The sequence below is a fragment of the Oncorhynchus mykiss genome, chromosome 28 (genome assembly GCF_057628025.1).
Source record: "Oncorhynchus mykiss isolate SJ-2025 chromosome 28, ASM5762802v1, whole genome shotgun sequence".
Lineage (NCBI taxonomy): Eukaryota > Metazoa > Chordata > Actinopteri > Salmoniformes > Salmonidae > Oncorhynchus > Oncorhynchus mykiss.
The window spans coordinates 34871410-34926782 of NC_143049.1; the positions used below are offsets into that span (position 1 = coordinate 34871410).

At 41.6% G+C, this 55373-nt stretch overlaps 4 protein-coding genes across 4 annotated transcripts in view; all 4 read right to left on the reverse strand.

Annotated features, from left to right (window-relative positions):
- LOC110509052 (uncharacterized) overlaps positions 1–4533 on the reverse strand; it is a 9068-nt gene extending 4535 nt beyond the window's left edge. The window contains exons 1-3 of the mRNA XM_036966608.2: positions 4310–4533; positions 1591–1644; positions 680–1378 (exon numbers count right to left, since the gene is read on the reverse strand). Coding sequence (XP_036822503.2) covers positions 680–1378; positions 1591–1644; positions 4310–4340 — 784 coding nt within the window. The 5' untranslated portion in view covers positions 4341–4533. The remainder of the gene's footprint in view (positions 1–679; positions 1379–1590; positions 1645–4309) is intronic.
- Positions 4534–16690: 12157 nt separating this feature from the next.
- LOC149970843 (uncharacterized) lies at positions 16691–27000 on the reverse strand. The gene is made up of 3 exons (XM_090225182.1): positions 25759–27000; positions 23423–25610; positions 16691–19616 (listed from the first exon to the last, which is right to left on the reverse strand). The coding sequence occupies exons 1-2, from the start codon at positions 26210–26212 to the stop codon at positions 23572–23574; spliced, it is 2493 nt and encodes an 830-aa protein (XP_090081308.1). The 5' UTR covers positions 26213–27000; the 3' UTR covers positions 16691–19616; positions 23423–23571.
- Positions 27001–27463: 463 nt separating this feature from the next.
- Positions 27464–45488, reverse strand: LOC149970844 (GTPase IMAP family member 9-like). Its single transcript, XM_090225183.1, has 3 exons — positions 45433–45488; positions 27675–28373; positions 27464–27534 (listed from the first exon to the last, which is right to left on the reverse strand). Coding segments are annotated over exons 1-3 (762 nt in total). The 5' UTR covers positions 45434–45488; the 3' UTR covers positions 27464–27472.
- Positions 39705–43200, reverse strand: LOC149970845 (GTPase IMAP family member 8-like). The gene is made up of 2 exons (XM_090225180.1): positions 41961–43200; positions 39705–41812 (listed from the first exon to the last, which is right to left on the reverse strand). The coding sequence occupies exons 1-2, from the start codon at positions 43198–43200 to the stop codon at positions 39822–39824; spliced, it is 3231 nt and encodes a 1076-aa protein (XP_090081306.1). The 3' UTR covers positions 39705–39821.
- Positions 45489–55373: the final 9885 nt, after the last annotated feature.

The following is a 55373-nucleotide window of genomic DNA, read 5'->3' on the forward strand; positions in this document are numbered from 1 at the left end:
TCTTGTGATGCTTGTGATTAAAAAGCTTGACAGCAATAGACAGTAATATTAAGTAAGTACATGTGGATTAAATCCTCAATTAATCTAATATGATGTCCTACTATTACAACATATTACATGACCCATGTACCAATGTCCCAATGAATTCTACTAACATAATCTAACTTCATTATAAAAAATGAACATTTTGAATTCCTGCTCTGCAAGATGAGTACATCATAGTTAGTCAAGTGAATAAGAAAACAGTTATCTATTTACTTTCACATGTACATTCAACCTACCCATCTGTTATATCGTTTTTTCCTATCAAGATAGACATTTTGAAAACAGAGCTTCAAAAATAATGATAATTTGGACAAATTTTAACTGATCCGTAGCCATCCCACTTTAATATAGAAGTGGCAACATGGTGTAAACGAGAATGAATTTCATTTTTCCCGTTTCAAGTCCAAATCATCCTAAAGTGTCTGAAATTGATTGTAGTTCAATGAAGTTACTTTAACAACGATTTTAATCTTGTTTACAGTGGCCAGGTAAACACAACCAAAGCATGGGTTGCTGTCTTACCTTTTCCAAAAAGTGCTGACAGGGTAATGTGGGGGGACTATCACTATAATACTGTCAACTTATATTCAATGCTCATCTCACTATAACTTTTGTCAATGTGCTGTATACTTACCAACTTCTGTAAATGTATCAAAATTGTACAATTGTGCTGAAACTCCTTGTTCCAAAACAGCCTTTCCACGTTCTTCCTCAGAGGTAGATTTGAGACTTCCATCAGTTTTACTCCTGTGGATTTCCTCTTTCCCTTGTACCATGCCACTTGTATCTTCAAATACATCACAGGTGAGATAGTCTCCTCCATTCTCCTTTACAATCTTGTCAACATCTGCTATAAGTTGAGTGCGGTCACTGAGGTGCTGCCTCCCTCTACAGGCTCTGACCATCTGATTCAGAGGGTGATCCTCATCCATGTGTCCCCTCTTGTCTTCATGAGTTGTCAGTACCATTGAGTAGTCAAAGGACCGGTCACTGAGGGTGTCTAGGATGGTCCTGATTCTGTCTCCCTCTTCCTGTGTGAACTCCTCAGGCTGCAGCACCAACAGGAACACATGAGGTCCCGGGTCAGACATAGTGACACACCAACGCAGTTCCTCTGAGAGTTTGTCATGTGACATGTTAGGGTCTAACAGGTCTGGAGTGTTGATCACAGCTATGTGTCTTCCCTCCACCTGACCCCTGGCTCTCTCACAGTGGTTGTGTACATAGTTGGGGTCAAATGCCCCTCTGTCCAGGATGAAGTTCCCAACAGCACTCTTCTTAGAGCCATTCTTGCCGAGCAGCACAATCCTTATCTCTGTAGGACTTCCAGACACTGTAACATAAACACCACCACAACCTTATTTAAAATGTTTGCTGTAAAATGTTTGTTTACACTAACATTCTTTTTTAGCTTTTCGTTCAGTATTACACCATGAACATTACGCACCATATTACAACAGAACAACATAAATCCACAACTCTACAATCTAGAGAAATCAAAAATCAGTTGAAATAAATCAGGTTGATATTTTATTGATCACTCACTCTCTGGGCGCAATATTTCCATACTTCTGCGTTTCTGGGCCCCTGGATTCGAGACTGAAAACATATTAAATTAACACAAGCATTAGTATTTTGTAAAGTTGTTAATGTTGATTGTCGCTTGAATTGAATATGTGTAACTCAGGGTAGTATTAAATGAGTGATTTAAAGACTAACTGAAAAAAAAATGAAAAAGAATGACAGGTTATTTGCACAGAGATTAAGATCCTCTGTCCAACTTTCATCGTATTAACTCTCCTGTCGGATTTATCTATAGTTATGCACATGCTACAATTATAAACTATGTGGCTTGAGTCCTGAATGCTGATTGGTTGAAAGCCATGGTATATCAGACATGTATCCTGGGAATTACAAAAACACACTTTTTACTGTTCTAATTATGTTGTAACCAGTTTATAATAGCAATAAGGCACCTCAGGGGTTTGTGGTATATGGCCAATATACCACGGCTAAGGGCTATGTCCTAAGAACAGCCGTTAGCCACGGTATATTGGCCATATATCACACCTCCTCGGGCCTTATTACTTAATCATAGCAGTCAAAACAAGTTAAATTGACATCCATTGATGGAAAATTATCTGGAGAGTTTAATAAGGGCAATGTATCTTTTCTCTTGCAACATATTCTTAAACTCACAATAATTATTATTGTGTAGGAAACCAAATTTAGCTTCTTAGCTTAAGTTAATTACGTAGATATTCCTCCTTAATTTGCTCAATAACATCATGGGGAAATTATTTATTGGCAACTCCTCTCTTGCTGTGAAAAAATAAAATAATGTTGGGGCTAGTTTTCGTCCCTTATTGGCAGATTTTTCAGCGGTCATTGGGCTAGACATTTTAGCATGACCTGGCAACCGATGCCGCTTCTTCAACATTCCAGACCCTGCAGCCACAGCCAACAGTTAGCTAGGCCACGGTTACTGTAATATATTGTCTTCGGCACCCCAGTAAATTAGTTCATGATAAATCTTTTGACAGTGATTATCAAACAACGTAAATTTAGCCACCAATGTAACTCCCAACTATGTTGCAAATGTGAAGTGTAAGTCATGCCTATTGATCATTATCGCATGTGGATACTCACTTTATTAACCGTAGCTGTTAAAGCTAGAAGAGGGAGAGAGCTGCCGCTCTGGCAGGCATGGTACCGCAGAGTTTCTAAACCCAGAGATGCAACATTGCAAGACTTCAGGGAAAGCTTGCGAAGCAGACTAAGCCTGGGTATGGGGTTTAATAAGTCAATGAGAGAAGTGAAAAATTATTCCTTAGTTGTTAATTTTCTCGAAATCTAAAGGCACAGCGTAGATTCGAGCTGATGTCTTAAGTATTTGAACATGTTATTACTCCAACTTCGTGAAAGTGACAAACTGGCAAGTTTTAAGTTTTGTCAAAACTAGTTTATATCAAAGGAGTGCCTTTCAGTTGACGGCTTGTACATGTGCACAGACGACCTTCCGCCCCAGTGACTTGATTCTGCGCATGAGCTTAGTTAGCTTGCAAACGTTGCCATGACATCGCCTACAAGTGTGATCATGACATCACAAGTGTCAGGGATTTCTATTGGGTAAGGAGTTTTAGCCTATCTTGTGATAGTATGATGAGCTAGTGACACCGGGAGTTACTCTTTTTTTACATTTTTTTATTTATTTTATTTTTTATTTTTATTAATAACAATTCAATACATAAAGCACATGAGGGAACACAAGCATACATAGATTACAAACAATAGACAATCGAGCTAGGGGGTACAATATCACATTAAAATTACACAAGGACCTTAAGGGACATGCATATACTTACAATTCTAACAGCTTTTTTGTTAGTAGAGCATTTAACCGTCTTAAAATACAGTTACATTTATTTTTGTAGGGTATGAAAATGTGGTTTTCTGTTTGTAAATTTACATTTGTGTATATGAAATTTGGCCAAAAGAATTATGAAATGAATTACATAAAAATGATTGTGCTTATTTCTATTGTATGTAAAGAATCCAAACAGTACATCTCTCCACAATAGTGTAAAATCTTCATAAATGTGTTCAATTATAAACCTACTGATGTCTTGCCACAGTTACTCAACTGAATGCATTCAACCAAAATGTGTCTTCCGCATTTTACCCCAAACCATCTCAATAAGAGGTGCGGGGCTGCCTTACCGGCATACGTAATTTTAATTCCATTTGACATGTATTAAATATCTCCTAACTTTTGCAACACGCGGAGGCTCTACCCTGTTGCCGCTTTGATGTATGATTGGCAGCATAAATGAAACATTTCTCTCTACAGCATCAGTCGCGTTCGGATCTGTACGGGCGCTTCCGGACAAATCAGTTAAAATTACACTTCCCGAGACAATCCTATCAGTTCCGAAACAGACCCGTGACATTTAGATTATTAACATTCAGGTATTACATTTTTATTAATAAACTAAAACAATAATATGGTGCCTGCCCGATGAAGGCCTTCTCCAGAACCCCTTGTTTGAGATATTTCCGGTAAATTATTTTCCACAGATACAGCATAGGGTGTTGTAGGCCATACTAGACGAAGAGCAGTTGCCCAGTATGAGCCCCCCAAAATAATATTTTGCCAGTTTGGCAAATTCAGTTAGAAATGTAGGCCAACAATATGAATTATACGTTACAATATTTGATGAACATCAGGCCAATATATATATTTTTGAAGTTATACTGCTCTTACCTTCGTCTCTGAATGATGCAGAGTCCGCCATTTCATCGTTAAAATGTCTGCACTGTGACAGATAAATGTGAAAGTGAAAGTTGCAGCAAAACGCGTGCCTCCTACGTGTTAAAATGACAATTTGTGGAGAGACTTCAATCTACGTGTTGAATATGTTTACAAACCATTAACTTGCACATTTGTAATCAGAATAACAATAAGACTGAATGTTCTTCACCTGGCATACAGTGCATTCGGAAGGCATTCAGACCCCTACTTAAAAAAAAAAAAAAAAATCCACATTTTGTTACGTTACAGCCTTATTCTAAAATTGATTAAATCGTTGCCCCCTCATCAATCTACATACAATACCCCATAATGAGAAAGCAAAAACAGGTTTTTCTATATTTGAGCAAATTTATAAAATAAACTAAACTTAAATATTACATTTGCATAAGTATTCAGACCCTTTACTCAGTACTTTGTTGAAGCATCTTTGGAAGCGATTACAGCCTCAAGTCTTGGGAATGACGCTACAAGCTTGGCATACCTGTATTTGGGGAGTTTCTCCCAATCTTCTCTGATCCTCTCAAGCTCTGTCAGGTTGGATGGTAAGCATCACTCGAGGAAGTCTTGGTGCTTCCAAACTTCTATTTAAGAATGATGGAGGCCACTGTGTTCTCTGGGACCTTCAATGTTGCAAAACATTTTTGGTACCCTTCCCCAGATCTGTGCCTCAACACAATCCTGTCTCGCCGCTCTACGGACAATTCCTTCGACCTTATGGCTTGGTTTTTGCTCTGACATGCACTGTCAACTGTGGGACCTAGTGGTTAGAGCGTTGGACTAGTAACCAAAAGGTTGCAAGTTCAAATCCCCGAGCTGACAAAGTACAAATCTGCCATTCTGCCCCTGAACAGGCAGTTAAACCCACTGTTCCTAGGCCGTCATTGAAAATAAGAATTTGTTCTTAACTGACTTGCCAAGTTAAATAAAGGTAAATTAAAAAAATAAATCTACAGGTGTGTGCCTTTCCAAATCATGTCCAATCATTTGAATTTACCACAGGTGGACTCCAACCAAGTTGTAGAAACATCTCAAGGATGATCAGTGGAAACAGGATGCGCCGGAGCTAAATTTCTAGTCTCAAAGCAAATGGTCTGAATACTTATGTAAATGTGATATTTCAGCTTAATATTTTTTCATAAATTTGCACACATTTCTAAAAAACTGTTTTTGTCATTATGGGGTATTGTGTGTAGATTAATGAGGGGAAAAAACATTATAATCAATTTTTGAATAAGGTTGTAACGTAACAAAATGGGGAAAAAGTCATTGGGTCTGAATACTTTCCAAATGCACTGTACTTTATATTGCATACCCAAGTCATCTAAGTTAATTAAACACAGCTCATTCAGCCAGATGGCAGTTGGAAAAAAACACATACACACATACAGCTTCCAGTTGAAGCTTTTGAGAGTGTTTTGGCAAACACTGTTCAACAACAACAAACAGTTATTGTACAATTCAAATAAATGTTATATTTGATTGACATTGGGCAGATACTGTGCACATCCCCAATCCCACATCAAAGTAATAAGCTAAATCACTTGATTTGATGTTACTCTGAAGTGATTTCAGTTGGTTAGGTAGATCAGGCTAATCAAAACAAAACTGTAAAGACAGATTGATAAAATCTCCAGGTACAGTACCTCTATGTAGTATTATTATAAAATAGTCCATCCCTACCATGGCAGACCCGAGAATCCAGGCCACAACGCCACCTACTCCAGGACCCTACCATACCCTACCAGAAGCCACGGATTACAGGCAACATTCGCACTGAGCTGAAGGGTAGAGCTGCCGCTTTCAAGTAGCTGGACTCTAACCCGGAAGCTTATAAGAAATCCTGCTATAGATAGGCACTACAGAGGGTAGTGCATACGGCCCAGTACATCACCGGGGCCAAGCCTCCTGCCATCCAGGACTTCTATACCAGGCAGTGTCAGAGGAAGGCCCTAAAAATTGTCAAAGACTCCAGCCACCCTAGTCATAGAGTGTTCTCTTTGCTATGGCAAGCGGTAATGGAGTGCAAAGTCTAGGTCCAAGAGGCTTCTAAAACAGCTTCTACCCCCAAGCCATAAGACTCCTGAACATCTAATCAAATGGTTACCCAGACTATTTGAAGTGCCCCCCCGCCCTCTTCTACGCTGCTGCTACTCACTGTTATTATCTATGCATACTCACTTTGATAACTCTTCCTACATGTACATATTACCTCAATTACCTCGACACCGGTGCCCCAGCACATTGACTCTGTACCGGTACCCCCCCTGTATATAGCCCCTCTATTGTTATTTACTGCTGCTCTTTAATTATCTGTTATTCTTAGCTTAGCTTTTTTTTTTGGTATTTTCTCTTAAAACTGCATTGTTGGTTAAGGGCTTGTAAGTAAGCATTTCACTGTAAAGTCTACACCTGTTGTATTCTTTGCATGTGACAAATACAAATTTGATTTAATTTGATTGATAGCAGACATTCCCATTTCCATTGTTCCTCAAATGCAGTGTATGATATACCATTTTGTAGCTCAGAGTCTCTACTTTTATATAATGTAAAAAACACAATTTCAAATTTTGCTACATGAGACCGAATCCAGGTGGCGTGTCACATATACCGGCTGTGATATCCTGGCTGTGATATACTGGCTGTGATATACTGGCTGTGATATCCTGGCTGTGATATACTGGCTGTGATATCCTGGCTGTGATATCCTGGCTGTGATATCCTGGTTGTGATATCCTGGCTGTGATATCCTGGCTGTGATATCCTATCTGTGATATCCTGTCTGTGATATCCTGGCTGTGATATCCTGGCTGTGATATCCTTGTTGTGATATCCTGGCTGTAATATCCTGGCTGTTATATCCTGGCTGTGATATCCTGGCTGTGATATCCTGGTTGTGATATCCTGGCTGTAATATCCTGGCTGTGATATCCTGGCTGTGATATCCTGGCTGTGATATCCTGGCTGTGATATACTTGCTGTGATATCCTGGCTGTGATATCCTGGTTGTGATATCCTGGCTGTAATATCCTGGCTGTGATATACTGGCTGTGATATCCTGTCTGTGATATCCTGGCTGTGATATCCTGGTTGTGATATCCTGGCTGTAATATCCTGGCTGTGATATCCTGGCTGTAATATCCTTGCTATGATATCCTTGCTGTGATATCCTGGCTGTGATATCCTGGCTGTAATATCCTTGCTATGATATCCTTGCTGTGATATTCTGGCTGTGATATCCTGGCTGTGATATACTGACTGTGATATCCTGACTGTGATATCCTGGCTGTGATATACTGACTGTGATATCCTGACTGTGATATACTGACTGTGAACACAACATGATTCTCTCTAGGTGTTAGGCTCCCATAGAAGTCTATGTTAAAGGAGCGCATTAAATACTATGTTTGCCTGTAGAATAACTTGTCTGTATTGTGTTTGTAGAATAGGGGGAAGCTAGCATACTTGAAGATGGTCTAATCTAAATTTGTGTCAGTATGTTGGTATGTTTTCTGTGGTTGTACATTGTCCATTTCCAGTGTTTTGTGAACATTGTCTCTCCTGAGTGTAATTTAATGTGGTTTTCATAGTATTTCTAAAGCCTGTCAAACTCAAACCCTTCCGCTCGTCAGTTCAAAATAAAAAGATTTGAAACAAGCTTCCATTTTCTTATGGAAACATTAATTAATACCCACAGTACACAACGACATAAGCGATATATTACAGTGGTTCTGATAACGTGTGAAATAGTAAAAAGCCATTGCTGTCTGAAATGTATAGAGGTAAGAATACTTACTGCTGGTCATCTCCTGAATTCAGCAGTGGAATCCAGGGGTGTGGTAAGGCTATTGTAGGTGTATCCAGGACGTCAGAACAAGTCTTTTTTAATACTTTAAAAAAAATGTCACCTTTATTTAACCAGGTAGGCCAGTTGAGAATAAGTTCTCATTTACAACTGCGACCTGGCCAAGATAAAACAAAACAGTGCGACACAAACAACAACACAGAGTTACACATGGAATAAACAAACATACAGTCAATAATACAGTAGAAAAAGTCTATATACAGTGTGTGCAAATGAGGAAAGATAAGGGAGGTAAGGCAATAAATAAGCCATAGTGGCGAAATAATTACAACATAGCAATTAAACACTGGAGTGATAGATGTGCAGAAGATTAATCTGCAGGTAGATACTGGTGTGCAAAGGAGGAAATAAATAACGGTATAGGGATGTGGTAGTGGGCTGGGCAATGTGCAGGTGCAGTGATCTGTGAGCTGCTCTGACATCTGGTGCTTAAAGTTAGTGAGGGAGATATGAGTCTCCAGCTTCAGTGACTTTTGCAATTGGTTCCAGTCATTGGCAGCAGAGAACTGGAAGGAAAGGCAGCCAAAGGAGGAATTGGCTTTGGGGGTGACCAGTGAAATATACCTGCTGGAGCGCGTGCTGAGGGTGGGTGCTGCTATGGTGACCAGTGAGCTGAGATAAGGCGGGGCTTTACCTAGCAAAGACTTAGATGACCTGGAGCCAGTGGGTTTGGCAACGAATTTGAAGCGAGGGCCAGCCAATGAGGACATACATGTCGCAATGGTGGGTAGTATATGGGGTTTTGGTGACAAAACAGATGGCACTGTGATAGACTGCATCCAATTTACTGAGTATAGTGTTGGAGGCTATTTTGTAAATTACATTGCTGAAGTCAAGGATCGGCAGGATAGTCAGTATTACAAGGGTATGTTTGGCAGCATGAGTGAAGGATGCTTTGTTGCGAAATAGGAAGCCGATTCTAGATTTAATTTTGGATTGCAGATGATTAATGTGAGTCTGGAAGGAGAGTTTATAGTCTAACCAGACACCTAGGTATTTGTAGTTGTCCACATATTATAAGTCAGAACCGTCCAGAGTAGTGATGCTGGACGGGCGGGCAGGTGTGGGCAGCGATCAGTTGAAGAGCGTGCATTTAGTTTAACTTGCATTTAAGAGCAGTTGGAGGCCACGGAAGGAGAGTTGTATGGCATTGAAGCTCGTCTGGAGGTTAGTTAATACAGTGTGCAAAGAAGGGCCAGAAGTATACAGAATGGTGTCGTCTAATCAGAGAATCACCAGCAGCAAGAGCGACATCATTGATGTATACAGAGAAAAGAGTCTGCCCGAGATTTGAACCCTGTGGCATCGCCATTGAGACTGCCAGAGGTCCGGACAACAGGACCTCCGATTTGACAAACTGAACTCAGTCTGAGAAGTAGTTGGTGAAGCAGGCGAGGCAGTCATTTGAGAAACCAAGGCTGTTGATTCTGCCGATAAGAATGTGGTGATTGACAGAGTCGAAAGCCTTGGCCAGGTCGATGAATACAGCTGCACAGTGTTGTCTCTTATCGATGGTGGTTATGATATCGTTTAGGACCTTGAGCGTGGCTGAGGTGCACCCATGACCAGCTCGGAAACCAGATTGCATAGCGGAGAAGGTACGGTGGGATTCGAAATGGTCGGTGATCTGTTCGTTAACTTGGCTTTCGAAGACCTTGAGTCCAGAGTGTCCCTCCCTTTAAAGTGGGGGATGACCGCGGCAGCTTTCCAATCTTTGGGGATCTCAGACGATACAAAAGAGATGTTGAACAGGCTAGTAATAGGGATTGCAACAATTTCGGCAGATAATTTTAGAAAGAGAGGGTCCAGATTGTCTAGCCCGGCTGATTTGTAGGGGTCCAGATTTTGCAGCTCCTTCAGAACCTCAGCTATCTGGATTTGGGTGAGGGAGAAATGGGGAGGCTTGGGCAAGTTACTGTGGGGAGTGCAGGGCTGTTGACCGGGGTAGGGGTAGCCAGGTGGAAAGCATGGACAGCTGTAGAACAATGCTTATTGAAATTCTCAATTATTGTGGATTTATCGGTGGTGACAGTGTCTCCTAGCCTCAGTGCAGTGGGCAGCTGGGAGGAGGTGCTCTTATTCTCCATGGACTTTACAGTGTCCCAGAACCTTTTGGAGTTTGTGCTGCAGGATGCAAATTTCTGTTTGAAAAAGTTGGCCTTTGCTTTCCTAAATGCCTGTGTATATTGGTTCCTAACTTCCCTGAAAAGGTGCATATCGCGGGGGCTATTTGATGCTAATGCTTTACGCCACAGGATGTTTTGTGCTGGTCAAGGGCAGTCAGGTCTGGAGTGAACCAAGGGCTATATCTGTTCCTGGTTCAAATGTTTTTTGAATGGGGCATGCTTATTTAAGATGGTGAGGAAAGCACTTTTAAAGAATAACCAGGCATCCTCTACTGACGGAATGAGGCCAATATCCTTCCAGGATCCATGGGCCAGGTTGATTAGAAAGGCCAGCTCGCTGAAGTGTTTCAGGGAGCGTTTGACAGTGATGAGGGGTGGTCGTTTGACCACAGACCCATTACGGACACAGGCAATGAGGCAGTGATCGCTGAGATCCTGGTTGAGGTGTATTTGGAGGGCAGGTTGGTTAGGATGATATCTATGAGGGTGCCTGTGTTTACGGATTTGGGGTTGTACCTGGTTGGTTCATTGATCATTTGTGTGAGATTGAGGGCATCAAATTGAGATTGTAGGATGGCCGGGGTGTTAAGCATGTCCTAGTTTAGGTCACCTAAAAGCACAAGCTCTGAAGATAGATGGGGGGGCAATCAATTCACATATGGTGTCCAGGGCACAGCTGGGGGCAGAAGGTGGTCTATAGCAAGCGGCAACAGTGAGAGACTTGTTTCTGGAAAGGTGGATTTTTAAAAGTAGAAGCTCAAATTGTTTGGGTAGTAAGACAGAACTATGCAGGCTCTCTCTGCAGTAGATTGCAACTCCGCCCCCTTTGGCAGTTCTATCTTGTCGGAAAATGTTATAGTTAGGGATGGAAATTTCAGGGTTTTTGGTGGCCTTCTTAAGCCAGGATTCAGACATGGCTAGGACATCCGGGTTGGCAGAGTGTGCTAAAGCAGTGAATAAAACAAACTTAGGGAGGAGACTTCTAATGTTAACATGCATGAAACCAAGGCTTTTACGGTTACAAAAGTCAACAAATGAGAGCGCCTGGGAGATGGGAGTGGAGCTAGGCACTGCAGGGCCTGGATTAACCTCTACATCACCAGAGGAACAGAGGAGGAGTAGGATAAGGGTACGGCTAAAGGCTATACGAACTGGTCGTCTAGTACATTCGGAACAGAGAGTAAAAGGAGCAGGTTTCTGGTCACGGTAGAATAGATTCAAGGCATAATGTACAGACAAAGGTATCATGACAGGGCTTCTTTATGACTGAAAGCTGACTGAAACATTATATAAAGACTCAGATGTAGAAGACATAACATGTATTTAAACTGAGCCATGGACTCTACACCTATTTCATGGCTTTTCTTATATCTTGGACTGGACATTGAATTGCCAGAGCTCCATCCAGCCCTCGTAAAAGGACATACATTATATTACAGAACTCTTGACTGAAAAGCACAGAAGAAATGGTGATGGGGACCTCTTGCTTTTCAACTGTCACCAGACGTTGAGCACACACACTGGCTTCAAGGTGTAGCCAACTGCTGCTGACAGTTTTAAAAGCAGTTAGCATGCAGTGGAGAATGTAATGACTACCTGGACCCAAAGTGTGCTTCTGGAAACCTGTGGAAATATGCCCTAAATTGCAGGTGTCGTCTTGTAAACGTTTGGTTTCTGGTGTGTTTCTGCTGGATAAAAATAAGGCTACTATAGATCTACTGCTCATTGAAAGCATGGGCATGTGCGATTACCCTTACTTGCATTCTAAATAGTAGACTGATTTTTTATAGTATGTGCAATTGTTTGTATATCCTGGATATTACGAAAGTTGTCCAACAGGGGTCGATTCAGGGTCATGTACTTTTTACTGTTAACATTAACAATAACAATATTAACCAAAATGTAACCTGCACTTGTACAGTGCATTTGGAAAGTATTCAGACCCCTTGACCTTTTCCACATTTTGTTACGTTACAGCTTTATTCTAAAATGGATTCAATTGTTTTTTTACTAATCAATCTACACACACTACCCCATCATGACAAAGTAAAAACAGGTTTTCAGAAATATCACATTTACATAAGTATTCAGACCCTTTTCTCAGTACTTTGTTGAAGGACCTTTGGCAGCGATTACAACCTCCAGTCTTCTTGGGTATGACGGTACAAAATTGGCACACCTGTATTTGGGGAGTTTCTCCAATTCTTCTCTGCAAATCCTCTTAAGTTCTGTCAGGTTGGATGGGGAGTGTTGCTGCACAGGTTCTCTTTTCAGGTCTCTTTCTTCCGGGCTCTGGCAGAGCTACTCTAAGAAATTCAGAGACTTGTCACAAAGCCACACCTGCGTTGCCTTGGCTGTATGCTTAGGGTCGTTATCCTGTTGGAAAGCGAACCTTCACCCCAGTCTGAGGTCCTAAGCACTCTGGTGCAGGTTGTCGTGGGATAATCAGAATTTGTTGGTAACATATGTAAGATGTTTTATATTCATCAAATGTGTGTAAGTTAATTCTCATCAGAATGGTATTTTTGTGTAATTCTGTGGTGAGGTTGCAGTTATCTGTTCTATGTCAAAACTAAGTTGCCTGGGCCGCTGAGAGGGGAGAGGTCAAAGTGTCATCATGTGTAAACATATCTTTTACTCCCTACCTTTTCTAGTGGGGAAAGAAGGGTTGCAGTGTTGTTTCTATCTTAAACTATAGCCTCACCCTCCTCTCCGTGAGTTTGTCCAGGAGTTTGTATTTAGAGTGGGTTGTATATAAATGACAATTTGATATATGCCTGTTGATATGGATGATTGGTTTATGGTTTCACGGGTTTGGGAAAGGAGACAAAGCTGAACGATGAGTTATGTCTATGCTGTCTGACTATGTGTGTCTTTGCTATTAAAGGAACTCAGTTGCATTGTAAGGAGGCTCTCAGAGGATTCACTGGGAGACACTGAATCAATCTGAGAGTCACAGGGTTGTGATAGAGCTCATATAATTAAAGATGGACTTTGATAACTAACTCTGACTTGTGTGTGTGGTTTGCTCCCATGATTTGGTAAATAGAGGACATTTCCACGACAAGGTTTTCATCAAGGATCTCTCTGTACTTTGCTCCGTTCATCTTTCCCTCGATCCTGACATCCCCACAGCATGATGCTGCCACCACCATGCTTCACCGTAGGGATGGTGCCAGGTTTCCACCACGTGATGCTTGGCATTCAAGCCAGAAAGGTCCATCTTGGTTTCATCAGACCAGAGAATCTTGTTTCTCATGGTTTGAGTGTCCTTATGTGCTTTTTGGCAAACTCCAAGCGGGCTGTCGTGTGCCTTTTACCAAAGAGTGGCTTCCGTCTGGCCCATCTACCATAAAGGCCTGATTGGTGGATTGCTGCAGAGATGGTTGTCCTTCTGGAAGGTTCTCCCATCTCCACAGAGGAACTCTGGAGCTCTGTCAGAGTGACCATTGGGTTCTTGGTCACCACCCTGAACAAGGCCCTTCTCCCTCGATTGCTGGCCAGCTCTAAGAAGAGTCTTGGTGGTTCCAAACATCTTCCATTTAAGAATGATGGAGGCCACAGTATTCTTGGGGACCTTTAATGCTGCAGACATTTTTTCGTACTCTTCCCCAGATCTGTGCCTCGACACCATCCCATCTCAGAGCTCTACGTACAATTCCTTTGACCTCATTGCTTGATTTTTGCTCTGACATGCATTGTCAACTGTGGGACCTTATATAGTCAGGTGTTTGCCTTTACAAATAATGTCCAATCAATTTAATTTACCACAGGTGGACTCCAACAGAGTTGTAGAAACATCTCAAGGATGACAAATGGAAACAGGATGCACCTGTGCTCAATTTCGAGTCTCATCGCAAAGGGTCTGAATACTTGTAAATGCAAATAAGTAATTTATACATTTGCAAAAATGTCTAAAGACCCGTTTTCAGTTTTTCATTATGGGATATTATGTGTAGATTGATAAGTGAAAGAAAATAATTTAATCCATTTTAGAAAAAGGCTGTAATGTAACAAAATGTGGAAAAGGTCAATGGGTCTGAATACTTTTCAAATGCAGACATTGCTCATTCTCATATTGCTCATTCTGACATTTTGTAATTTCTAGTTTTTTAAAAACTTTTTGGATTATGTGTGTATTCTTATTGTATTGCGCTGACCTAAGGGCTAAATATCAATTACCTGTTGTGTCTTTTTTCCTTAATCTACATTTAAGGTCAATTTATTTGGTTTTTCCAAAATTCATTACATGTTAATATTTCAAATCAATTTCATCCACATTTAAGATCAGCATATGGCATCTATCGGTGCTCATCGTTACCACAACAAACTGCATGGAATATTAGACAGACATGGTTACTCAAAGGGTTTGGTCACTGATCTTTATCATTAAAGAATCTAGGGATAAGAGAGCTATCAGTCGATGATGATATTTGCTGCGATCAGTTCTTAATTTGAGCCGAATCCTGACGGAACAGGATCCGAAACCTCTCAGTTCTGGAATTCCGGCACCTATTTGCCTGGATCCGGTAGCTCTCCTGGCATGACAAATCATTGTCTCTGTTTGCAATGTAAAAATTAAAATAAAATCGATCAGAATTGGGCTATATCAAGTTGCCTCCTTGTTAAGAGTGAGTCTTTAATTAATAAATAAATAAACAGAACAGAACACAACGAACACGACCAACGCACTGACATGGAACAGAGTCAATAACACCAGAGGAAAGAACCAAGGGGAGAGACAGATATCGGGAAGGTAATCAAGGAGGTGATGGAGTCCAGGTGAGTGTCATGATGCGCTGGTGGTCGTGATGATGGTGACAGGTGTGCGGGATAATCAGCAGCCTGGTGACCTAGAGGCCGGAGAGGGAGTATACAGTAACAATCTCTTTCACAGAACTAGAATTAGATTCTATTATGATCGCTCTCCCCCTCTCTCTGCTCTGAAAGAGATGAGCCTGCAACTCTTTCTCCATCTCTCCAGCATTGCACTTCATCATTTATTTAAAATAATTAAATATGCCCATTTGATTTATTTTCCTTGTTATAGAATTGCACTGTTATGTTAGATATGCAACATTATTTGCTAAATATATTACACGTTGTAGGCGGTAGAGCGCAGGCGCGAACACATCTGCTTTTTGAACGGACAGTAGACCTAGCCCACTTAAGCCACAAAATCTAAAACCAACCAAATCTGTTCGGGAACATCGATATTGACATGTTTTCACAACTAACCTTATTTCATTAAACTGTTGAGAGCCCCTCTCTCTGCACGTCTCTACCCACTGGAGAAAGTTATAAAGCAGAGCGAGAGAGAACGCGTTGGAAGTGGTAAGATATTCTGTAAGGTCAGCCTATTAATAATTCAAAATATAAAATATGCCCTATTGTAACTATATTCTAACCATGGACATTTTCTTATTTGTGTTGTACTTAAACATATTTTGCTAATGTCGGCAGTCATGTAGAATTGCCTAACCCTAACCCATGCAATGCTTTATTAGATGGTTATCTGCAGCCATAGCTGCAGGAAGTAGGGGTGCTGAGGGTGCTACAGCACCCCTTGAAAAATTAGAAAACAAATGTTTTTTTATAAACAACATTTTTTATTGTTATTTTTTGTAGTGCACTGGACCTTTAATAATCCTGTATTAGAGGACCAATATAGCAGTCTGCAGGCAGGCAAAATGTTGTTTTTTTTACAGCAAAATGTCACAGTCTCCTATACATTTCACATAGTCTACTATGCATTTCACATAGTCTACTATACATTTCACATAGTCTACTATACATTTCACATAGTCTACTATGCATTTCACATAGTCTACTATGCATTTCACATAGTCTACTATGCATTTCACATAGTCTACTATGCATTTCACATAGTCTACTATGCATTTCACATAGTCTACTATGCATTTCACATAGTCTACTATACATTTCACATAGTCTACTATGCATTTCACATAGTCTACTATGCATTTCACATAGTCTACTATGCATTTCACATAGTCTACTATGCATTTCACATAGTCTACTATGCATTTCACATAGTCTACTATACATTTCACATAGTCTACTATGCATTTCACATAGTGTACTATGCATTTCACATAGTCTACTATGCATTTCACATAGTCTACTATACATTTCACATAGTGTACTATGCATTTCACATAGTCTACTATACATTTCACAGAGAACGTTTATTTTCACACACCCAATCAGAGTCTAAATATTTAGAATGCAAGAATGGGTATTCAGACATGCCCCTGGACAACAAGACATTGAGATTTGGGAACTGTTGTGAACTGAATGAAATAAATCAATCCTTAACAGATGTGTTGATATATGTCTCTTTTGTCTTTTATTCTCTGGTTTGAACAGCACAAAGACAGAAATAGCGTCAGGATATATAAAGCACAGTCACGGACATAAAAGTTAAACAGATGAAATCAACAGATAAAAGCAAGGCAGCGGCTGCTAGTACAGGCCAGGAAGGCAATGGGTGTGTACGAAATATGTAATCATACTAAATACTATTTCTAATGTACTGTTAAGTAAAACATGAATGCAGTAAGCAACAAATATAACTAGGATCTAGGATCAAACATTCTAGGATTATACATACTAGGATCACACATACTAGGATTAAACATTCTAGGACCATATATACTAGGACCATACATACTAGGACCATACATACTAGGATCACACATACTAGCATCTAGGATTAAACATTCTAGGCTCATATATACTAGGACCATACATACTAGGATCATACATACTAGGATCACACATACTAGCATCTAGGATTAAACATTCTAGGCTCATATATACTAGGACCATACATACTAGGATCATACATACTAGGATTATACATACTAGGACCATACATACTAGGATTATACATACTAGGATTATACATACTAGCATCATACATACTAGGATCATGCATACTAGGATCATACATACTAGGACCATACATACTAGGATCATACATACTAGGACCATACATACTAGGATTATACATACTAGGATCACACATACTAGGACCATACATACTAGGATTATACATACTAGGATCATACATACTAGGACCATACATACTAGGATTATACATACTAGGATCACACATACTAGCATCTAGGATCAAACATTCTAGGCTCATACATACTAGGACCATACTTACTAGGATCATACATACATACTAGGCTCATACATACCAGGATCATACATACCAGGATAATGTGTCATCTAATGCAGTGTTCCCCAATTCTGGTCCTCAAGTACAACCAGAAGTAGGACCATATTTCTGTGGCCCACAGACAAGTACACCTTATTCTACTTGTCATCTAATCATCAAGCCCTTGACAGGTGTTAATCAGGTGTTTTTGTCCGGGGCTACAACTAAAATGTGTGCTGTTGGGGTTACTGGAGGACTGGGGTTGGGAACCTGATCTAATGCCCAATTGCGTTGTTTACTGCCATACGTTCATTTTGGTACAGCACGTCCCCTGATCTTATTTGCAGATGTTGTAAAACACACCTGGGTCTGAAAAACTGATTCTCTTCCACAATAGCATGCAGTGAATTCTTAGCCGAAATGTGAATGACATCCTAGCATTTAAAACAAATGCCGATGACCGAATACCCGCACTTGCATTCTAGATAATAGGCTTCAGTGTATGTGAATAGAGAGTTTTATAGTATGTTGAAATTTCAAACATCGAGTAAGCTTAAATGCCAGGATGTCATACTCATTTGGCCATTCATCTAGTAGAATTCACTGCACCCTATTGAGGAAGAGAATCGTCTTCTCAACAAGTGTGTTTGACAACAGCTGATGATCAGAATAGGGGACACACTCTACAAAAATAAACCAAGGGAGGGGTACAATCGCTATTGCACATTAGATGAAGCCTTCTCAGTACGGATAAGTAGTGTGTTGATATTTGTTGCTTTCTGAATGTGTTTTTATTAAACGGTGCGTGCTATATAGTATGTAGTATGATTAGTACACAGTATGTTGTTTAGTAATTAGTAGGCAAGACATTTCACATAGGCTACTGTATAACTTTAAATTTTTTCAAACCTAAACAGACTACTATTTAGGATGCAGGTACAGGTGTCCGGACTCTACCAATTTCTCTGTGATAATACAGGTGTCCGGACTCTACCAATTTCTCTGTGATAGTACAGGTGTCCGGACTCTACCACTTTCTCTGTGATAGTAGTAGTTATCGTTCTATAGCTACAGCAGTTTAAACATGAGATTTACAACACTGTTGTTAATGGAACGTGGAGCAAAGAACTTAATATTATACAATTTCAGCTTTTACACCATCTTCATCCTCCTCCTCATCATCATCATCACTGTCCAGTAGGTATTGACATTTTATGTACTATGTTGTATTTACATACAGTATATTTAATTTTTTACCTTTATTTAACCAGGCAAGTCAGTTAAGAACAAATTCTTATTTTCAATGACGGCCTAGGAACAGTGGGTTAACTGCCTGTTCAGGGGCAGAACGACAGATTTGTACCTTGTCAGCTCGGGGGTTTGAACTCGCAACCTTCCGGTTACTAGTCCAACGCTCTAACCACTAGGCTACCCTGCCGCCCCAGTGGGTCAAAAAAGTATTTAGTCAGCCACCAATTGTGCAGGTTCTCTCACTTAAAAAGATGAGAGAGGCCTGTAATTTTCATCATAGGTACACTTCAACTATGACATACAAAATGAGATTCTCCAGAAAATCACATTGTAGGATTTTTAATGAATTTATTTGCAAATTATGGTGTAAAATAAGTATTTGGTCACCTACAAACATTTCTGGCTCTCACAGACCTGTAACTTCTTCTTTAAGAGGCTCCTCTGTCCTCCACTCGTTACCTGTATTAATGGCACCTGTTTGAACTTGTTATCAGTATAAAAGACACCTGTCCACAACCTCAAACAGTCACACTCCAAACTCCACTATGGGCAAGACCAAAGAGCTGTCAAAGGACACCAGAAACAAAATTGTAGACCTGCACCAGGCTGGGGGACCTAGCGAATGACCTGCAGAGAGCTGGGACCAAAGTAACAAAGCCTACCATCAGTAACACACTACGCCGCCAGGGACTGAAATCCTGCAGTGCCAGACATGTCCCCCTGCTTAAGCCAGTACATGTCCAGGCCCGTCTGACGTTTGCTAGAGAGCATTTGGATGATCCAGAAGAAGATTGGGAGAATGTCATATGGTCAGATGAAACCAAAATATAACTTTGTTGTCACGCCCTGACCATAGTTTACTTTGTATTTTCTATGTTTTGATTGGTCAGGGTGTGATCTGAGTGGGTATTCTATGTTTCATGTCTTGTTTGTCTATTTCTATGTTCAGCCTGATATGGTTCTCAGTCAGAGGCAGGTGTTCGTCATTGTCTCTGATTGGGAACCATATTTAGGTAGCCTGGGTTTCACTGTGTGTTTGTGGGTGATTGTTCCTGTCTATGTGTTTTTCACCAGATAGGCTGTTTTAGGTTTTCGTTACGTTCATCACGTTCTTTATTTTGTAGTGTTTGCATTGATTCGTGTTTTACGTTTGTTCATTAAAACATGGATCGCAATCTACACGCTGCATTTTGGTCCGACTCTCCTTCTCATCAAGAAAACCGTGACAGAATCACCCACCACAAAAGGACCAAGCAGCGTGTCAACAGGCAGGAGCAGCGCGAGGAGATGCGCAATAAGGATTTCTGGACATGGGAGGAAATCCTCGACAGGAGAGGACCCTGGGCTAAACCAGGGGAGTGTAGCCGCCCAAAGGTGCAGCGGGAGAAGAAACAACAGGAGCAGCCCAAAGAGGAGTGCAGTATGGAGTATACGACTTGGGAGGAGATCGACAGGTGGGCGGCCGACCCAGGGAGAGTGCCGGAGCCCGCCTGGGATTCGATGGAGCAGTGCGCGGAAGGATATAGGAGAATGGAGTTTGCGAAGCAAGCAAGGCGGCGCGGACGGAGGCCCCATAGTCAGCCCAAAAAAATTCTTGGGGGGGGGCTCAGGGAGAGTGTGGCAGAGTCAGGAGCCAGACCTGAGCCAACTCTCCCTGTTTATCGTGAGGAGCCAAGGAGAGCAGAACCAGAGCCGGTGTTGGAGGTGAGTGAAACAGAGACTGTGAAGGAGTTAATGGGGAAATTGGAGGAGAGAGAAATGAGGGAGTTGCTGTGTTGGTGCATTTTGCATAGAATTCGCCTGACGGAACGTGTCAGGGATTTGATGGCACCTGGGTTAGCGCTCCATACTCGTCCTGAGGTCCGTTTTAGTCGGCTGGTGAAGTTGGTTCCAGTCTCACGCATCAGGCCTCCTGTGCCCATCCCTAGCCTTGCACGTCCTGTGCCAGCACTATGCATCAGGCCTACAGTGCGCCTCGCCTGTTCAGCGCAGCCAGAGCCTCTCTCCTCTCCTGCGCTGCTGGAGTCTCCCGCCTGTTCAGCGCAGCCAGAGCCTCTCTTCTCTACTGCGCTATCGGAGTCTCCCGACTGTTCAGCGCAGCCAGAGCCTTTCTACTCTCCTGCGCTGCCGGAGTCTCCCGCCTGTTCAGCGCAGCCAGAGCCTTTCTGCTCTCCTGCGCTGCCGGAATCTCCCGCCTGTTCAGCGCAGCCGGAGCCTCTCTCCTCTCCTGCGCTGTCGGAGTCTCCCGCCTGTTCAGCGCAGCCAGAACTGCCAGTCTGCATGAAGCAGCCCGAGCTGCCAGTCTGCAATGAGCTGCCAGTCTGCAAGGAGCTGCCAGTCTGCAAGGAGCTGTCCGTCTGCATGGAGCAGCCTGAGCTGTCATTTTGCAAGGAGCAGCCAGAACTGTCAGTCTACATGAAGCAGCTAGAGCTGCCAGTCTGCAAGGAGCTGCCAGCCTGCAAGGAGCTGCCAGTCTGCAAGGAGCTGCCAGTCTGCAAGGAGCTGCCAGCCTGCAAGGAGCTGTCAGTCTGCATGAAGCAGCCCGAGCTGTCAGTTTGCAAGGAGCAGCCAGAGCTGTCAGTCTACATGAAGCAGCCAGAGCTGCCAGTCTGCAAGGAGCTGCCAGTCTGCAAGGAGCTGCCAGTCTGCAAAGAGCTGCCAGTCTGCAAGGAGCTGCCAGCCTGCAAGGAGCTGCCAGCCTGCAAGGAGCTGTCAGTCTGCATGGAGCTGCCAGTCTCCAAGGAGCCGCCAGAGCTGCCTGTCTGCAGGATGCCGCAAAAGCTGCCAGTCTGCAAGGAGCCGCCAGAGCTGCCAGTCTGCAAGGAGCCGCCAGAGCTGCCAGTCTGCAAGGAGCCGCCAGAGCTGCCAGTTAGCATGGAGCAGCCAGGGCCGCCAGTCAGCATTGAGCAGCCAGTCAGCATGGAGCAGCTGGAGCTGCCAGTCGGCATGGAGCTGCCAGTCAGTATGGAGCAGCCAGAGCCGCCAGTCAGCATGGAGCAGCCAGTCAGCATGGAGCAGCCAGAGCTGCCAGTCGGCATGGAACTGCCAGTCAGCATGGAGCAGCCAGAGCTGCCAGTCAGTATTGAGCAGCCAGTCAGCATGGAGCAGCCAGATCTGCCGGTCGACCAGACTCTCCCAGATCTGCCGGTCGACCAGACTCTCCCAGATCTGCCGGTCGACCAGACTCTCCCAGATCTGCCGGTCGACCAGACTCTTCCAGAGCTGCCAGTCGACCAGACTCTTCCAGAGCTGCCAGTCGACCAGACTCTTCCAGAGCTGCCAGTCGACCAGACTCTTCCAGATCTGCCCGTCGTCCAGACTCTTCCAGATCTGCCCGTCGTCCAGACTCTTCCAGATCTGCCCGTCGTCCAGACTCTTCCAGATCTGCCAATCGTCCAGACTCTTCCAGATCCGCCAGTCGACCAGATTCTCCCAGATCCGCCAGTCGACCAGATTCTCCCAGATCCGCCAGTCGACCAGATTCTCCCAGATCCGCCAGTCGACCAGATTCTCCCAGATCCGCCAGTCGACCAGATTCTCCCAGATCCGCCAGTCGACCAGATTCTCCCAGATCCGCCAGTCGACCAGATTCTCCCAGATCCGCCAGTCGACCAGATTCTCCCAGATCCGCCAGTCGACCAGATTCTCCCAGATCCGCCAGTCGACCAGATTCTCCCAGATCCGCCAGTCGACCAGATTCTCCCAGATCCGCCAGTCGACCAGATTCTCCCAGATCCGCCAGTCGACCAGATTCTCCCAGATCCGCCAGTCGACCAGATTCTTCCAGATCCGCCAGTCGACCAGATTCTCCCAGATCCGCCAGTCGACCAGATTCTCCCAGATCCGCCAGTCGACCAGATTCTCCCAGATCCGCCAGTCGACCAGATTCTTCCAGATCTGCTAGTCGACCAGGATCTGCTGAAACCGCCAGCCAGCCAGGTTCTGGTAGTTTCTACTACCTGCCTGGGCTTCTTCTCAGTGCTGAGCTTCTTCTCAGTGCTGAGCTTCCTCTCAGTGCTGAGCTACCCATCTGTCCCGAGTTACCTCTGTCCCGAGCTGTCCCTCTGTCCCATGTTATCATTGTGGTGGGTAACCTATTTAGGGACGTTTAGGAGGGGGATTAAAACTGTCATGGAGTGGGGTCCACGTCCAGTGCCAGAGCCGCCACCGCGGACAGATGCCCACCCAGACCCTCCCCTATAGGTTCAGGTTTTGCGGCCGGAGTCCGCACCTTGGGGGGGGGGTACTGTCACGCCCTGACCATAGTTTACTTTGTATTTTCTATGTTTTGATTGGTCAGGGTGTGATCTGAGTGGGTATTCTATGTTTCATGTCTTGTTTGTCTATTTCTATGTTCAGCCTGATATGGTTCTCAGTCAGAGGCAGGTGTTCGTCATTGTCTCTGATTGGGAACCATATTTAGGTAGCCTGGGTTTCACTGTGTGTTTGTGGGTGATTGTTCCTGTCTATGTGTTTTTCACCAGATAGGCTGTTTTAGGTTTTCGTTACGTTCATCACGTTCTTTATTTTGTAGTGTTTGCATTGATTCGTGTTTTACGTTTGTTCATTAAAACATGGATCGCAATCTACACGCTGCATTTTGGTCCGACTCTCCTTCTCATCAAGAAAACCGTGACATTTGTGGTAAAATCTCAACTCGTCGTGTTTGGAGGACAAAGAATGCTGAGTTGCATCCAAAGAACACCATACCTACTGTGAAGCATGGGGGTAGAAACATCATGCTTTGGGGCTGTTTTTCTGCAAAGGGACCAGGACGACTGATCTCTCACTGTGTAGTACATTTGTTTACCACTTGTATAGTGATTCCCTTTAATGTTGTCATGTTTTCTGTCTCTATTTTATGTTTTTCCTCCATTTCCTTCATTTTATGAGTCAGTTCTTTTTCATTATGACCATATTGATCCTTTAATTCATCAGTCTCCATTTTGTGCTTTTGTCTTAGTTTCTCCTTCTCTTCTTCATGTTGATCCAATAGTTTTTGGATATCATTTTTATATTTCTCTTTAAAGGTATTCATTTCCTCTGCAAGTCTTCTGGCCTCTTGTTCATATTCATCCATCATTTCTTTTGTTTTCCTTTCATAATCTGCCTTCATTTCCTTCAAATTCTTCTCTTCTTGTTCTCTCCTGACTTTATCTTCCTTCTCCTTCCTCCTGTTTTCTTCTTCACGTTCTTGTTGAAACGTTTCCTCCAGTTTTCTTAGTCTTAGTCTCTCCTCCACTTTTCTATTTACACCCTCTTGAAATCTTCTTTCCTGTTCCTCTCCACGTTCTTTCTCCCACTGCTTTTGTTGTATTGTCATTTTGTCTGTCAACTCTCTCCTCTTTTCTTCAAAGTCTTGTTCTATTCGTTCTCTTTCTTTCTGCTCTGTTTCTCTCCTCTGCGCTTCTGATTCCTTCATCTTTATTCTATATTGTTCCCTCTCTCTTTCAAACTGCACTCTCAATCTCCTCTGTTTTTTCTCTTGATCTACAAGAGTTTGTACCTCCTTCTGTCTCCTTAGCCTTTCTTCTTCCTGTTGTCTGTCTCTTTCTTTCTTCAACTGTTCCTCCCATTCCTCTTTTTCTCTACGCATGACCTCTTGGAGTTCTGTTTGACCTTTCTCTGTTTCCTCTATTTTGCTTTGCCACTCTTGTCTTTCTTCCTCTTCCTTCTTTCTCCTCTCATCCTCTTCTTTTTGTCTCATTTTAATTTCTTCCTCCTGTTCCCTTTTTAGTTTATCAAACTTCCATTCCTGATTTATTTGCCGTTCTTTTCTGTCTTTCTCTTCTTTTCTCAGTTTTTCAATCCTCATGTTATATTCTTCTTCCTTTTCTTTTTGGAGGTTTTTCAACTTTATTTCCTGAGTTTTTATCTCTTTTTCCATCTTCTCTTTTTCTGTGTCCCATATTTCTTTTTTCAACTTTTCATCTTTCCTTTTTTTGTCCTCCAACTCTCTTTCTTCCGTCTCTGCTTTCTCCTTGTCTTCATGCTCTTTTCGAATAGCTTCTTCTCTCTCTCTCAACATGTTTTCTCTCAGCTGTCTTTCCTCCTGAACTTTCAATCTCTCCTCTTCCAACTTTGACTTCATCTTTTCCATGTCTGTTTCATGTCTGTCCTTCAGTTTCTCCATGTCAGCCTTTATCTCCATCTCTCTCTCCTTCAGTATTGCTTCCTGTTTGTGTTTAATGGATGCTTCTGCCTCCTGGAACATCTCATTGGTGTAGAAACTGCCCTTGTTCATGGACACCATTTCATTAATCTTCTTAAGAAGCTTATTGACCTGTGTGCGGTTATTGTTGTCCTTGTTGTTGAAGACATGGAATCTCCCTCCACAATCTCTGATCAATTTTTGCAGTTTGGCAATCTTGCTTTCCCCAATGTAATCTTGAATCAACATTGTTCCCAAGTCATCTCCTCTAGTAAACAGAACTAAGCAGAACATTCCTGCCCGTGGACCAAAGGTTTTCTCTATGAGGTCCAAAGTGTCCAGCTCCTCTTGTGTGATTCTCCCGATACTCAACACTATGATAAACACATGGGGTCCAGGAGCTGACAAGGAAACACATTTCACTATCTCTTGCTGAACATCTTTATTAGACAACGTTGTGTCAAAAAGACCAGGTGTGTCCACCACAGAAACTGTTCTTCCATCAACTTTGCCGACTGCCTTCTTGCAAACTGTTGTCGTAGAATTACTGCTGATTTTAGACTCAAATTCATCTCTGCCCAGGATAGTGTTTGCAGAGGCGCTCTTCCCGTTGCCAGTTTTCCCAATCAGCACCACCCTTATGCACTCTGTGCTGGAACACTCCATTTCAGCACCTACAAATTAAACAATAAATGATAAGATATGAATGTTAATTACTGCATGAACTGATATTGAAATCAACATTGAAGGTTCATAGTGTTAAATCATTGCTTTCCCAATCACCCCCCAGTATTTGTTCTTCCCTGTGTTCAACAAACTCACCTTGTGACGTGTTCCTGATTCTCTCCTCTAAATCCTTGATTCTTCTGTTCTTTTCCTCCAGTTCTGATTGGTGTTTAGCCTCCATGTACATGTACAGAGTGTAGCAGGTTCTGTTCTGATCCATCATTTTGATTATTTCTGTTACAAGTTCTGTTGTCTGCTTAGCGTTCTCAATCTTTGAAGCATCAAAGATTTTATACCGCCCTCCGCATATCTTGATCAGTTGCTTTGTGTCTGCATTTTGTTCCACAAAGTCAACTGCAGTTTTATCGACTGGAATGTTATCCTGTCTAAACAGGACCATGACAAAGTCATTGACTCGTGAGCTGAGAATCTTCTGGATGGTCTCCAACTCTCCTCTGTCTTCATCAGTGATTGGACCCAAAGGTACGACCATGAGGAAAGCATGGACTCCAGAGTCACAGAGAGAGACACAGTGGAAAGTCTCACGCATCACTTCCTCCTGAGTGAGATGTGTTCCATACAGAGCAGGCAGCTCGATGAGGGTGACCGGCCGACCACACACCTCCTTCTCTCTTCACACACACTGAGGAGGAGCTGGACTTTGGACTGGACTCTGTCTGACCCAGTATGGCATTGGCTATAGAAGTCTTCCCAGCTCCTCTTCTGCCACACAGCACCACGTTCAGTCTCTGAGCCTTTGGTGTCATGGTATCATGTGTCGTCTCTTCATTGGAGGTGAGGTATCTCCATTCATTCTCCTCTACCATCTTTTCTATCTTTTGATTTAACTTTTTGTGGTCACAGCCTTGTTTGTACATTTCATGATGCCTTCCTCCACATTCTTCAATCATTTGTCTCAGATGAGGATTTCCTGTGACTCCCTCGTGAGTAATAATCACCATTGAGTACTTGAAGGCCTCTTTACCAAATATGCTCAGGATCAACTTGAATGTGTTTCTGTTCTCCTCTGTGAACTTCAGGCTTCAACACCAGCAGGACCCCATGAGGCCCAGGAGCAGAGAGAGACTTACATTTCTCCATCTCCTGCATCAGGGACCGCACAGTCAGAGGTGAAGCAAAGAAGTCTGGAGTCTTTACAACAGTAACAGACTTGCCATTCACCTTCCCACTGGCTGACTCACATTGCTGTTTATAGTTGAAGAAAGGAGCAGGCCTAAAAGCCTCTTTCTGTAGGATCATGTTACCCACTGTACTCTTCTTGTCATCATTCTTCCCCAGAAGCAGAATCCTGAGTGAAGGGGGGGGGGGGCGGGACATCTACACAGCACATCGCTGCACTAAGCAGCACCTCAAAAATAATCTCTAAATGTTGATCCGTATTTGTCTTTGTATCCACCAGAGGGCGCAATGACCTCAAATTGATAGATACTGTTGGTTTACGAGCTGTGAACTCATATCTCATTCTAATCGTTAAAAGTGTTAAAACAAAACAATGACATGAGCATGGTACTAGACTATAAAGTACAGTAGGACCTCAGAGATACAAACACATTGGGAATGGAGGTCGGCAGAATATTGAAATGGACTTAAGTGAAAAATAAAACGTATATATATATATTTTGGTCACGTCTACCTACACAACTTTTGTACCATATTTGCCTATCAGGATAGACATTTTGAAAACAGAAACAACAATACTGAAAATGTGTCCTAATGACAAATCCTTCTGAGCCGTAGTCCTCCCTCTTAAATAACAAATAGTTGCAATAGGGTGTATAACTACTGAATTTTACCCACATTTTTCATGACTGCTTGATGGCTTCTGTCTTTCTTGCTTAAGTGATACCAATCCTGAAAAAAAGTTGACACTATTAATTTCAGTGACTTCCTCTTTGCAGTCCATTTAAACCAGTAAAAATGAAACAAAAGTTCATTGTCAGTGGTATTCAATGTTCATTTCACAATAAGTTTTGTGCTCTCTGTATACTTACCAATTTCTCTAATGTTCTCCCATTTGTTCAATTGTGCTGATTCGCCTTGTTCCAAAACATCCTTTCCAAGTTCTTCCTTAGAGGAAGATTTTAGGATCCAATCAGATTTACTACTGTGGATTTCCTCTTTCCCTTGTACCATGCCACTTGTATCTTCAAATACATCACAGGTGAGATAGTCTCCTCCATTCTCCTTTACAATCTTGTCAACATCTGCTATAAGTTGAGTGCGGTCACTGAGGTGCTGCCTCCCTCTACAGGCTCTGACCATCTGATTCAGAGGGTGATCCTCATCCATGTGTCCCCTCTTGTCTTCATGAGTTGTCAGTACCATTGAGTAGTCAAAGGACCGGTCACTGAGGGTGTCTAGGATCTTCCTGATTCTGTCTCCCTCTTCCTGTGTGAACTCCTCAGGCTGCAGCACCAACAGGAACACATGAGGTCCCGGGTCAGACATAGTGACACACCAACGCAGTTCCTCTGAGAGTTTGTCATGTGACATGTTAGGGTCTAACAGGTCTGGAGTGTTGATCACAGCTATGCGTCTTCCCTCCACCTGACCCCTGGCTCTCTCACAGTGGTTGTGTACATAGTTGGGGTCAAATGCCCCTCTGTCCAGGATGACGTTCCCAACAGCACTCTTCTTAGAGCCATTCTTGCCGAGCAGCACAATCCTTAGCTCTGTAGGACTTTCAGACACTGTAACATAAACACCACCACAACCTTATTTAAAATGTCTGCTGGAAAACATTGTTGAAAATATTGACACTAACATTTTGGTTTGCTTTTCTTTCAGAACATTATGCACCATATTTCAACAGAACAACATAAATGCACAACTCTTCAATCTAGACAGAGAAAAAAAAATCTGTTTGATATTTTATTGATCACTCACTCTTTGGGGGCAATAGTTCCACACTGTTGCGTCTCAGGGCCTTGGGATTCGAGACTGAAAACACATCCAATTAACAAGCATCAGTATTTTGTAAAGATGTTAATGTTGATTGTTGCTTGTGTTGAATGTGTGTGATGCAGGGCAGTATTACATGAGCGATTTTAAGACAAACTGAAATAATTTTTTGAAAAGCAAATAGGAACCATTTTAACCACGATTAGGTGCTAAGTGGCATAAAAAAAGTCAAAGTCCAGGCACTCGTGAGACTTTGAAAATTAAAAACCCACTAATGTATAGGCTAAAACGTTATTAATATACACCGTCAGGTCTGACAACCTGATTCCCTTTTAAGAGCACCTGTGGTTCTTGTAGAATAATTGAAGTGCTCCTGCTACTTTCTTCTGAAATCATTTTTTTTGTTGAGTAGCTATGTTGGTTTTCGGTAAGCTAATTTAATGTCATATCAACGTTATTGTGAACAATTGATCAAATAATAAATAAAATATTGTGCTGGTTCCACTTCAAAATCAAATTGCAACTATTTGCATCAGCTTTTTGGGAATACTCAAGATGATGTATTTGTATGTATAATATACTTGACTTTTAATGTTTCTCAAACACTAAAATATTAAGTCCAGCATAAAACAATGGCTAAGATCCAACTTAATTGTATCAAATCCAGAACTGTTAATCTACATTAGATCCACTTAATCTTTCCCAACGGTTTTGATATCTATTCATCATGATCCATTACACCTCATAGCACAACAAACTGTTTGATACTAATATACAAATGTGCTTTTGTTTCTTCAAACATGCATACAACATTGTGTAAAGTATTGTAATGTAAAATATATATATATTACCCACAATCCTCTGAAAACAGTTTTTACAGTTTACTATTCCCACCAAGTGGACTAACCCTATAGGTGCAATGCATTGAGTGTTGGCCTTTTACGCCAGTGACCCAGGTTCACTTCCTTCCCCTCCCTGTTGTTTGCTACATTGGTGTCAGAAGTGGAATGACAGCTGTAAGGTCATCGGAGCGCACAGCCCGGACATGTGAGGGGACTGACTAGCCCACGCACGGGGACATGCCTTCCCGTTTGAAGGGGGCAGTTTAGCGAGTCTCGATAAATGTGCCACATTACAATTCCCACATCTGTCTGACAGTTATCAGAAATTATCACAATGCAATACTTCTTTATGATCTTCTATGTTGGACTTCGGAGTACAAAAATTGGTTAACCACCTAACTGAGGAACTAAATTGAATCTTGCGTAATACCCACGATGCAGTCGCACCCCTAAAAACAAAAAACATTTGTCACAAGAAACTAGCTCCCTGGTATACAGAAAATATCCGAGACCTGAATCAAGCTTCCAGAAAATTGGAACGGAATTGGCTCTCCACCAAGTCTTGCGACTAGCTTGGAAAGTCTTACGACTAGCTTGGAAAGAAAGTACTGTCCTGCTCAATCATCCTATTTTTTCAAACTAATTGAGGAAAATAAGAAAAATCAAAAATGTATTTTTGGTACTGTCACAAAGCTAACTAAAAAGTAGCATTCCTCAAGAGAAGATGGCTTTCACCACTTCAGCAGTGATGAATTAATTAACTTCTTTGACGAAAAGATTATGATCACTAGAAAGCAAATTACGAACCCCTCTTTGAATCGGCGTATTTCTCCAAAGCTAAGTGTGCCTGAGTCTGCACAACACTGCCAGGACCTAGGATCAATGGAGACACTCAAGTTTTTAAATCCCATCTCAACACAACAATCATGAAAATAGTCAAAGCCTCTAAACCTTCAAGCTGCATACTGGAGCCTATTCCAACTAAACTACTGAAAGAGATGCTTCCTGTGCTTGGCCCTCCTATGTTGAACATAATAAACGTCTCCCTATCCACCGGATGTGTACCAAACCGGGTGAGTACCAAATGTCTCTTGAAAAAGCCAAACTTTGTCCCAGAAAATGTAAAAACCTATCGGCCTATATCGAATATCCCAATCCTCTCAAAATGGTTTGGAAAAGCTGTTGATAGCCCATCATAGCACTGAGACTGCACTCATGAAGGTGGTAAATCACCTTTTAATGCCGTCAGACCAAGGTTTGGCATCTGTCCTGCAGCTATTGACACCATCGATCCCCACATTCTTTTGGAGAGACTGGAAACCCTAATTTGTCTACTCGGATAAGTTATGGCCTGGTTTAGATCTCATCTGTCGGAAAGATATCAGTTCGTCTCTGTGGATGGTTTGTCCTCTGACATATCAATTGTAAGTTTTGGTGTTCCTCAAGATTCCGTTTTAGGACCACTATTGTTTTCACTATATATTTTACCTCTTGGTGATGTCATTCAGAAACATAATGTTAACTTTCACTGCTATGTGGACGACACACAGCTGTACATTTCAATGAAACATGGTGAAGCCCCAAAATTACCCTCCCTGGAAGCCTGTGTTTCTGTCACGTTCGTTGTAAGGATCGGACCAAGGTGCAGCGTGAGTAGAGTTCAACATAATTTTAATAAATCAAAACTCACTGAACAAAACAACAACCAAACGAAACGTGAAGCTACTGATGTGCACTAAGGCAACTATACATAGACAAGATCCCACAACACAAATGAGGAAAATGGCTACCTAAGTATGATCCCCAATCAGAGACAACGGTAAACAGCTGTCTCTGATTGGGAACCATATCAGGCCAACATAGACATACAAACCCCCTAGACAAACAAAAACTAGAGTACCCATCCTAGTCACACCCTGACCTAACCAAAATATATAGAAAAAACAGATATCCAAGGTCGGGGCTTGACAGTACCCCCCCCCCCCCCCCCCACCCACCCCAAAGGTGCGGACTACCGATCGCAAACCTGAACCTATAGGGGAGGGTCCGGGTGGGCATCTACCCTCGGTGGCGGCTACGGTTCTGGACGCAGCCCCCCCTCCTTACGCTGATCCCTCCGTTTCTGTGGAACCGGACCGTGGATCATCGCCAGAGGCCCTGGACTGGAGATCGTCGCTGGAGGCCCCGGACTGGGCACCGTCGCTGGAGGCTCCGGACTGGGGACCGTCGAGAGCCATGCATCCTCTGAAACACGACCCCACCAAGCCGCACTGCTTCTTGACACACTGCTCACTTAACCCTGAAGCCAGCTGCACCAATGTGTCGGAGGAAACACCGTACAGTTAGAGGCCGAAGACAGCGTGCATGCTCCCAGCCCACCACAAGGAGGCGCTAAAGCGCATGGGACAAGGACATCCCTGCCGGCCAAACCATCCCCTAACCCGGACGACGCTGGGCCAATTGTGCGCCGCCTCATGGGTCTCTAGGTCGCGGCTGACTGTGACACAGGTCGGGACCGATCCCAGATCTGTAGTGGCGCCTCTAGCACTGCGATGCAGGGCCTTAGACCGCTGCGCCACTCGGGAGACCTAATCGTGGTCAATTTAGACTGAGAATACTATCTAGTTATAGTAAGAATAGCCAGTTATAAATTGTAACGGTTCAGGAGATTGTTACAAAAAAAGCAGAAGATCAGTCTTTAAGTGTATTAAAGAAAATGAATATAACATATAATGTTTACAGGAAACTCGCTGTACATCCTTAGATTAACTTGCGTGGAAAAAGGAATAGGGTGGTGAAATAATTTTCTGTCATGGACAATGGAACTCAAAAGGTGTGATGATATTAATTAACAAAAATGTTGATTTGAATGTGCAAATAGTCAAGAATAATTTGCAAGGAAGGTGGATCCTGTTGAATATGAAAGTGAACTTACAGGCAACAAACGATCAAATCATTACGGTGGGAGACTATGACACGGTGTTAATGAAGTACCTCAATGGACTGTAAAGGAAATCACTCTACAAACTCTCACCGTGCTCTTAAGGAAATCACAAATATTATGGACACATGATAAATAGTGGATATTTGGAGACTAAATATCCCTGACCTAGTAAGATATACATGGAGGAGACTTAATCAAGCTAGTTGTCTCAACAACTTTTCTTGTATCTTTTTCTTGTCATACGGACCATAGAGAGCCTCAGGGTGTGACTATGGGGGTTATCTAGTATTCATATTTCTATGTATTTTGTATGGTTCCAAATTAGAGGCAGCTGATTATCGTTGTCTCTAATTGGGGATCATACTTAAGATGTAATTTGTTCCCACCTGCTTTGTGGGATATTGTTTTGTGTGAGTGCATTCAGCACCACGTAGTTCACGGTCGTTTTGTTTAAGTGTCACTGTAAATAAATATGTGGAACCCAACTCACGCTACGCCTTGGTCCGTCCATTATGATGATGTTGACATTTCTCTTGCATCAAAGGTTAAAAAAGCATTGATAAGAGACAGAATGTGATTTGATCATCATCTAATTGGCCTTCACATGGCCAGTGTGTCAAATCTGAGGGTCTGTTGTCCGGACCTCTGGCAGTCTCTATGGGGGTGCCACAGGGTTCAATTCTTGGACCGACTCTCTTCTCTGTATACATCAATGAGGTCGCTCTTGCTGCTGGTGAGTCTCTGATCCACCTCTACGCAGACGACACCATTCTGTATACTTCCGGCCCTTCTTTGGACACTGTGTTAACAACCCTCCAGGCAAGCTTCAATGCCATACAACTCTCCTTCCGTGGCCTCCAACTGCTCTTAAATACAAGTAAAACTAAATGCATGCTCTTCAACCGATCACTACCTGCACCTACCCGCCTGTCCAACATCACTACTCTGGACGGCTCTGACTTAGAATACGTGGACAACTACAAATACTTAGGTGTCTGGTTAGACTGTAAACTCTCCTTCCAGACCCATATCAAACATCTCCAATCCAAAGTTAAATCTAGAATTGGCTTCCTATTTCGCAACAAAGCATCCTTCACTCATGCTGCCAAACATACCCTTGTAAAACTGACCATCCTACCAATCCTCGACTTTGGCGATGTAATTTACAAAATAGCCTCCAATACCCTACTCAACAAACTGGATGCAGTCTATCACAGTGCAATCCGTTTTGTCACCAAAGCCCCATACACTACCCACCATTGCGACCTGTACGCTCTCGTTGGCTGGCCCTCGCTTCATACTCGTCGCCAAACCCACTGGCTCCATGTCATCTACAAGACCCTGCTAGGTAAAGTCCCCCCTTATCTCAGCTCGCTGGTCACCATAGCATCTCCCACCTGTAGCACACGCTCCAGCAGGTATATCTCTCTAGTCACCCCCAAAACCAATTCTTTCTTTGGCCGCCTCTCTTTCCAGTTCTCTGCTGCCAATGACTGGAACGAACTACAAAAATCTCTGAAACTGGAAACACTTATCTCCCTCACTAGCTTTAAGCACCAACTGTCAGAGCAGCTCACAGATTACTGCACCTGTACATAGCCCACATATAATTTAGCCCTATCAACTACCTCTTTCCCAACTGTATTTAATTTATTTATTTATTTTGCTCCTTTGCACCCCATTATTTTTATTTCTACTTTGCACATTCTTCCATTGCAAAACTACCATTCCAGTGTTTTACTTGCTATATTGTATTTACCTTGCCACCAAGGCCTTTTTTTGCCTTTACCTCCCTTCTCACCTCATTTGCTCACATTGTATATAGACTTGTTTATACTTTATTATTGACTGTATGTTTGTTTTACTCCATGTGTAACTCTGTGTTGTTGTATCTGTCGAACTGCTTTGCTTTATCTTGGCCAGGTCGCAATTGTAAATGAGAACTTGTTCTCAACTTGCCTACCTGGTTAAATAAAGGTAAAATAAATAAAATAAATAAAAATAAAACATAACTCCTACAGGATTTCCACGTGGACGGGGATATTGGAAATTGAATCAAAGAGTACTGGAGGACAATTTATTTTTAACTAAGACAAAATAATTTATAGCATTTTCTTCAGCACAATATAGGTTCAGCAAATCCCATTATTGTACCTTCAGAGGTCATTCAATTCAATATCCATCAATAATAAAAATCAAATCAGTTTCTGTCTATAGAAACAATATTACTAAAGACGGTGTCATCTATGATTCTCCAAATTATATTTTAAAACAGGAAACAATATTTTAGGCAGATGTTTTCTTTTCTGTCTCATCCTCAGCCTCTGAATGCAGATTACTGTAAGGATGTTTTTCCAAATAATATATTTATTTTAAATTAACAAATGTACAAAAAGATCAGTGTGAAGGCCAAATTACAGAGGAATAACTTCTAGAGGCTATTAAATCCTTTGTCTGTAAAAACCCCAGGGCTTGATGGTATACCGGTATATCAAGCCTTTTTTGATATACAGTACTAAAATCTTGATTATTAAACTTGTTTTAACTACTCCTATAGCAATGGTAGTCTGTCAGGTACTCAGCAAGAAGGTCTGACTTCACTATTATTAAAACAAGATATAAAGATCCAGTCTTATCTAAACAATTGGAGGCCTCCTACACTTCAATGTTGTGATGCAAAAAATACTAGCGAAATGCATAGCACTCAGAATTAAAAAGGTTTTACCAGGTATTGTTCATCCTGATCAGACAGTTTTTTTTTATATATGGACGATACATTGGAGATAACATATGACAACTACTAGAAATAACAGAACAACATGAAACATCTAAAAATCCAGGCCTGGTATTCATAGCGGATTTTGAAAAGGACTGGATTTTATTTGTAAATGCCTGGATTTTGTTCCTTAGTCATATCTCAGTTTACTCACTTACTTATGGCTGATGATTTGTTTTACAAATCATATGAGCAAAACATATTTTATCTGGGATGCTGAACCAGACAAAATAAACTGTACCTATCTATATAATAAATATGAATTGGGTGTTGAAGATTATTACATATAAAAGCACTAAACTCTCTGTAAAAGCTTCACTTATACGAAAGTTTTACTTGAACCCTAAAATGTCCTTTTTGCCTTTGTGCAGATTGCCATTAATCGCACCATTTTCGATTAATTGAAAATGAAACTTTTTTCAAAGTATCTCTCTTTTTCAATCAAGCATTGCAGAGCTGGCTGCAATTTTAATTTCATCCCCCTGAAAAGACAGAACAGATATTACAACAAATATCATAGCTGAACTAAAATGTGCTGGTTTATAAAATACCTGCATTTATGGAAAATATGTTTGAAAAGGGTGTTTCGCTTTTAAATGATATTGTAAATTCAAATTGTAGAGTTAGGTCTTTCATGAAGTTATCATAATTGTATGGGAAGGTCTGCTCAATCCAAGATTACAAACAATTACATCATTACCCAAAAATGGAGGCAGCTGGCAGCGGGAGGAGGTAGGGAACTGGTCTGTCTGCCCAATATAAAGGATCAAAACTGGAGTAGGAATAAAAATAGCATAAATAGGAAAGTATACCAGTTTCATTTGAGGACCAGGATGTTGACAGCTGTGCCATACAGATTGCAAAATAGTTGTGAAGAGATTTTTTATGTACCAATTCCATGGTACAGGGTTTATGAGTTGATATATAAAACTATAACAAATTCATGACTTTGTGCTTTTCAGCTAAAATTATTGTATAGAATTCTTGCCACAAACAAAATGTTGAATATTTGGTGCATACATCATCGCAGATTTTGTTGAATCAATAGACCATTTATTTATTACTAATACTCTTAGGACAAGTATTCATCTTCAACTCGCAATCTGTGGATTCTATTCGATTACATAGATTAAAATTGTGTGTTAAACACAGCATAGTTGAAAAATATATGGTGCGTAGAAATCCAAAGAGGGTGGCCAGCAGAGATGGGTGGGATGGGCTGAGGGAAGCTGAGGATTGGCTGAGGGAAGCTGAGGATGGGCTGAAGATGGGCTGAGGGAAGCTGAGGATTGGGATGTGGAATTGGAGACAAAGGGGAGGGGAGTTGCTGGGCTGGGGATAAAATGACAGTCAAAGATAAAAAACAACAACTTTTAAGTCTAAATAAAACAAAACAAAAAGTACATTTGAATGACACTGAGGGGCAGCGTTGCTAATGCCTGTTTGCCTGTGGCTGATGCAGCGCAGGAATTTGCACCCTTGTACACATGCATATGCACACTCTCATTCAAACGTGCACATACACACACACATACACACACACACACACACACATACACAGACACACACACACACACACACACACACACACACACACACACACACACACACACACACACACACACACACACACACACACACACACACACACACACACACACGTAAACAGTGAACTAAAACGTATTCAGTTGGTCTTGCTGTTATGCTTTTTGTTGTCCTTGATGTCTTTTGTTTTCTGCGTTGTTATTTTCTGTTTTCCTTTGTCTCTCTTTTGTTTATGTTATTTGTATTATGATTCAAAAAAATATTGGGACTGTGAGGGGGGGTCTCAGATGGTGGGGAGGCATCTCTTGGGTAAACTGTGGGGGGATCTTGATGGGCTGGTGGCCTGGCCGTTGGGAGATTGAGCCAGTGGCTATGGGGGGTGATAAGTGCCAGAATTAAGCCTAGACAACCATACCACCGTGTGGCTGTCACCTACCATTGAACGTCTGACTGACATGACTTGATGACTTGATACCAACGCCTTACTAATGTCTTTATGACGTCTTCGTGTTAAACCTAGGCAACAGTACCACCATGTGGCTGTCACCTACCATTGAACGTCTGACTGACGTCATCATTCCAACGCCTTACTAACGTCTGTGTGATGCCTGCACGTTACTGAAAGTCATAAGGTGCATAGTTTATATTTAAAACGCCAATACAAATACATCCATAAAAGGTTAATATAACCTTTTACCATTTTGGTCCACAAACTAGTAAAACTGACTATCCTACCGATCCTCGACTTCGGCGATGTCATCTACAAAATAGCTTCCAACACTCTACTCAGAAAACTGGATGCAGTTTATCACAGTGCCATCCGTTTTGTTACTAAAGCACCTTATACCACCCACCACTGCGACCTGTATGCTCTAGTCGGCTGGCCCTCTTTACATATTCGTCGCCAGACCCACTGGCTCCAGGTCATCTACAAGTCCATGCTAGGTAAAGCTCCGCCTTATCTCAGTTCACTGGTCACGATGGCAACACCCACCCGTAGCACGCGCTCCAGCAGGTGTATCTCACTGATCATCCCTAAAGCCAACACCTCATTTGGCCGCCTTTTGTTCCAGTTCTCTGCTGCCTGTGACTGGAACAAATTGCAAAAATCGCTGAAGTTGGAGACTTTTATCTCCCTCACCAACTTCAAACATCTGCTATCTGAGCAGCTAACCGATCGCTGCAGCTGTACATAGTCCATCGGTAAATAGCCCACCCATTTTTACCTACCTCATCCCCATACTGTTTTTATTTTACTTTTCTGCTCTCTTGCACACCAATATCTCTACCTGTACATGACCATCTGATCATTTATCACTCCAGTGTTAATCTGCAATATTGTAACTATTCGCCTACCTCCTCATGCCTTTTGCACACAATGTATATAGACTCTCTTTTTTTCTGCTGTGTTATTGACTTGTTAATTGTTTACTCCATGTGTAACTCTGTGTTGTCTGTTCACACTGCTATGCTTTATCTTGGCCAGGTCGCAGTTGCAAATGAAAACTTGTTCTCAGCTAGCCTACCTGGTTAAATAAAGGTGAAAAAAAACACACAAAAAAAACCAATGCAAGTCAAAATCCTCAATTAGCATTTTTGCCATTGCATGTCCAACTCATCCCAAAGTGTCTGTAATTGATTGTGTAGCTCAATGGAGTTACTTGAAGATGATTTGGACATGAAATGTGAAAAAGGTTCAACAAAACCAAAATTTGGAATGCAGTTCTTACTTTGGGTGAACTAAGGAAAATCTCTATTGATGGACCTCACCCAAGACCCCAACTCAGCCTCATAATAACAAGACAATGGAAAATCTCTATTGGTGGACCTCACCCAAGACCCCAACTCAGCCTCATAATAACAAGACAATGGAAACATCTATGAAGTGATAGAAATAAAATGGACAATTAACAGATTTGTTGATGTGTCTCTTTTGACATTTTATTATTTTGTTGTTTGAACAACAAAAACAGAAATCGTGATATATATAAAGCACAGTAACACATACAAATGACAAGTATGAAATCAACAAATACAAGTCACACAGCAGTTGCTAATACAGGCCTGGAAGGCAATTACTTTGGGCTAGAACAGGTGAACATTCTGTGCCTATAGTAGTTCTCTGTCTGTATAGTACAGTATGTAACTGTTTAGATATGTTTTGATTTTCAACGGACTGTTAAAAGAATGGGGAACAAAGATAGTTTTGTACTAAGAATTATCTCAGCGTTTAAACCATCAACAATCATCATCACCATTGTCATCATCCTCCTCCTCCTTCTCATCATTACTGTCCGGTTTGTATTTACATTTGATGTACAAACCCTATTTTAAGGGAAATATACATTTTTCTATCATTATGTATTATCAGAGGGCATAATCTCACATTTTATTTTCCATGTCTCATCTTTGACATAAGTGGAGCAGTTTATATATGGTGCATTTGTGTTATCATCGTCATTTAACAGTAAATAGCGTGCACTATTACATGTTGTACCTTAGTAGGGCTTCAAAACAGTGGCCCTAAGAGGCAAACCGGCTTTCAAAATTAAGTTACAGTGCCTCAAAGTAAAAATTACATTGTTTTCTGTACATGTGCTCAGCATTGGGAAACAACTATCTTTGGTTCACAATGCTGTTCACATCACTACAGTCTGTTTAAAATATAACTAAATAGTGCGCACCATTACATTCTTGTACCTTAGTGGGGCGGCAGGGTAGCCTAGTGGTTAGAGCGTTGGACTAGTAATCGAAAGGTTGCTAGAGCGAATCACTGAGCTGACGAGGTAAAAATCTGTGGCCTGCCCCTGAAAAAGGCAGTTAACCCACTGTTCCTTGGTCATCATTGAAAATAAGAATGTGTTCTTAACTGACTTGCCTAGTTAAATAAAGGTTTAAAAAAACAGTGGCCCTAAGAGGCAAACCAGCTATCAAAATGAAGTGACAGTACCTCAAAGTAAGAATGACATTGTTTTCTGAACATGTGCTCAGCATTGGGAACCAATATCTTTGGTTCACAATGCTGTTCACATCATTGCAGTCTGTTTAAAATATAACTGAAATTCTGGAATAACTACATTACGATGTTCATTGGTTATACCAGTCCAATTCACATGGGGATCAAGATTCCTCACTGTACAACACATCTGGCTGCTTCCTTCAAATAATGTATCTCTACCTCATGCTTTTCCTTCAACTCCTGCATTTTGTTTGTCCATTCGTCTTTATTATGACTATATAGATCGTTTAATCGGTCATACTCCACTTTGTGATTTTGCAGTAGTATCTTCTCATCTTCAAGTTGTTCCAACAATTTATTTTGCCTTTTTTCACATTTCTCTTTAAAGTTATTCAACTCCTCTGCTTGTGTTCTGGCCTCTTGTTCATATTTACCCATACTTTCCTTTGTTTTCCTTTCATGCTCTTCCCTCATTTCCTTCCATTTCTTCTCTTCTTGTTCTTTCCTGGCTGTATCTTCCTTCTCTTTCCTGATGTTCTCATTCTCACGTTCTTGTTGAAATGTTTCCTCCAGTTTTCTTAGTCTTAGTCTCTCCTCCACTCTTCTATTTACATCCTCTTGAATTCTTCTTTCCTGTTCCTCTCTACGTTCTTTCTCCCACTGCTCTCGTTGCGTTGTCATTTTGTCTGTCAACTCTCTCCTCTTTTCTTCAAAGTCTTGTTCTATTCGTTCTCTTTCTTTCTGCTCTGTTTCTCTCCTCTGCTCTTCTAATTCCTTCATCTTTATTCTATCTCGTTCTCTCTCTCTTTCAAACTCCTCTCTCAATCTCCTCTGTTTATTCTCTTGTTCTACAAGAGTTTGTAACTCATTCTGTCCCCACAACATTTCTCTATGCTGTTGTCTGTTTATTACTGTTTGTAATTGTTCCTCCCATTCCCTTTTTTTTGTCTGAATGTTTTCTGTTTGACTTTTCTCTGCTTCCTTTATTTTTCTTTGCCACTCTCGTCTTTCTTTCTCTTCATTCTTTCTTCTCTCATCCTCTTCTGTTGCTCTCCTTTCCATTTCTGCCTTTTTTAATTTTTCAAACATAATTTCTTGATTTATAAGCCGTTCTTCTTTGTCTTTCTCTTCCTTTCTCTGTTGTTCAATCCTCATGTTGTATTCTTCTTCCTTTTCTCTTTTTTGTTTCTCCAACTTTATTTCCTGAGTTTTTATCTCTTTTTCCATCTTTTCTTTTTCTGTGTCCCATATTTCTTTTTTCAACTTTTCATCCTCTTTCCTTTTTTTGTCCTCCAACTCTCTTTCTTCCGTCTCTGCTTTCTCCTTGTCTTCATGTTCTTTTCTAATAGCTTCCTCTCTCTCTCTCATCAGTTTTTCTCTCAGCTGTCTTTCCTCCTGAACTTTCAATCTCTCCTCTTCCAACTTTGACTTCATCTTTTCCATGTCTGTTTCATGTCTGACCTTCAGTTTCTCCATGTCAGCCTTTATCTCCATCTCTCTCTCCTTCAGTATTGCTTCCTGTTTTTGTTTAATGGCGGTCTCTGCCTCCTGGAACATCTCACTGGTGTAGAAACTGCCCTTGTTCATGGACACCATTTTGTTAATCTTCTTAAGAAGTTCAGTGACCTGTGTACGGTCATCTTCAACTCTGTTGTTGAAGACATGGAATCTGTCTCCACAATCTCTGATCAGTTTTTTCAGTTTGGAATTTTTCCCAATGTAATCTTGAATTGATTTCTTTCCCAAGTCATCTCCTCTAGTAAACAGAACTAAGCAGAACATTCCTGCCCGTGGACCAAAGGTTGTCTCTATGAGGTCCAAAGTGTCCAGCTCCTCTTTCGTGATTCTCCCGATACTCAACACTATGATAAACACATGGGGTCCAGGAGCTGACAGGGAAACACATTTCACTATCTCTTGCTGAACATCTTTATTAGACAATGTTGTGTCAAAAAGGCCAGGTGTGTCCACCACAGAAACTGTTCTTCCATCAACTCTGCCGACTGCCTTCTTGCAAACTGTTGTCACAGAATCAGGGCTGGATTCAGACTCAAATTCATCTCTGCCCAGGATAGTGTTTGCAGAGGCGCTCTTCCCATTGCCAGTTTTCCCAATCAGCACCACCCGTATGCACTCTGTGCTGGAACACTCCATTTCAGCACCTACAAATTAAACAACAAATTATAATAAATTAATGTGAATTACTGCATGAATTGATATTGAAATCAACACAGAAGGTTCATAGTGTTAAATCATTGCTTTCCCAATCACCCCCCAGTATTTGTTCCTCCCTGTGTTCAACAAACTCACCTTGTGACATGTTCCTGATTCTCTCCTCTAAATCCATGATTCTTCTGTTTTGGTCCAATTCTGATTGGTGTTTAGCCTCCATGTACATGTACAGAGTGTAGCAGGTTCTGTTCTGATCCATCAATTTGACTATTTCTGTTACAAGTTCTGTTGTCTGCTTAGCGTTCTCAATCTTCAAAGCATCAAAGAAGTTATACCGCCCTCTGCATATCTTGATCAGTTGCTTTGTGTCTGCATTTTGTTCCACAAAGTCAACTGCAGTTTTATCAACTGGAATGTTATCCTGTCTAAACAGGACCATGACAAAGTCATTGACTCGTGAGCTGAGAATCTTCTGGATGGTCTCCAGCTCTCCTTTGTCTTCATCAGTAATTGGACCCAAAGGTACGACCAGGAGGAAAGCATGGACTCCAGAGTCACAGAGAGAGACACAGTGGAACGTCTCACGCATCACTTCCTCCTGAGTGAGATGTGTTCCATACAGAGCAGGCAGCTCGATGAGGGTGACCGGCCGACCACACACCTCTCCTTCTCTCTTCACACACACTGAGGAGGAACTGGACTTTGGGCTGGACTCTGTCTGACCCAGTATGACATTAGCTGTAGAAGTCTTCCCAGCTCCTCTTCTGCCACACAGCACCACGTTCAGTCTCTGAGCCTTTGGTGTCATGGTATCATGTGTCGTCTCTTCATTGGAGGTGAGGTATCTCCATTCATTCTCCTCTACCATCTTTTCTATCTTTTCAGTTAACTTTTTGTGGTCACTTCCTTGTTTGTACATTTCATGATGCCTTCCTCCACATTCGTCGATCATTTGACTCAGATGAGGATTTCCTGTGACTTCCTCATGAGTAATGATCACCATTGTGTGCTTGAAGGCCTCTTTACCAAATATGCTCAGGATCAACTTGAATGTGTTTCTGTTCTCCTCTGTGAACTTCTCAGGCTTCAACACCAGCAGGACCCCATGAGGCCCAGGAGCAGAGAGGGTCTTACATTTCTCCATCTCCTGCATCAGGGACTTCACAGTCAGATGTGGAGCAAAGAAGTCTGGAGTCTTTACAACAGTAACAGACTTGCCATTCACCTTCCCACTGGCTGACTCACATTGCTGTTTATAGTTGAAGAAAGGAGCAGGCCTAAAAGCCTCTTTCTGTAGGATCATGTTACCCACTGTACTCTTCTTGTCATCATTCTTCCCCAGAAGCAGAATCCTGAGTGAAGACACTGTAAAACACATGTACACATTGATTAATATAAGGATATGCATATAAAACATAATGTAGTTGACCTGTTTACCAAATTTTCACACTGGAGGATTGTCCCTGTTACAAATTAATCATGTTTTTCTCCCAATGCTTGTTTTCAAAATGCTTGACAGTAGTAGTCAATAATATTGTGTGAGTTCAATTCCAGCATTTTATTTTGCACAGTTATTTCCCTGGTATCCCTCACATTGTACGCCAAAGCACCATTATTAATGGCCACCATAGAGCCCCACAGTGGAGGTGTCATAATACCCATTAAACCTAGAGGTCATACAGGGAAATGGTACCTATCGTTTTTCCACCGTTTATTTTTCCAATAGGGGATTTTAGAATCACTTAAAATAAGGGCTGTGTTTCGTGTAGGCTTAGCTAAGAATCTCTGGATTAACTATCTAATGTTATCTACATGTAGTAATGAATAAATTGGCAACATTTCTTTAAATGGACAATTCTGTGAACTGTCTTGTGCAAGTTTTAAAATGACCTGTTAGCAAAATTGTAAGCTATGACATTCAGGAGCTTGTAGGGATTTGTAGTTTTGCATGATATCTACATTGATGGTAATTAGCATTTTCTAATTTGAGAGTAAATAGAGACAAATATATTGATAAGGGGGGGGGGGGGTGGGGTTGGGAGATCTACACAGCACATCGCTGCACTAAGCAGCACCTCAAAAATAATCTCTAAATGTTGATCCGTATTTGTCTTTGTATCCACCAGAGGGCGCAATGACCTCAAATTGATAGATACTGTTGGTTTACGAGCTGTGAACTCATATCTCATTCTAATCGTTAAAAGTGTTAAAACAAAACAATGACATGAGCATGGTACTAGACTATAAAGTACAGTAGGACCTCAGAGATACAAACACATTGGGAATGGAGGTCGGCAGAATATTGAAATGGACTTAAGTGAAAAATAAAACGTATATATATATATATTTTGGTCACGTCTACCTACACAGCTTTTGTTCCATATTTGCCTATCAGGATAGACATTTTGAAAACAGAAACAACAATACTGAAAATGTGTCCTAATGACAAATCCTTCTGAGCCGTAGTCCTCCCTCTTAAATAACAAATAGTTGCAATGGGGTGTATAACTACTGAATTTTACCCACATTTTTCATGACTGCTTGATGGCTTCCGTCTTTCTTGCTTAAGTGATACCAATCCTGAAAAAAAGTTGACACTATTAATTTCAGTGACTTCCTCTTTGCAGTCCATTTAAACCAGTAAAAATGAAACAAAAGTTCATTGTCAGTGGTATTCAATGTTCATTTCACAATAAGTTTTGTGCTCTCTGTATACTTACCAATTTCTCTAATGTTCTCCCATTTGTTCAATTGTGCTGATTCGCCTTGTTCCAAAACATCCTTTCCAAGTTCTTCCTCAGAGGAAGATTTTAGGATCCAATCAGATTTTTTACTGTGGATTTCCTCTTTCCCTTGTACCATGCCACTTGTATCTTCAAATACATCACAGGTGAGATAGCCTCCTCCATTCTCCTTTACAATCTTGTCAACATCTGCTATAAGTTGAGTGCGGTCACTGAGGTGCTGCCTCCCTCTACAGGCTCTGACCATCTGATTCAGAGGGTGATCCTCATCCATGTGTCCCCTCTTGTCTTCATGAGTTGTCAGTACCATTGAGTAGTCAAAGGACCGGTCACTGAGGGTGTCTAGGATCTTCCTGATTCTGTCTCCCTCTTCCTGTGTGAACTCCTCAGGCTGCAGCACCAACAGGAACACATGAGGTCCCGGGTCAGACAGAGTGACACACCAACGCAGTTCCTCTGAGAGTTTGTCAAGTGAGATGTGAGGGTCTAACAGGTCTGGAGTGTTGATCACAGCTATGTGTCTTCCCTCCACCTGACCCCTGGCTCTCTCACAGTGGTTGTGTACATAGTTGGGGTCAAATGCCCCTCTTTCCAGGATGAAGTTCCCGACAGCACTCTTCTCAGAGCCATTCTTGCCGAGCAGCACAATCCTTATCTCTGTAGGACTTTCAGACACTGTAACATAAACACCACCACAACCTTATTTAAAATGTCTGCTGGAAAACATTGTTGAAAATATTGACACTAACATTTTGGTTTGCTTTTCTTTCAGAACATTATGCACCATATTTCAACAGAACAACATAAATGCACAACTCTTTTAGACAGAGAAAAAAAATATGTTTGATATTTTATTGATCACTCACTCTTTGGGGGCAATAGTTCCACACTGTTGCGTCTCAGGGCCTTTGGATTCGAGACTGAAAACACATCCAATTAACAAGCATCAGTATTTTGTAAAGATGTTAATGTTGATTGTTGCTTGTGTTGAATGTGTGTGATGCAGGGCAGTATTACATGAGCGATTCTAAGACAAACTGAAATCATTTTTTGAAAAGCAAATAGGAGCAATTTTAACCACAAATAGGTGCTAAGTGGCATAAAACAAAGTCAAAGTCCAGGCACTCGTGAGACTTTGAAAATTAAAAACCCACTAATGTATAGGCTAAAACGTTATTAATATACACCGTCAGGTCTGACAACCTGATTCCCTTTTAAGAGCACCTGTGGTTCTTGTAGAATAATTGAAGTGCTCCTGCTACTTTCTTCTGAAATAATTTTTTTGTTGAGTAGCTATGTTGGTTTTCGGTAAGCTAATTTAATGTCATATCAACGTTATTGTGAACAATTGATCAAATAATAAATAAAATATTGTGCTGGTTCCACTTCAAAATCAAATTGCAACTATTTGCATCAGCTTTTTGGGAATACTCAAGATGATGTATTTGTATGTATAATATACTTTACTTTTAATGTTTCTCAAACACTAAAATATTAAGTCCAGCATAAAACAATGGCTAAGATCCAACTTAATTGTATCAAATCCAGAACTGTTAATCTACATTAGATCCACTTAATCTTTCCCAACGGTTTTGATATCTATTCATCATGATCCATTACACCTCATAGCACAACAAACTGTTTGATACTAATATACAAATGTGCTTTTGTTTCTTCAAACATGCATACAACATTGTGTAAAGTATTGTAATGTAAAATATATATATATTACCCACAATCCTCTGAAAACAGTTTTTACAGTTTACTATTCCCACCAAGTGGACTAACCCTATAGGTGCAATGCATTGAGTGTTGGCCTTTTACGCCAGTGACCCAGGTTCACTTCCTTCCCCTCCCTGTTGTTTGCTACATTGGTGTCAGAAGTGGAATGACAGCTGTAAGGTCATCGGAGCGCACAGCCCGGACATGTGAGGGGACTGACTAGCCCACGCACGGGGACATGCCTTCCCGTTTGAAGGGGGCAGTTTAGCGAGTCTCGATAAATGTGCCACATTACAATTCCCACATCTGTCTGACAGTTATCAGAAATTATCACAATGCAATACTTCTTTATGATCTTCTATGTTGGACTTCGGAGTACAAAAATTGGTTAACCACCTAACTGAGGAACTAAATTGAATCTTGCGTAATACCCACGATGCAGTCGCACCCCTAAAAACAAAAAACATTTGTCACAAGAAACTAGCTCCCTGGTATACAGAAAATATCCGAGACCTGAATCAAGCTTCCAGAAAATTGGAACGGAATTGGCTCTCCACCAAGTCTTGCGACTAGCTTGGAAAGTCTTACGACTAGCTTGGAAAGAAAGTACTGTCCTGCTCAATCATCCTATTTTTTCAAACTAATTGAGGAAAATAAGAAAAATCAAAAATGTATTTTTGGTACTGTCACAAAGCTAACTAAAAAGTAGCATTCCTCAAGAGAAGATGGCTTTCACCACTTCAGCAGTGATGAATTAATTAACTTCTTTGACGAAAAGATTATGATCACTAGAAAGCAAATTACGAACCCCTCTTTGAATCGGCGTATTTCTCCAAAGCTAAGTGTGCCTGAGTCTGCACAACACTGCCAGGACCTAGGATCAATGGAGACACTCAAGTTTTTAAATCCCATCTCAACACAACAATCATGAAAATAGTCAAAGCCTCTAAACCTTCAAGCTGCATACTGGAGCCTATTCCAACTAAACTACTGAAAGAGATGCTTCCTGTGCTTGGCCCTCCTATGTTGAACATAATAAACGTCTCCCTATCCACCGGATGTGTACCAAACCGGGTGAGTACCAAATGTCTCTTGAAAAAGCCAAACTTTGTCCCAGAAAATGTAAAAACCTATCGGCCTATATCGAATATCCCAATCCTCTCAAAATGGTTTGGAAAAGCTGTTGATAGCCCATCATAGCACTGAGACTGCACTCATGAAGGTGGTAAATCACCTTTTAATGCCGTCAGACCAAGGTTTGGCATCTGTCCTGCAGCTATTGACACCATCGATCCCCACATTCTTTTGGAGAGACTGGAAACCCTAATTTGTCTACTCGGATAAGTTATGGCCTGGTTTAGATCTCATCTGTCGGAAAGATATCAGTTCGTCTCTGTGGATGGTTTGTCCTCTGACATATCAATTGTAAGTTTTGGTGTTCCTCAAGATTCCGTTTTAGGACCACTATTGTTTTCACTATATATTTTACCTCTTGGTGATGTCATTCAGAAACATAATGTTAACTTTCACTGCTATGTGGACGACACACAGCTGTACATTTCAATGAAACATGGTGAAGCCCCAAAATTACCCTCCCTGGAAGCCTGTGTTTCTGTCACGTTCGTTGTAAGGATCGGACCAAGGTGCAGCGTGAGTAGAGTTCAACATAATTTTAATAAATCAAAACTCACTGAACAAAACAACAACCAAACGAAACGTGAAGCTACTGATGTGCACTAAGGCAACTATACATAGACAAGATCCCACAACACAAATGAGGAAAATGGCTACCTAAGTATGATCCCCAATCAGAGACAACGGTAAACAGCTGTCTCTGATTGGGAACCATATCAGGCCAACATAGACATACAAACCCCCTAGACAAACAAAAACTAGAGTACCCATCCTAGTCACACCCTGACCTAACCAAAATATATAGAAAAAACAGATATCCAAGGTCGGGGCTTGACAGTACCCCCCCCCCCCCCCCCCCACCCACCCCAAAGGTGCGGACTACCGATCGCAAACCTGAACCTATAGGGGAGGGTCCGGGTGGGCATCTACCCTCGGTGGCGGCTACGGTTCTGGACGCAGCCCCCCCTCCTTACGCTGATCCCTCCGTTTCTGTGGAACCGGACCGTGGATCATCGCCAGAGGCCCTGGACTGGAGATCGTCGCTGGAGGCCCCGGACTGGGCACCGTCGCTGGAGGCTCCGGACTGGGGACCGTCGAGAGCCATGCATCCTCTGAAACACGACCCCACCAAGCCGCACTGCTTCTTGACACACTGCTCACTTAACCCTGAAGCCAGCTGCACCAATGTGTCGGAGGAAACACCGTACAGTTAGAGGCCGAAGACAGCGTGCATGCTCCCAGCCCACCACAAGGAGGCGCTAAAGCGCATGGGACAAGGACATCCCTGCCGGCCAAACCATCCCCTAACCCGGACGACGCTGGGCCAATTGTGCGCCGCCTCATGGGTCTCTAGGTCGCGGCTGACTGTGACACAGGTCGGGACCGATCCCAGATCTGTAGTGGCGCCTCTAGCACTGCGATGCAGGGCCTTAGACCGCTGCGCCACTCGGGAGACCTAATCGTGGTCAATTTAGACTGAGAATACTATCTAGTTATAGTAAGAATAGCCAGTTATAAATTGTAACGGTTCAGGAGATTGTTACAAAAAAAGCAGAAGATCAGTCTTTAAGTGTATTAAAGAAAATGAATATAACATATAATGTTTACAGGAAACTCGCTGTACATCCTTAGATTAACTTGCGTGGAAAAAGGAATAGGGTGGTGAAATAATTTTCTGTCATGGACAATGGAACTCAAAAGGTGTGATGATATTAATTAACAAAAATGTTGATTTGAATGTGCAAATAGTCAAGAATAATTTGCAAGGAAGGTGGATCCTGTTGAATATGAAAGTGAACTTACAGGCAACAAACGATCAAATCATTACGGTGGGAGACTATGACACGGTGTTAATGAAGTACCTCAATGGACTGTAAAGGAAATCACTCTACAAACTCTCACCGTGCTCTTAAGGAAATCACAAATATTATGGACACATGATAAATAGTGGATATTTGGAGACTAAATATCCCTGACCTAGTAAGATATACATGGAGGAGACTTAATCAAGCTAGTTGTCTCAACAACTTTTCTTGTATCTTTTTCTTGTCATACGGACCATAGAGAGCCTCAGGGTGTGACTATGGGGGTTATCTAGTATTCATATTTCTATGTATTTTGTATGGTTCCAAATTAGAGGCAGCTGATTATCGTTGTCTCTAATTGGGGATCATACTTAAGATGTAATTTGTTCCCACCTGCTTTGTGGGATATTGTTTTGTGTGAGTGCATTCAGCACCACGTAGTTCACGGTCGTTTTGTTTAAGTGTCACTGTAAATAAATATGTGGAACCCAACTCACGCTACGCCTTGGTCCGTCCATTATGATGATGTTGACATTTCTCTTGCATCAAAGGTTAAAAAAGCATTGATAAGAGACAGAATGTGATTTGATCATCATCTAATTGGCCTTCACATGGCCAGTGTGTCAAATCTGAGGGTCTGTTGTCCGGACCTCTGGCAGTCTCTATGGGGGTGCCACAGGGTTCAATTCTTGGACCGACTCTCTTCTCTGTATACATCAATGAGGTCGCTCTTGCTGCTGGTGAGTCTCTGATCCACCTCTACGCAGACGACACCATTCTGTATACTTCCGGCCCTTCTTTGGACACTGTGTTAACAACCCTCCAGGCAAGCTTCAATGCCATACAACTCTCCTTCCGTGGCCTCCAACTGCTCTTAAATACAAGTAAAACTAAATGCATGCTCTTCAACCGATCACTACCTGCACCTACCCGCCTGTCCAACATCACTACTCTGGACGGCTCTGACTTAGAATACGTGGACAACTACAAATACTTAGGTGTCTGGTTAGACTGTAAACTCTCCTTCCAGACCCATATCAAACATCTCCAATCCAAAGTTAAATCTAGAATTGGCTTCCTATTTCGCAACAAAGCATCCTTCACTCATGCTGCCAAACATACCCTTGTAAAACTGACCATCCTACCAATCCTCGACTTTGGCGATGTAATTTACAAAATAGCCTCCAATACCCTACTCAACAAACTGGATGCAGTCTATCACAGTGCAATCCGTTTTGTCACCAAAGCCCCATACACTACCCACCATTGCGACCTGTACGCTCTCGTTGGCTGGCCCTCGCTTCATACTCGTCGCCAAACCCACTGGCTCCATGTCATCTACAAGACCCTGCTAGGTAAAGTCCCCCCTTATCTCAGCTCGCTGGTCACCATAGCATCTCCCACCTGTAGCACACGCTCCAGCAGGTATATCTCTCTAGTCACCCCCAAAACCAATTCTTTCTTTGGCCGCCTCTCTTTCCAGTTCTCTGCTGCCAATGACTGGAACGAACTACAAAAATCTCTGAAACTGGAAACACTTATCTCCCTCACTAGCTTTAAGCACCAACTGTCAGAGCAGCTCACAGATTACTGCACCTGTACATAGCCCACATATAATTTAGCCCTATCAACTACCTCTTTCCCAACTGTATTTAATTTATTTATTTATTTTGCTCCTTTGCACCCCATTATTTTTATTTCTACTTTGCACATTCTTCCATTGCAAAACTACCATTCCAGTGTTTTACTTGCTATATTGTATTTACCTTGCCACCAAGGCCTTTTTTTGCCTTTACCTCCCTTCTCACCTCATTTGCTCACATTGTATATAGACTTGTTTATACTTTATTATTGACTGTATGTTTGTTTTACTCCATGTGTAACTCTGTGTTGTTGTATCTGTCGAACTGCTTTGCTTTATCTTGGCCAGGTCGCAATTGTAAATGAGAACTTGTTCTCAACTTGCCTACCTGGTTAAATAAAGGTAAAATAAATAAAATAAATAAAAATAAAACATAACTCCTACAGGATTTCCACGTGGACGGGGATATTGGAAATTGAATCAAAGAGTACTGGAGGACAATTTATTTTTAACTAAGACAAAATAATTTATAGCATTTTCTTCAGCACAATATAGGTTCAGCAAATCCCATTATTGTACCTTCAGAGGTCATTCAATTCAATATCCATCAATAATAAAAATCAAATCAGTTTCTGTCTATAGAAACAATATTACTAAAGACGGTGTCATCTATGATTCTCCAAATTATATTTTAAAACAGGAAACAATATTTTAGGCAGATGTTTTCTTTTCTGTCTCATCCTCAGCCTCTGAATGCAGATTACTGTAAGGATGTTTTTCCAAATAATATATTTATTTTAAATTAACAAATGTACAAAAAGATCAGTGTGAAGGCCAAATTACAGAGGAATAACTTCTAGAGGCTATTAAATCCTTTGTCTGTAAAAACCCCAGGGCTTGATGGTATACCGGTATATCAAGCCTTTTTTGATATACAGTACTAAAATCTTGATTATTAAACTTGTTTTAACTACTCCTATAGCAATGGTAGTCTGTCAGGTACTCAGCAAGAAGGTCTGACTTCACTATTATTAAAACAAGATATAAAGATCCAGTCTTATCTAAACAATTGGAGGCCTCCTACACTTCAATGTTGTGATGCAAAAAATACTAGCGAAATGCATAGCACTCAGAATTAAAAAGGTTTTACCAGGTATTGTTCATCCTGATCAGACAGTTTTTTTTTATATATGGACGATACATTGGAGATAACATATGACAACTACTAGAAATAACAGAACAACATGAAACATCTAAAAATCCAGGCCTGGTATTCATAGCGGATTTTGAAAAGGACTGGATTTTATTTGTAAATGCCTGGATTTTGTTCCTTAGTCATATCTCAGTTTACTCACTTACTTATGGCTGATGATTTGTTTTACAAATCATATGAGCAAAACATATTTTATCTGGGATGCTGAACCAGACAAAATAAACTGTACCTATCTATATAATAAATATGAATTGGGTGTTGAAGATTATTACATATAAAAGCACTAAACTCTCTGTAAAAGCTTCACTTATACGAAAGTTTTACTTGAACCCTAAAATGTCCTTTTTGCCTTTGTGCAGATTGCCATTAATCGCACCATTTTCGATTAATTGAAAATGAAACTTTTTTCAAAGTATCTCTCTTTTTCAATCAAGCATTGCAGAGCTGGCTGCAATTTTAATTTCATCCCCCTGAAAAGACAGAACAGATATTACAACAAATATCATAGCTGAACTAAAATGTGCTGGTTTATAAAATACCTGCATTTATGGAAAATATGTTTGAAAAGGGTGTTTCGCTTTTAAATGATATTGTAAATTCAAATTGTAGAGTTAGGTCTTTCATGAAGTTATCATAATTGTATGGGAAGGTCTGCTCAATCCAAGATTACAAACAATTACATCATTACCCAAAAATGGAGGCAGCTGGCAGCGGGAGGAGGTAGGGAACTGGTCTGTCTGCCCAATATAAAGGATCAAAACTGGAGTAGGAATAAAAATAGCATAAATAGGAAAGTATACCAGTTTCATTTGAGGACCAGGATGTTGACAGCTGTGCCATACAGATTGCAAAATAGTTGTGAAGAGATTTTTTATGTACCAATTCCATGGTACAGGGTTTATGAGTTGATATATAAAACTATAACAAATTCATGACTTTGTGCTTTTCAGCTAAAATTATTGTATAGAATTCTTGCCACAAACAAAATGTTGAATATTTGGTGCATACATCATCGCAGATTTTGTTGAATCAATAGACCATTTATTTATTACTAATACTCTTAGGACAAGTATTCATCTTCAACTCGCAATCTGTGGATTCTATTCGATTACATAGATTAAAATTGTGTGTTAAACACAGCATAGTTGAAAAATATATGGTGCGTAGAAATCCAAAGAGGGTGGCCAGCAGAGATGGGTGGGATGGGCTGAGGGAAGCTGAGGATTGGCTGAGGGAAGCTGAGGATGGGCTGAAGATGGGCTGAGGGAAGCTGAGGATTGGGATGTGGAATTGGAGACAAAGGGGAGGGGAGTTGCTGGGCTGGGGATAAAATGACAGTCAAAGATAAAAAACAACAACTTTTAAGTCTAAATAAAACAAAACAAAAAGTACATTTGAATGACACTGAGGGGCAGCGTTGCTAATGCCTGTTTGCCTGTGGCTGATGCAGCGCAGGAATTTGCACCCTTGTACACATGCATATGCACACTCTCATTCAAACGTGCACATACACACACACATACACACACACACACACACACATACACAGACACACACACACACACACACACACACACACACACACACACACACACACACACACACACACACACACACACACACACACACACACACACACACACACACACACACACACACACGTAAACAGTGAACTAAAACGTATTCAGTTGGTCTTGCTGTTATGCTTTTTGTTGTCCTTGATGTCTTTTGTTTTCTGCGTTGTTATTTTCTGTTTTCCTTTGTCTCTCTTTTGTTTATGTTATTTGTATTATGATTCAAAAAAATATTGGGACTGTGAGGGGGGGTCTCAGATGGTGGGGAGGCATCTCTTGGGTAAACTGTGGGGGGATCTTGATGGGCTGGTGGCCTGGCCGTTGGGAGATTGAGCCAGTGGCTATGGGGGGTGATAAGTGCCAGAATTAAGCCTAGACAACCATACCACCGTGTGGCTGTCACCTACCATTGAACGTCTGACTGACATGACTTGATGACTTGATACCAACGCCTTACTAATGTCTTTATGACGTCTTCGTGTTAAACCTAGGCAACAGTACCACCATGTGGCTGTCACCTACCATTGAACGTCTGACTGACGTCATCATTCCAACGCCTTACTAACGTCTGTGTGATGCCTGCACGTTACTGAAAGTCATAAGGTGCATAGTTTATATTTAAAACGCCAATACAAATACATCCATAAAAGGTTAATATAACCTTTTACCATTTTGGTCCACAAACTAGTAAAACTGACTATCCTACCGATCCTCGACTTCGGCGATGTCATCTACAAAATAGCTTCCAACACTCTACTCAGAAAACTGGATGCAGTTTATCACAGTGCCATCCGTTTTGTTACTAAAGCACCTTATACCACCCACCACTGCGACCTGTATGCTCTAGTCGGCTGGCCCTCTTTACATATTCGTCGCCAGACCCACTGGCTCCAGGTCATCTACAAGTCCATGCTAGGTAAAGCTCCGCCTTATCTCAGTTCACTGGTCACGATGGCAACACCCACCCGTAGCACGCGCTCCAGCAGGTGTATCTCACTGATCATCCCTAAAGCCAACACCTCATTTGGCCGCCTTTTGTTCCAGTTCTCTGCTGCCTGTGACTGGAACAAATTGCAAAAATCGCTGAAGTTGGAGACTTTTATCTCCCTCACCAACTTCAAACATCTGCTATCTGAGCAGCTAACCGATCGCTGCAGCTGTACATAGTCCATCGGTAAATAGCCCACCCATTTTTACCTACCTCATCCCCATACTGTTTTTATTTTACTTTTCTGCTCTCTTGCACACCAATATCTCTACCTGTACATGACCATCTGATCATTTATCACTCCAGTGTTAATCTGCAATATTGTAACTATTCGCCTACCTCCTCATGCCTTTTGCACACAATGTATATAGACTCTCTTTTTTTCTGCTGTGTTATTGACTTGTTAATTGTTTACTCCATGTGTAACTCTGTGTTGTCTGTTCACACTGCTATGCTTTATCTTGGCCAGGTCGCAGTTGCAAATGAAAACTTGTTCTCAGCTAGCCTACCTGGTTAAATAAAGGTGAAAAAAAACACACAAAAAAAACCAATGCAAGTCAAAATCCTCAATTAGCATTTTTGCCATTGCATGTCCAACTCATCCCAAAGTGTCTGTAATTGATTGTGTAGCTCAATGGAGTTACTTGAAGATGATTTGGACATGAAATGTGAAAAAGGTTCAACAAAACCAAAATTTGGAATGCAGTTCTTACTTTGGGTGAACTAAGGAAAATCTCTATTGATGGACCTCACCCAAGACCCCAACTCAGCCTCATAATAACAAGACAA

What these genes read in the sequence shown, in the direction of transcription:
- LOC149970843 (XM_090225182.1), bottom strand. Translation starts at nt 26,212, where the DNA reads ATGCGTGAGACTTTCCACTGTGTCTCTCTCTGTGACTCTGGAGTCCAT. An exon ending in AATCAGGAACACGTCACAAG is followed by an intron (nt 25,611 to 25,758) that starts GTGAGTTTGTTG and finishes TTTAATTTGTAG; the next exon opens with GTGCTGAAATGGAGTGTTCC.
- LOC149970845 (XM_090225180.1), bottom strand. Translation starts at nt 43,200, where the DNA reads ATGTGTTTTACAGTGTCTTCACTCAGGATTCTGCTTCTGGGGAAGAAT. An exon ending in AATCAGGAACATGTCACAAG is followed by an intron (nt 41,813 to 41,960) that starts GTGAGTTTGTTG and finishes TTTAATTTGTAG; the next exon opens with GTGCTGAAATGGAGTGTTCC.
- LOC149970844 (XM_090225183.1), bottom strand. An exon ending in GGAGAACATTAGAGAAATTG is followed by an intron (nt 27,535 to 27,674) that starts GTAAGTATACAG and finishes ACTTTTTTTCAG; the next exon opens with GATTGGTATCACTTAAGCAA.